The sequence below is a fragment of the Zosterops lateralis genome, assembly GCF_965231275.1.
Source record: "Zosterops lateralis genome assembly, chromosome: 15".
NCBI lineage: Eukaryota > Metazoa > Chordata > Aves > Passeriformes > Zosteropidae > Zosterops > Zosterops lateralis.
Genome location: NC_139775.1, coordinates 4,710,743 through 4,781,982, shown reverse-complemented (window position 1 = coordinate 4,781,982; position 71,240 = coordinate 4,710,743). Strand labels below are relative to the sequence as shown.

General features: G+C 45.2%; 1 protein-coding gene across 2 annotated transcripts; it reads left to right on the top strand.

Annotated features, from left to right (window-relative positions):
- The first annotated feature begins 11,676 nt into the window (after window positions 1-11,676).
- FAM20C (FAM20C golgi associated secretory pathway kinase) lies at window positions 11,677-68,594 on the top strand. Of its 2 annotated transcripts, XM_083872639.1 has the most exons (11): window positions 11,677-11,831; window positions 12,080-13,374; window positions 14,992-15,167; window positions 23,827-23,905; window positions 56,358-56,450; window positions 58,188-58,303; window positions 65,282-65,462; window positions 65,994-66,103; window positions 67,219-67,300; window positions 67,392-67,451; window positions 68,248-68,594. In XM_083872639.1, the coding sequence occupies exons 2-11, from the start codon at window positions 12,875-12,877 to the stop codon at window positions 68,498-68,500; spliced, it is 1,650 nt and encodes a 549-aa protein (XP_083728765.1). In that variant the 5' UTR covers window positions 11,677-11,831; window positions 12,080-12,874; the 3' UTR covers window positions 68,501-68,594. The 2 variants fall into 2 exon arrangements, with proteins under 2 accessions (XP_083728765.1, XP_083728764.1); XM_083872638.1 differs by having other exon boundaries at window positions 11,677-13,374.
- Window positions 68,595-71,240: the final 2,646 nt, after the last annotated feature.

Below are 71,240 nucleotides of genomic sequence, written 5' to 3'. Positions count from 1 at the left end.
CCAAAAGGGACCTGCCCCTGAGCCCATCAGCAGCAGTGCATCTCTGGGACTCCTGTTTAACAAGGGGAATAACCCCACGAAAGTTCACAACTGCAGCCAGGAGAGAAGAGGCTGCACAAGAGCAACAACCCTGCAGACACCCAGGTGGGTGAGGGAGGGGTAAGGGGTGCTCCAAATGCCAGAGCAGACACTTCCCTGCATTCCCCGTCCCCCTGTGCCCCTTTGAGGGCAGCAGGTAGAGAAAACACAAGTGAAACTGAGCCTGGGAAGAAAGGAACCAAACAAAGGTGTTTTTAAGATTTGATTTAATTTTTCACTATCTTCCTCTGATTTGACGGGCAGAAAATTAAACTTGTTTGCCCAAATAGAGACTACTTTGCCTGTAATTGCTGATTAATCTCTCCCTGCCCTTATCTCAACCCTCAAGCCTTGTGCTATATTTTGCCTCTCTGGTCCAGCTGAGGATAGAGCAGTTCTGGTGGGTACCTGGTGCTCATCTCGGGTCAACTCACCACAGACTATTTGTATTTTAGTGCAAATAAAACTGAACTCTGAACTGTTTTGCAGCAATGTCAATGACTCCCTTCTGAGGATAAACCAAAATGCCAGATCAAGCGTGGAGGGGAAGGTTCCTTTACAAGGGAAATGGTTTGGGTCTAGCTGGACCCACGAGACACAACGGCCACTTCACTCCCATTTTGCCAAAGATTTGTAATACCAAACAGGTGGAAAATTGAGTGATTAAGCTCTGAAACTTTAGTGCTGCCTCTGTAATGGGATCACCCTGGAGTGTGCTTGGGCATCTGCTACACCCCCAGAGCAGCCTCAGCCCGTGCTGAGAGCTGTGCCCTGGGCACCAGTGCAGGGGGCACATGGGGACCTTCTGACCCTATTGATGTGCTGGTCTCCACATGGAGCTTCCAGCTAACAGCTCCATGGCAAGACTCTGGAAAATGGCATCTCCCACAGAGTACCCTGGGGACTGCAGAAGCACTTCACATTCCCATGCACCACTCCATAGGCAGCAGATGGGACCAGTCACACATTGTCAGACCTCCATCAAAGACTCCTCCCCAGCCTCCACAAGCCTTCACCCCACTGTCAGGAACACCCCCAAATCCTACCCAAACTCCAGCACTTTCCAGTGCTCTGCCCTTTGCCATCTGCAACCCCCACCCACTCCTGCCAGGGGTACACAGCCAAGCATCCAAGCAGGTCCTGACTACCCACAGTGCTGATTCTGCCAGATCCCAGAGGCAGAAAGCACAGCCTACCTGTAATTATTATTGGAAGGAACTTATAATTATCTTTTCTGGGTTGAGAAACAATAAAAGAAAAGCAAATCAAAATTATAAAGGAAGTGTTCGTATTGCACTACGAACACCTACACAAAGCAGCATCTCACCATTTGTTATTCCCTTGTTTCATTATTTTTTCTGTCCTTCATTTTCAGTCCTTCTGTATAAGACATTTTGCTCTTTTGCTTCATAATTTTGTTCTTTAATTTATTTGTCCCTATTTCCTTTTGTTCTTCCTTTGATCTTTATCCTTTTAACTTTGGGGTTTTTCTCAAAATCTTTTTTGGTAAACTCTGGCAGTTTCAATGTGCTGTCTTTGATGCATTTTTGAATTTGCTGCTACTTTGCTCTTCATGCAACTTTTATTTTTCTTTTTGGCTTATTTATCTGTGGGACAGCAGCAATCAGATGCCAGGAACCTTATTGCACCACTGCACACTGTAACTACTGAATTTAATTTTCACTTTATTACCCCTAGAACCTGACTTGCCCACCTTAACTCCATTTGTAGACTGGAATTCTGAAGTGGGCCCTGTGGATTACAAGCCAAACACATCTGTGGCCTTACATGAAGTTCTCCAATATCATTCATTTGACTCTTGCAGAACTTAGTCCAGCAAAGTGGTGATCATTGGTGAGTTGGGAAGGGACTCTGCCCACATTTATGGTGTTATTCACTGTGAGCTGAGCAGGACCTCTGCTCCTGGGGATGGAATTATGTGCAAGGGCTTCACCAGCCTCTCACTTCAGTCTGTTCAGTCCTTGAATATCAAACTTCTCTTGATTTCAGTGAGCAAATGAGGAGGCCAGGCAGGTTTTGTTGGCTCACCTCAAACTGAGGGAATCAGATCCAACTGAAAAAGCCTCTTCCTGTCACATCAAGGCAAAAAGCTTTGAGCCATGGCAGTACACGTTCAGGGATCTCAAGTATTAACCCTTTTTCAGAGCTACACCAGTGCTGAATGGAGTAACACCTATGTAAACTGCACAGCAAAGTCCAATCCCTGAGCCCTGGCTAACCTGCCAGAGGGGCACAACCTTTATTTGAAAAGAGCTGGAAAAGAGAAAGGGAGCTGCACACCTTTGCCCCACAAAATACGAGCACAGCAGAGCTTTGCAGCCACTGTCACTGTGAAGTCCATGTGCTCTTGAGATGATCAGCTCCAGTACCAACAGCAGATACACCTCCTGAAGGAGGATTCAGAAATATGAGTCAGCACATTAGCATTTTGTGTATGGCAGTCGTGTCTGAAGGGTTCCAGATGAGATCTGGGCCATCCTAGCCCTGCTCTAGCTGTGCTGTGCTAAGGTGTCTTGTAAAATATTTCAGAAAACAGCCATTGCATTGGCTTTTGCCTCTTCTGCACGTTTTCCTATGAGAAAGGACAGAAATGAGAGCAGACAGCCATGTACAGAGCACTAATCCAAAAGGTAATGGGAAGAAACTTTGTGAGGAGAGAATTCAATCCACTTTATAACAAGCAAATGTTCATTTCTCACAGTGACATCCAGAATGAGCAATGCTGGGTTCCTGCCGGCTCAGCTCTTTGTATAAAGGTTGTGATATTTTGTCAGCAAGGAAAACAAAGGTGCTGAGATGGGCTGGTCAATAATTGACTGAGCCTTGTTACTCACTGCAATCACTATCCTGTCACCAAGTCTCTGTCTCAAAGTTTCAGTAAAACTAGTGAATCACCACACTGAAAAAGACTTCTTGCCTTGAAAAAAAAAAGGAAATTACCATCACTGACAACAACAACAAAGACTTCCTATCTGGCTTTGTCAAAGGTCACTCAGCAGTTAAGTCCATTTACACTGTGACTTCTATCAGCTGTGAAGAACACAGAACAAAGCGAACACCAATATTCACTCCTCTGGCTTCAAAAATTTCCATGGAAACCTTTTTCCCCCCCCCTTCTTTTTAAGTTACCTCAATCTTCAAAGAACCCGACAAGGACAAAGCCTGCACTGGAAAGCACTTTCACTTTGCATGTCTGACATTCGTGTTCCCAGCCCACCTGAGAGTCATAACCTTGACACATTTCTTGGCAACTGCCTGGAGTTTTATCTTCCAGCAGTGAAGGTAAGTGAGCAACTCCTTTCACCACTGGATTCCAGGTGCTGTGGGTGGATATTATCCCCACCCTCCTTCCAACCTGTATTCCACCTGAGGACACAGTTTGCTTGCTGTAGGCTCTGTACAAAGCCAGAACACAGAGCCCTGCCCCAAAGCTCCCATCTCTGAAGAGACAGAGCAGATAAATCAAATCTTATTACTCCAACCTATATATGGAAAACCATGTTGGTCTCTCAACTAAGTGACAAACCCAAAGGCAACTAGGTCTGATTTACAAGGGAGTTTATGGCAATTATGCCTCCAGCTCAGGCACCTAAATTGTCTCAAGTGTTTTTGGAGAAAGAAGCCCAAGGCCCGACAAGAAAAAATGGATACAGAAAACAAACTCTCCCCCAGCACCCTGACACATTCCCAAACTCATAGATTATCCCTCCCCCACAAGAGCACAGCTGCTTTACCACAAGGGCTGCACACCTCCAGCCTTCAACAGCAAATGCAAAATAGCCACATCTAATCACTAAAATTCACTATTGCGACATATCAAAAAGAACAATCCAGAAAGTGAGACTATTAAAAAAAGCCCTTAAGGAAACCAAATTGGAACTAGAAGAGCAGAAATCACTGACAACAAAACAGTTCCAGGAAAGCCCATCCTGCTGATGGGAAGGGAGGGAGAGAGACCCCAAGACATCACCACCTTCCTTGGCAAATGTCCTGGGTTGCAGTGTAGGATGTACACAAATTATTTATTCTATCACCATCTTCATGAACTGTTGAAACCAGGTGGACAAGTGTTTTCCCAAGCCCCCTGCCTCTTCTGCTAATGGCCTTTGGGGTGTCTTCTGCTAATGGCCCATGAGTCATGGGTAACTCCCTCCAGGGGTTATCTCTGTTTAATGGGCCATCAAGGACCCACTTCACACTTCTCATCCCATTGGGAGATGCTCTGCCCATGGGGAGGAGTCAAGCATTCTCACTTGGATATAAGCTGGTATGTGGGACAGTGCAAGGGCACTTATCCACTGGATTCCCAGAGGAGCAGAGCTACCAGACCTTTCTGTGGGATCACTGCTTCAGGAAGAGCACCTCACCTGGACTGCTCCCACCACCCTGCTCAGGTTGTATTCTGACCTTGTCAGTGATCCTTTGTGTTATTGCATTTATTTTATTTTACTTTTACCTTTTTACCTTTCTTCTTATTAAATTATATCTCTGACTTGGAGCCTCTCATTCATTTTGCTTTCAAACCACAACAGCAAAATAACAGCAGGCTCCCCACATCTCCACCGAGGCCAAGCCAGCCCTGGGCCCACCCTGATTCAGGCTAGAAGGGGTTAATTCTGAGCACAGGGATGTATAGCAGGAGCTGCACACTCTGGGACTGGAGCAGCTCCCTCAGCAGGGTGACAGCAGCAGTGGAGCCCTGGCAGAAGGGGGCAAAGGAGAGCCCCAAACCACAGGGCAAGGGGTAATTCATCAGAAAGGAAGTTCCCACCAAGCCTAGAAATAGTGGACTCAACTTGGACTCTGCCAAGTTTAAGGGGTTTCATGACTCAAGGATTCACCTCTAGTCCCAGTGTTTCAGCCCTTCCTGTTATATTTTCAGGATTCTGAATTTCTCATGGGATTAAAGTCAGGAGTATGAAATATTCTCCAAAGAAAAAAGACCTAAACCAGCACCATTTCCCTCCTATCGTGGCTTTTATTAATAGATCTCAAGATTCTCCAGGGTATCCTTCCCATCAGACAAGGAGACAGAAATGAAGCAACTTCTCAGAATCACATTGGCAAGGAGCATCCAAGTTGGGGAGAATCCTGTTGTCTCCCAGGGGCAGAGTAATTCACAGCCTATTAGGATACACTGCCTAGTTGTAAGAGTCTCCCACGAGGGTTTCTATTAGTATTTTAATTTCTATTTCAGGCTGTCACATGCTTAAAATGTCTTGTGGTTTGCTCTCAGTTTCTCAGGTGGGTTTTTTTAATGATCTGATTGAAAAATTAGCCATCCAAGAGGAAAAAAGCTCAAGTTGAGGTGTCAAAACATCCATACATATCAAAATTAGACTAAAATATAAAAAAGGATTCCCAGAAGAGATTCTTCAGTATACAATTGGGCTGTTCATAGTTTTGTATGGGTCTGTGTGTGACTGCACACTGCAGTAGGTAGAAGCTTTCTGTGTGCATGTGTAGTTACACCTTGTTTTGGCATCAGGATGCATTTTTTTCCTGGTAGCTTCCTCAATTTCACTGAAACTGCAAAATTATTTTACGTGTAATTTAGCATGCCACGTTTTCTGTGCTTTACAAAGATTCATGCACTAACTCAGAAAGTCCACAAGGAACACAGGGAATTTGATCACAATTATTTTTAGAGGAATTAGTTGCTCTAAGAAGATGAAATTATGATAACTCAAGCAGTGCATGCTCTTATGTCATGCACATCAAGATAATTTGTTTTGACTTGGTCTCAGGGATAATTTTTAGATAAGAACACAACCTCCTAACAACTAATTTTCTTTGTAACATCCTACCACTTAGGAAGGTAATTTCTCAGCCCCTCTGTAATGTAGCTATATGCAAGATCACTACTCCACTTGACTGCCTCCAGCAAATGTGATCCCTCCACAGGCCCAACCCCATCACTCCAGCAACAACAAGAATTTTGTTCTTGCATGGCCAGGCAGCTCTTTGTTCCAACCAGTGGAAGAATTCAGCATTGTGGCCCAGATCCTCAGCTGATATAATTAGATGGCATTTCATTGAAGCCAGGGCCAGCTGATACCAGCTGAGGAGCCAACCCTTGATCTGCAGCAGCAACAGCTGAGGAGTAACAGACAGGCAGGGGGAAAACCCTCCTGTTCCACTGCCTTAATAGAATAACCAGCTCAGTGCTTGCAACAGGTTGATCAAGAAATCCCTGGGGATTTAGATCATCCAGAATATTGTATCCCAAATTAGAGAATGGGAACACTCAAAAGCAAAAGACTGAAGCTGGAAGCTTTGGCTTTCTGAAATCAGCTGAGGCTGGTGATGTGTTTCCACACAGAGCCCCCCTTTGCCCAGCCCTGATGATCTGACAGGACCAGCCCCTCCTTTCAGCACTATTTAACTCCAGCTTGCTCCAGCGCCCTTTCAGGCAACCTCAGCAAAGCCACCATGAGAAGGAGTGGGTGGCCACACTGCCTCTGATTTGGGAGTGGAGATTTGGTCAAGATTCATTCAAAAAATGACCAAATACCTAACAAAACCCTGGGCCAGAAGGCAGCCAAAAGAACATTAGTATGCATTATTGAAAAAATACCAGCACACCACTTGAAACGTGTGTTGCAGACTCTTCGCACACAGAAGAAGCTGACAGTGAAATGGAGCTTATGGAATCGCCTCCTGTTCAGTACCAAGTGTATTCCTCAGCAATAAAAGTGGTTTTGGCAGTGTGGGAGGTTAATATGCAGGACCCATCAGAGCGCCAGTGTGATCTGTGTTTATAAGGCAAAGCACCAATAAATTAGGTCAGCACATGAATCTTCAGAGGGAGGAAGGAGAGGGAGAGCAGGAAGAGGACCCAGGGCAGCACAGCCACAGGGGCCAGACAAGGCTTGTGATGCCCTCAGGGCTCCCAGCATCATGGACAGAGGCTCTCAGAAAGCAAAAATCCATTTTTCCATTAGAAGTAACAATAAAAATATTACACTGATTCAAAATGTGCAATCAGGCCTGACTTACAGCTTGCCCTGCTGCATTCAGGCTTTACATCAGAAGGCTGTAAACCGTTATAGGAGAAAATAATAGCTGGGTGTGTTTACTCACCCCAAACCATGCTTCATTTATTTACCTGAATACACTATCACGTACACTGACCATTGTGGCTGCTCAGTGAGGCAGGCAGACAAAAATGGGGAAAATAAACATCTACACAGATTTCAGCAGCAGATAAGCTACTAATTCATGCACAAAACAATGAAGAAATGCCAGGACATACGACAGTAACCCCTCCTGAATTCTTTTATTTGATTGTATTCTTAAATAAAAGCAAAGGTAGAACATGCAAAGAAGTGCTGAGTGCCAATTTGTAATGCCAAATGAAAAAGCCTGTTAGATCCAAAGCAATCCTGGCTTGTGATTGTAGCAATTCAATGTGAAATTCCCAATAACATTCAAGCACTTCAATAAAAGAAAGATTTTAATTCAGTGACCCAAAATAAAATAAAGAGTTGATGTAAGTGACTTGATTTCATTTGTATTATTGAAATGAGCTGTATGCAATGACTTATTGATGTCACAATATTCCATTAAGAACTGATTATTTTCTTGTTTACATAATGCCGGCAATTACAGGGGTAATGCTGGTCCAACACACAGCACAGCAGAAATAAAAAGCTCTTTGCTACATAGTGGAATTTCACATGAAGGTGTAGAGTTTAGTTAAGGAGAAATATTGAAATATTCCTTCCTAAGCCCAAGTTAACTTGGAAAGTTAAATAATAAACAACTATCTTCTAACTAACAAGTGCCCAAATCAGGCATGATTACAAAGACCCTGGAGCTCTATGCACACAAGTTTGGTACTTAAAAGCCTGCTTGAACAATAATCAGCAGTTATCAGAAATGTTGGGGGTTTTTAGCAAGTCTTGAAGGCAAACATTTGAAGCCAGAGGAGGTAACTTGCATGCAAACGTTGCACTTGCACTGAAAGGGAAGGGGCCAGGCCCCAGTACATGGACAGGGATGTAGGGCTGAAATCCAGCTGGCTGGACACAAACCCCCATTTTTTTAATTGCAGCAGAAAAAGGCAACCCTTCCCTAGCAGGGGTGGATCACACAACCCCCAGATCCCAGCACAAGCACAAACTCTCTTGCACCAAGCTCACACTTGCCCAGGGCCAGCGATGAGGTTGTGCTGGGAAGCTGCACTGGCCTTGGAACACCTTGGACCCAGTCCCTGAGCCTGCCTGCCACCTGCCATGCAATATCCAGACTATCCTGACCTGCAGCCCAGCTCCTGACCTCTCCCAGTGATTTCACACCCCCACAATCCCTGGTTTCCTGACCAGAAGCCACCTCAGCCCTCCCACCCCAGCAGATCCTCCAGCTCCCATCTCCCTGGCCAGGACACTGGGCTCCCTGCCAGCCCCAGGGGGCCACCAGCAGGAATGCAAAGGTGAGATTGGCACTAATATCGTGTTCCCAAAGAGGTGATTAGAGAGGTGAGAGGGGCCCCTCCACTCACACCCAAGGCACAGTGACTCCAGGACAAGGGCAGGGCTCTTGCTCATGGGAAAGGTCCGTGAGGAACCAGGTAGGCTGGGATCCTCCTTGTGGGATGGGGTTCAGGGGAGCCCACAGGGCTTTGGGAAGAGCTTGGCTTCATTCCCTTGGCCTCACCCATCACCACAGCCCAGAGGCACAGAGGGGCTGTAACACAGTGCTGATCACTGCCAGCCCTCAGGACAGGGGAAGAAAGGCTCAGGAAACAAGGAATTGTGCATTTCCCATAGTCCAAAGCAAAGCTACAAGCTCAGTCTCTGCCAGAGTTTACCAACTGGCCAGTGCATTTAGATCACAGATCACCAATCAGGGGCTAAAGGCATTGGTGGATACTGAAGCTGAGAAATAACAGCAGAAACAGCTCCTTTTTATTCACATCTCTGGGACACTTTGGTCCTGGCAAAACTGTCCACAAAGGTCAGTTACAGAGGAGAATACAGTGCATCTACCAATCTCACATCCTTAGATAAAACTCAGATGTTTAAAAGGCTTGAGGAATAAACAGTTCCTGGAACAGAGGGAGATTCAGTTTACAGGCAGACACAATTTAGATGAAACCATAGTTAACTAAATAGCCAATATGCACTAAAGGTCACACTGATGAAAACAAAAACATGTAGTTTCAGAGAATTAGTTACTTGTTTACAGTATTGTCATTTTCACCTCTTGAAAGTCATGTAATTAACTGCATCTAGTTGCTTGCATTATATTTCAAAGCCAGTCTCCCTTTCATTGTGTAACTTACTCATGGAGTTACAACCTTTGACACAATGTTCTTTTACTATAAAGTAAATTCAAACAACTTTAAGTTAAAGAACTCACTTAAGTAATTTGCAACTTTCTCCTCAGACCTGCTCAGTTCCACCACCATCTAACACCATAGGCCTCAGTTTCAGTAGGGCAAACATTAAGAAAAAAACCTCCATGTAGCTAAAATTTGCAACCTACAAATTCTACTGGGCCTTGCTTAAGGAGATAACCTGTCATATTATCTATCCTCACTTGAAGTGCTACAAACAGCTCCCCCAGAACTCCTTAAAAAACCACAGCACAGTGTAACATAAATGGTACACAGGGAACCAGTACCCTGCACTCATCTCTCACTGGTTCTGCTGCCCTCCTCCACCAGCCATGCACTCAGTGTCCAGACAGCCTTTGTCCATGCTGCTCTTGGCCAAAAAAAAAAAAAAAAAAAAAAAAAAAAGAATAGACAAAAAGCCTTGCTTCTGGCTCTGTAGAAAAATGTTTTTCAACCTGTACTTGAAGGATCCAGGTGTACCTCTGAACCCTGGGACTACAGGGCTGCTCCAGGACAGCAAGTTTTGTCTCTCCACGAAGGTACAGAGCACTCCATAGCATCATGGTCCTGTTAGGTTGTTTTATGAGGTTTTTTTTGTTTGGTTTGTTTGTTTGTTTGTTTTGTTTTTTGTTCATCAGGTTTTTTTCCCTTGGAAAATCTGTGATTTTCCTTGTGCAAACCATGGTGACAGTGTAACACTGCATGGCTGTCCTTTAGAGGTGTGCAGGGCACAGGGCTCTGCAGAAGTGCAAGTAAGGGAACAGTGCTGGATGGAGCCTGCTGGCTGGGGGAAGACTTTTTGAGGAAAATAAATACTTCAATGTGGCTTAATGCAGGGAAAAAATGGACCACCACACTCAGCAGTGAGATGATTGATTCCATGGAAAGGTGATGGTGGGTTGGAGAAAGCACTTAATATTTCTCACTCCTCCTACAGCCCAACTCAACAACCACTGGAGCCCTGCTATGGACCAGAGAATCCAGGGGAACTGTGCCCAAAGACAGAACTGAGCAGCTCTGAGCATCCCTGCCTGGCCACCTGAAGAAGCAGGAACAGCTCGTTCCTTCCTGCAGAGTGTCCTCACCCGGAGCCAGCTGCCAACAGCGCCCTGAGGGCTGTGCTGGTGCCAGGGCCACCACTGCCACCAGCCCACGGGGACACCCGGGCACGGAGTGGGGAAGGCAGGAGGGAGGGCAGCTGTCTGCTGGGTGTCACTGCCTGCTGAGGGTGTCACAGCCCCTGCCGGGTGTCACAGCCCCCTGAGGGTGTCACAGCCCCCTGAGGGTGTCACAGCCCCTGAGGGTGTCACAGCCCCCTGAGGGTGTCACAGCCCCTGAGGGTGTCACAGCCCATTGAGGGTGTCACAGCCCCCTGAGGGTGTCACAGCCCCTGAGGGTGTCACAGCCCCTGTTGGGTGTCACAGCCCCCTGAGGGTGTCACAGCCCCTGCCGGGTGTCACAGCCCCCTGAGGGTGTCACAGCCCCTGTTGGGTGTCACAGCCCCCTGAGGGTGTCACAGCCCCTGAGGGTGTCACAGCCCCTGTTGGGTGTCACAGCCCCCTGAGGGTGTCACAGCCCCCTGTGGGTGTCACAGCCCCTGAGGGTGTCACAGCCCCCTGAGGGTGTCACAGCCCCCTGTGGGTGTCACAGCCCCTGAGGGTGTCACAGCCCCCTGAGGGTGTCACAGCCCCCTGAGGGTGTCACAGCCCCTGTTGGGTGTCACAGCCCCTGAGGGTGTCATAGCCCATTATGGGTGTCACAGCCCATTAAGGGTGTCACAGCCCCTGTTGGGTGTCACAGCCCTTGTTGGGTGTCACAGCCCCTGAGGGTGTCACAGCCCCTGCTGGGTGTCACAGCCCCCTGAGGGTGTCACAGCCCACTGTGGGTGTCACAGCCCTCTGAGGGTGTCACAGCCCCTGAGGGTGTCACAGCCCTTGTTGGGTGTCACAGCCCCTGCCGGGTGTCACAGCCCCTGAGGGTGTCACAGCCCCCTGTGGGTGTCCCGGGCACACACCGCTCTGCTGCTCCGCAATGCTGCCAGTGCAGATTCCTCTCTCCTCTACCGCTTCTTTCTAATTTTTTTTTCCTCTTTATAATTTTTTTTTCCCCAAACCTTTGTGGAACAGACGCCCTCTCCTTGCCCCAGTTGGAGCTGCAGTAGAATGAAAAGGGGGGGTGGGAAGGAGGGAGGAGAGGAGGGAAAAAAAAAACCTCTTTTGGTTGAGGTTTTCCTGTTACTATCACTGTAGCGTTTATTTAGCCAATCTCCTAACTATGACGTGAGGAAGGCAGGAATCATGGCTCGCTCATAATATTTAACACACCCACTGAAAGCTGGAGCTGCAGAGCTACTAGTCCAACCAGTCTCCAGAATTCAGTGGAGCTGAAAGAGGTTTTCACTCTGCACCTGCCAAAGATCTCTCCCCGCTTTTCCCTTTCTCTCCCCCTTCTCTCTTCCTTTCTCTCTCTCTCTTTAAAAGCTCTGTAAGACCCAGCAGAGATCAAAGACCTCTTCGCTACAAAGAACCTCTACTGATTCATATTAGTTTCTTTCCTCTAATCCTTCCTTCTCCCCTCTCTTTCTTTTTTATTTTTTTTTTTTTTCCCTTTTCTGTGCCATATTTAACCTTTATGTTGCAGTTGTGCCATCAGACAGTTTTGCAGCCAAAACCAACGGAGGCGAGGCAAAGCACAAGCGCAGCTCGGATACAGCAGGCACCCAGCCTCGAGCTCAGCTGAACACACTCATCTCTCCCGAGCGCTGGACGCGATGGATGAACAAACTGGAACCGCTCGAAGAAAATGATTTTCCAGCCAATGTTCTTAAAGAGTGTGAGAGAAGAGAGGGAGCGAGAGCGAGCGGGGAGCGCTTCTGCTGCATCACTGCTCGGATCCGGGGGAAGGGAGTCAGCCTTTCCAGCACAGCCAAATATTATGGATGATTTTTTTTCTCCTGTCGCCTTTCCGCACAGGTTTTCTTAATATTTTTCTTTCCCTCCTCCTCCTCCTCCTCCCCCCCTTTTTTTTTTTTAATTTTATTTAATCAGCGCCTGTGTCTGATGCCGGTTTCTCTCCAAGAGCCGGTTTTCCCTGTTTGTTGTGATCCCTGCAATAAAAAGAGGGAGAAATCGTGAACAGATGGCTTTCTATATTACCATGCCGCTGGCATTGTTTTCCTGTTGATTTTAAAGGCTCGGTCCGGAGCCCTTTTTTTTTTTTTTTTTCCTTTTAAAATTTTTTTTCCCTTTTATTTATTTTTTTCCCTCCCCCTCCCAAGTTCTTGATGCTACTGAGACATGAGGACCTATGGCGTTTAGGCTGTTTATTTCTGGGCGCCTATGGAGGTAACTTTATTGACTTGATCGCCGGCTTCCCGAGCCGAGAGGAGCTCTCCCTCCCTCCCCCTGCCCCGCTAATTCCCCAGCCGCCCCGGCCATGAAAATGCTCCTGGTCCGCAAGTTCCGGCTGCTGATCCTGATGGTGTTCCTGGTGGCCTGCACCATGCACATCATGATCGACCTGCTGCCCCGCCTGGAGCGCCGCGGGGCCGAGCCCCGCCCGGGCTGTTCGTGCCCGCCGCCCGCCGCCGCCGCGCCGCGCTGGCCCGGCAAGCACACCCTGCGGATCCTGCAGGACTTCAGCGCCGAGCCGGCCTCCAACCTCTCGTCGCAGTCGCGGGAGGCGGCGGAGCGGGCGGCGGGAGGCGGCGGCGGCGGCGGGGAGGGCGCGGCGGAGCGAGCGGCGCTGGGGAGGGCGCGGCGGCTGATCGGGCCCGGGGCCCCGCCGGCCCCCGCCGCCAACGCCGCCCCGCTGGCCGCGCTCTTCCAGCACCCGCTCTACCGCGCCGCCCTGCCCCCGCTGGCCGAGCCCGACCTGCTCTTCAATGTCAACAGCGACATCAGGTTCAACCCGCGGGCGGCCGAGCACGCAGAGTGGTGAGTGGTGCCAGGGGGGGTGCGGACGTGGCGGGTCCCCGGGGGCGCTCCCCTCGGGCTTGGGGCTGTCCCGGGCGGAGGGGGGAGCGCGGCGATTCGGGCTCGCTGGGAAAAAAAGAGGAACCGTTCTCAGGCTCGCCCGGTCGCGTTCCTTCGGGAAATGAATGGTCCGAAATGCAGAATAAACACGGGAGCGCGGCCAGGGGTCGGTGTGCCCCATCTCCGGCTGCAGCCCGGGGAGATGCTGCCACAGGGTGAGCTCACAGCCAGCCCTCCTCCCCTGCACCTTCCCCATGAAGGGGCTGGGCAGTGAGGCCAGGCAGTAACACATTAACTTTTCTCAAAAGCGAGGCATTCATCCTGCCAGGTATTTCCTCTCTCCGGGTCTGAGCCGCGCTACATTTTTCATCCTCGATTAATTCCCTGCACCTCCGCTGCTCTCCAGCCTTCAAAGCAGTCAGTTGCCTCTGTGAATCCTATGCCCTGTTGGCTCCTAAGAAATGCTGAGAAATTCAATGACTGAAAAATCAAAAGGGTTGTCTAATACAACAGCACCCTCTTCCAAACACGGTGACATTGTGATGTTTAAACAGCTGCATTGTACCGTGCAAAAGCTCTGTCAAGCTGCAGAGCAGCCAGCATGATCTAAACCCTTAGAAAGAGAGGATAAATAATTCTGATTTCCGCCCCATGAGCATGTGAATTGTCCAGGCCCCTTCCATCTCATAATCCTAACTGACTGTGAAGGGAAATAACCTGGAAAGTTTAGGGTTCTCTGAAAGAAAAAAAAAAAAAAAAAAAAAAAGTCACAAATGCCTGAACATCTGGAGATGACTGTAAACACAGAGAACTCTGCATCAAAAATCTGGGTTAGTCTGTTCAGTAGGTGAAGAGTGAAATGAACACTGATATCCACAATGCAGCTGCCTGTTGTATATATTTGCCCTGGTGGCTGCAGCCAAAGCTCACAGAACTAAAGTGAAATTCACAAGGTAGTGGTGTTTTTAGTTAATTCTTTGCTGTAGTAGGTTCCTACTGCTCAGGAAGGGGCAGGACCAGCCAGTTCTTCTTTAGCAACCAGTTGAGAGTGATGCAGTTTCTGTTATTGTCCCTCTTTAAAAAGGAGGGGGGAGTGGGAGCACTGGATACCACAGGTCAGGTTCTGCTGCACTCTTGGTTTCCTGCCCCACATCCCTGTTAAACAAAGCTTCAGGATGATGCTGTTGTTCGAGTCAGACCTGTAAAAGCTGTGTGCAACATAATGCCACCTAAACACAAGGTAAAACTTGAGCTCTGTGGTTCTGCTATAGAAGGGCCTCTGCCAGTGCTCAGTGATGCCACTCTGAGTTTTGCTCCTGACTTCTCTGGGTGTTCAATCAGGCAGGATGGGGGGAAGTGAGAATCCATCTCCCCATTAGCCCAGAAGGCTCCTTGTTCAGGGAGAAACCTTGCACCTCTCTCCCTTCTGTAGCGTTTTGCCTTTCCAAGTTGTCACATTTTGAAGCCCTGTTTCTTGATGCATGTTGTAAACTGTAACATTATTTATTTCTCCTCAACTTTGGGTTTTTGTTGTAATTTTTTGTTTTGTTTCGTTTGTTTGTTGTTTTTTGGTGGTAGGCAAAATGAAGATCATCATGAAGAATTTTTGCCAACTGGAGAAACCTCCATAGACTCCTACCCAAACTGGTTAAAATTCCACATTGGCATTAATCGGTACGAGCTGTATTCCAGACACAATCCTGCAATTGATGCTTTACTACAAGACCTTGTCTCCCAAAAGATAACCAGTGTTGGTATGTTTGGATATATGTTATTTTTTTTATCATTATTTGCTCTTTGCTCAGGATCTCACTGCTGTTTGAGTATTAATATTTTGCATGGCTTCTCTCTAGCATCCCTGCAACTTTGCTTTCCGACTTCCTTGCTCATTTTCCCTGCTAAATATAAAGATACATCGTCAGCTCTGTATTACCTGAATAATTGCCAATTCTGCCAGCAAGGCAAACCCCACTGGTGTCAGAGATCCTTTAGTCACAATCAGGCTGCAAGGGCCCTGCTCGGTTATTCAAAATAAACACGCTGACACAAAAAAAGGGGTGGCAGCAAGCAGGCAGCACCTTGCACGAGCTAGATTTGTATCTCTGGCTGATTATTATTTCCGAGGCTGTGCCTAGCAGAGCCGGGCCTGCCAAGGGAGGAGAGGCTGCCCTGCAGCCCTGCTGCTGCTGCGGTGGCTGCAGGAGCATCCAGCACCGCGGGCTCTGCGGCTGCAGGAGCTGCAGCTCCCCCAGGCAAGGCAGGGAGCTCCAGGCAAGCCAGCCTCCTGCTGAGCTGAGCTCGGTTCTCTTTACTCTGCCTGTAAATCCACAACAGGGATGTGCCCGTGTCAGCCTTTGGCTCTGGTTAAACAAGGTGACACGGTTCGGGGCTTTTCTCCAGGGTTGTTTAATGGCAACGCGTGTCTTCTTGAATTTATCTGCGTAGCTGCACGGGGAAAGGAATGTCACAACCTGAGGTGAAAGCCCTGGGATACTAAACAAGTGCACACCCCGTGGTTTCCAGAGGCAGGGGGTGGAACACAGGCAGTGGTTTCCATCCAGCAGGCAGAAAATGGAGTTACTTGTGCTGACCACAAAGTTGCAAAGTCCCTTTTAGAGGGATGAAATAGCAGGAGCTCTGTGAAAGTGCTGATGGTGTGTTGGCACTGTGGGATGAGGTCAGCAGGTCTTTAACCCTGCAAGGCAAAAAATTCCCCTGGCTTCAGCAGGAAATGGCCTGGGCAAGAATAGCTCAAGCAGCCCTAAGGTTTCCATTTTCCATTGTGTGAATCACGTCACGGTGGCCGCTGAGCAGGAATAAAAGAGATCCTTGGTCATAAGGAGTGGGCTGATTTAGCTGCTTGGGATGGAGTAGGTGTAAAGTGCAGGTGCCACAGGAGACCCTCAGCTCAGTGAATCTTGCTGTGCATTGCCTGCACTCAGGGCACTGCTCTGCTGGAGCAGCACTTTGAATAAAGCAGTTGGTGGTACCCAGGTGCCATCCCACGTGTTGGTGTCAAGGGTCCAGTGGACTTCCAGCTCAGGAAAGATGACAAACATTGGCTTGTTCATTAACCTGTGATGGGTTTCCTGTCCTCAATAGTCTGGATCAGAGGGATTCGTTCAGGAGGTCATGTTTGCCCATTAAGCCACATGTTTTCCCTTCCCCAGCTCAGAGGTGACACTGCAGGCAGCAGCAGCAGGCTGCCCATGCTCCTCTGGTCTGCCCTGGAGGGTAATGAGGGCACTGTATGGATACAGCCTGGGTGATTTTCTCCCTGACAGATCCCTTGCCTTTCCTGACTTCACCCCTCAGTACCCACCAGTTTTTGGAATATTGGTGGCATTAGTGCAAATGGGGATTGAGGCAGCACAGTGTGTGAACATTGCTCCTCGGGCACATGCACTGAGAAGGGACAGATGCAGCCTGTGCCCATCCCTGTCCCTGCAGAGAGCAGCAGTGCCCAGGCAGTGGCCAGGCTGTCCCCAGAGGGGCAGAGGTGATGCCAACCCAGCCATGTCCTGGCCCATCTCTTGAGGTTTGCACCAAGTGCAGTGGCTGTAGCAGTTTGTGCCACCTGGCTGCTGAGTTTTGATCTTTTCTCACCTCCCCAACACTCCAGAGCTCAGCCTCATTGTCTGTGCAGGAGGAGAGCAGTGTCTGCAGCAAGCTCAGCAGTCCCTGAGCCATGAGGTCTGTCCCTTCTGCAGAGCAGGGGGGTTGGCTGAGGTGGATTAGGGACTTAGAAGCTGGTGGGAGAAAAGGGGAGGCAGGAGCAAGAAATAGTAGTTTAGTGCTCACTCCTCACTTGGTCTCTGGGCTTGGTGTTTTGTGCATCTGGGCATGTGGCTCCACCTCTCTCTGCTTCAGCTTCTCTTTGCCTAGCAGCAAAAATTATTATAAAAAATGGGAGCGAAATCCTGACCCTGGTGATGTCAGTGCAAGTTTTTGCCACTTACTTCCCCGAGGCCGTGATTTCACCTCATGTGTCCCACAGATGTATCATGGGGTTTCCATTAATTCTGGGTTTGATGGAGCTTTCAGATCAATGGGGGGAAAGGGCCATGGGACCACAGAGGAGGATTTACGGTTGCTATTAAGCCATTCCCTTTGGGATTGTCTCTGTTAATGTTTGAACAAGGCTCTTAAGAGCATGGTAGGGCCTCTTACGCCTCTTAACAAAAACAGAGCCATGGTTTCTAGCAATGAATCAGGATAATTTCCATAAATTAAACCAGGAGGTGTATTTGGTGGTGTTGTTGGCCACTATGGGAACTGACAGGGAATGATTCCTACACATCAATCCCAGTCTAAAATCTAGTCTATGGAAATGGAAGGGGACTTTTGGCCAATGTAGAGATGCCAGGATCTGAATTTTGGTGTTAGCATTCACTGCCCAACCCTGTGGGGATTTGGGAGCTTTGTCAGCTTGCAAAGAAAGAAAGAGCATATTGCTAATATATTTTTTTTAAATTATATTTTGTACAATGCAACTTCTCTTATTTTATGTTGCAAATTCTTTGGATGTTTAAAAATACATGCTTTAAAGTAATTCCTGCCAGTTTTCAGCTTTACTGCAGAGCAGCAGAGGGATTCAAAAGCATGTAAGCTGATTAATAAAGAGTAATATATTTGACCAAAGGACATTTATAGGGCTGTTACATTCTTTGCATATTCCTGCTTATCTTCTAATTAGCCTTGGTTTTTTCTTTATGCTCAATTTTTGCTGGGTTTCTTTTTTTTTCCTTTTTAAGGCAGCTGGAAAGATTTCAGGTTAGGAGTATAAAATAAATTGAGACCTTGATAATGCCTGGTCTTCAGGCTTCTTTTAGCAAGCAGGACAATTAAATACACAGGGTTACATGCATTAGATGAAATGGGATATGGCTTTATCCAGTTTCTTCCCAACACTCAGATTTACTTTGGCTCTAATAGAATTAGATGATTTGCCTGATACCTCCAGTAATTAGATCCAAACTGCAGCAGAGCAGCATTGTTGGCCACACTGTGATTTCTCTGCTCACCCTGCATTATTTATGGGTGAAAGTGGGGACCAGACTGATCCCCCACATCTGCCAGCACCACTCACACGGCTCTGCAATGTGCAGTGGTATTTTAAAATGAAAACGGTGACAGAAGCAATTCCCAAGAGCAGGGAGCACCAAGGTGACATTTTCTTGATGTTAAAGTTTAAATGGAACAAATCCATGGATGGGAAGGAGCGTCCCATCCCACAGTGACACCTAGAGCTGGCCTGGAAAAGGACAGGGTTACCCAGGCTCGGGCTGAGGCTGTTTCTGTGCCCTGCATCCATATATATACGTATTTCCTATTCATTTTGTTCAGCATAAAGGGATAGCTCTTAATTTGATTTAATTCACTGAAAATTTCCTCTTGCCATAAATAGGGGCCTAGAGAGAATTGTTTTTTCCACTGAGCACTGAAGCCTGGTTTTCAGAAGCACATGCACAGGCAATTGCACATTTCCTTTGCCTTTCATAGCTGCTTATTGCATGCATAAATAACCACAGTTAGCTATTTTCTTGCATATTTAAAAGATGTCTGTGCATAATTGTGGCAGCACTATCAGCAGTTTAACACCAGCTCTGGCATGGTGCAGTGGAGGGGCACTGTGGGCTTGGTCTTGCTGTCCAGAAGAGATTCCCTGTCAGCAGAATAGATTTTGTGATTCCTCTGAGTAGCTGGGACTTGTTTTTTTGATTCTTTAAGTTCTCTGGTTGGGAAGGTTTGGAAACATTACCTGACTAGAGGTAATTTGTGAATCTGTGATGCCTTCAGTTTGTACAGGCAGTAATTAGAAAGCAAACGTGTGAGATTAGTCACACTGGGAATAAAAGCTGCAATTACCTGAGGTGGACTCTGCTTCAGGGCAGGGAAAGAAAAGAGAAAAGGGAGAGACAAGATGCTAAATATTGAACATAAATTCTGGCTCTAAAAAAAATCGGGAAAATTTCATGCAAAGGAAAGGAAGAAGTTCTTTTGAGAACTTGTGAAAAGCAATGAAATGTAACATCTTTGGTTTACCGTGTGAGGAAACAATGAATCTTCCAAGAGTCAACAGGTTGATTTAATGTACAATTCCAGATGAAAGGAGGGGATTTAAAATATACAGCAAAGCCTTAGAATAATTTCACAGATCTCCTCCCCTGCAGAAGTCTTTGACTTTCTTGACTAAATCAAGAAGTCCTTTAAAAACAAGTTAGCAGAATTGGCTGAACAAGGACAAGCTAAGAGATGATGAGGGCTTTAATTTATTTTTAAATATGTTCTTTACAGCTTGTACAGGGCCATGTCTCCAGCCTGGGGCAGAGGATTCCTTGTTAAAGCCAATCAACATGTTTATGTTAGATTTAAGCTTGATCTATAAATAGGAATCCAAAATGGATCTGAGCATCCTCTGTTTCAGATGTTAACTGCATCCCAGGCTGTGAGTGTGTCTCACTTCTCAGGCATTAGCACTGCATAATTAAATACATTTTAAAATGTTTGTTGGATGCTGACAAAAAGAATCAGAAAAAGTTCAGAGATCCTGTTGGGACTCTCTCTATCAGAAAACCATATGGCTTAGACAGGCTGGTGGGATCAGGGCTGCCATGGAACAAAACAGAGGAGCTGGAAAGCCAGAGCAGTTGGAATTCCAAACCCCTTTGGGTCAAACCCCTCTGGGCAGCATTGGCAGTAGCAGACAGTAGCCAGGACCCCTTTAGCTTGAAAAGATGACTGAGAGGTGATAGCCGGGACATCTTTAGTGCTGGGTGGGTTCTGTGGCTCAGGGAGGGAATTCAGGACTTGTGTTGGTGAGGTGACAAGCAGCAGACATGGCAGGTGGCCATGACAGCAGGCTCAGGGATGTAAATGGAGTGGGGCTTTTTGCAGGCTTGATCCAAAGTCTGTCAGAGAAAACAGAAGGAATCCCACCAATTTCACTAGTCTTTGGACAAGACTCTAATCCCAAGCATTCAAGCAAAAAGATATCTCGGGGAATTTTTTGCAAAGCCTCCTGAAGTTAGGAAGATTTCTGATCACACCCCAGAGCACTTACACTGGGTTAACAGAAAAGGTTAATGCTGCTTTCCATTTCCTTCTACTTTGGAGGGAAAAGAGAGGCTTTGAATTGCCTGAAGATGAAAAGTAATGATGGCATTGGGATTTGTTTTTAGCAGTGTGCCAGTACATCCAGGAGCTGTGTGAGTCTTGATTTGAAGCACCTGCTGTGAGCTAGCAGGTTTATAAAGCCTTTACAGAGCTGTTTGTGACCTGTGGTGTTACAGTATATTAAAATACTTTTTTTAAAAAAAAGTGAATTTAGAGTATGACTAGTGGTTCCTTTGGAGTCAGCACAGCCTTGTGTTTCAAGGCTTTTGTAAAAAATCCCTGAACCTGCTGATCACAGATGGGACAGATTGCAGCATCTTCCACTCCTTGGAAAATTGGCTGTGCTGCCTCTGGGTGCTGTACCTTCCTCAGGGGTGGCCTGTGGGCAGCAGAGGAAGGCTGGAGGATGTCTCCAGGTGAGCAGACAGTGTTTGTTTGTTTGTTTGTTTGTTTGTTTGTTTGTTTGTTTGTTTGTGACAAAGCCCTGGAAGGTGAGAGGCCACAATGGCCAGAGGGACATGTTTAACTGAGGCTGAGCAGGAAAGGGAGTTCCTGGAGGAGCACAGCTCAGAAAAGGAGAGGAGCCAGTGTGCAGATGTGATGCTAAGTTAGGACAGGGGAGGTGATCTGACCTAGAGTGGATCATCTCCACTAAGACCCGCTCTTCTCTGGCATTGCCACCCCCAAAATTTGGGCACCCTGGGCTGCTCCAATGCTGCTTAGTTTGCAGGTACAGCAAGGTTTTGTCAAGCTCAAAAGAACAGTCCAAGCTTAGGTGTTTCCATCTCTGCAGGGATGACAATGTCAGGCTCTCACCAGCCTGGATTTGAAGGGTGGCCTTGCATCACCCCCAGCCTGGCCAGCACATCCCTGGCACTGGGAAAGCAGACAGAGTGGGAATAGCCTCACATGAGTCTGAAGAACAGCGGGAAGCCCAGGTGGAGCTCTGGCATTGGGTTGTTCTCCATGATCCATGTGGGTTCCACCATGCCCTGCCCTAAAGCACAATGGGACACAAAAATTCCCACCAGTGTCCCCATCTGGTTTTCAGAGTTCCAAAGTTTGCTCCCAGCAGCAGTGGAGGAACAACTTGTGCCAGCAAAACTTGTGTTGGGGTGAGGCTGCTGGTGCAACCAATTAAGGCAATACAATAAGATGGATCTAAAAAGACAAGGGAGATGCTTTTGTCTTACTTCAGCTCAGTCCCTTCTGACAGGAAACCAGGCTTTTGTGTCTCATGGAAGAATTATTCTGAATTGTTCATCTTCTTCATGCATTTCCCTGCTTGGTGATGACATCCTCTCTGTTGAGTTTGGCTGCTAACAAAATCATTATCTGTCGAGTGGCCTCAATTAGCTGAGAAACCAGTCCTTGTAGCTCTGAAACACTGTGCTTACAGAATGGTGTGCTGTGTTCCTTTTTTCCCCTTTTTTGCATTGCTGTGATTGAACTGGGGGGGTTAGATTAGTGAATCTTTTAGGTCCTTTCCAACCCAGCCCATTGTGTGACCCCATGTTTCTCTGCAATGTGATGGTGGCTGGGCAGGGGAGGTGGTGGGGACTGCCCTGTGCCTGGCCCTGTGCCCCTGTGGGCGTGGGGCAAGGGCAGCTCCAGCTGCCCACACTAACCAGGGCTGCCTCCAGGGTGCACAGATGGTCCCAGGGCACCACAGGCAGGGTTTGGACTGGAAGGTTTCCCCTCATTGTCCTCAGGCTCTGAGCTGGGCATGAAAAAGCCCAGCTCGTCCTTGTGCTCCTCATGCCCTCAGGTGCAGATTAAATGACCTGACCTGCACAGGGGAGGGAGTTTAATCCAGGAAAGCCCTTCTGCTTCTGCTTTACCTGGTCAGTGCAAATTGCTTAATGCCCTTTAATTTCTAATTATTTATTTTCTCCTTTGGGATAAAGTGGAAAGGCGAGAGAAGGCTGGGATCAGCAAAACAGCAGGGCAGGAGGGATTTTGTTCTAGGAGAAGTGTAATTACACTGACCAGATTTGCATAGCATTTTGTTGCAAAAATATGGGTTACAAGAGCTGAAAGAGAGCTGATGACCTATCAGTGATAAGGCAGAGAGATGAGCAATTAAAGAGATGTGCAGCTAATGGCATTGGTTAGGGAAAAAACATGTACAGGCTGTATGGGTGGAACAAGGGCACCTCTCAGCCAGAATTTACAGAGCAAGATAACTTGACATTTATGCAGTTCTCCAGTTGACATGGCTTTTTTCACAACTGCAAAGAAAGGGATTGATTATCTGATGATTCCTAGAAAGCGTCTTTAAAAGACTGATTCATCCACACAGCCCTGCTGGCCACAGCCTGCCTTCCCAGCACAGAGGTGCATTTAGGAGTCAGGCTGTAGGTCATTTCATTGATTAGGACACTTCTGATTGAGGCAGCAGAAAAGCAGCTGTTTTCTGTAATATAATCTTTTTTAAGTAGCCTCATCATCAAATGCATTTCTGCGAATTCTTATATATATTTTAAAAATTCCTAATTTTAAAAACATAATCTGGCTGTTATGTGACATTGTCCAAGTTTTTCAGAATGGTCTGAATGAGCACCACTCTTAAATTCCCATTAGCTCCCAGCTGGGAGATGAGCAAAGCCACTGTCCTTGTCACCTTCAGTGTCCCCCTCTGCCCTCCCAGGCAGGCCAGGCTGCTCTGCTCAGCTCTGCTCTCCTGCATGAACCACCTTGGGATCCCTGGAAGTTCATGCCTGGGCTTGGATACATATCCATTGTGCACAGAGGAGGTGAATTTACATATCTCCACTGCTCAGAAAAAGTTATTAAAATCGCAGCAGAGATCAGAGATTGCTACAGTATCTGCTCATACTTTTAATTAAGGAGTAGTCTGCTGTGCACTGGGCTGTGCATCCCAGCTGCAGCTGTCTGTGAGAGCACCCCCATCTCCTTCTCCAGAGTGAGTCCCTTGTTAAAAGGGACTCCAAGAGCAATAAGAGATGGAGAAAACCAGACTCCGATGGTCTGCTTCTAGAGGTACTGTCTATCTGGGCTGTTTGTGGAGCCCATGGTGGCCAGAAAAAGGCAAAAAAGTGTCAGGAAATAAAATTTGTGTTTAGTCCTGGTCAGCAGCTCAGAGCTCTTCCCTGTACTCTGCTGAATAATCTGTTGTCCAGTTGGGATCACCCTGCTTGATGCTCTGATACCACAGTGCTGAACTGATACAGAGAAAATGGTGATATGATATGATATGATTTGGTTTCAAGGAAACTGAGTGTAAGTAGATGCACATGTCTCATTTTAAAGCTGTGTTGTGTTTTTCCCCCACAGCAATGAAATCAGGAGGCACCCAGCTGAAGCTGATCATGACATTCCAGAACTATGGACAAGCATTGTTTAAACCAATGAAGTAAGTAAAAAAAAGCCTGTGATTTAAATTGGAATTGTGCTGGAGTAGCCATTGTCTAAGCTGTTAAAAGTTTGCTTTAGGATCTCCCAAGGTCAATGTGTCTGGCTCCTGAGCCTCGCTGCTCAGCCTGGAGCTTCAGGGTCTGGTGAACCCTTGTCCTGCTGGACTGGTCTTTGGAAGAGATGCTGAGGGGGCTTCAGAGACATTGCAATCTTCTCAGGAATGTTATTCACTCTGATCTCTGTGAAATCTCCCGTCATAAATACAGGATGTTTTCAGCATTTCTGTCTAATGCAAACTTATTCCACAGGTCTGAGCTTTATCTAGTGTCAGTGCTCCTCTGGAACATGGCCAGACAAGAGACATGATTCAGAGCAGCTTTGGGAACAGCTAAAGAGTATTTGTCTGATAAATTAGAATTTAATCAGTTGATTTATTGTTGTTTGTATTAAGGAGTTGTATTAGTCATTTGGTTGTGTCTATGCTGAGTCTGTGAAAATGAGTTTATCCAAGAGTGGTACTGCAAGGTAATGACTCTGGAGAGAAAGGGGAGGACTAGGATTGTGCAGCCTTGATTTGTGCCTGCCTGGATCCCATTGAGATGAGAGAAGTTATTCAGATACAAAACAGACTCCTGAATCCTGACCTGTGCGTTTGTGTTGTGAGAAGGAAAATGACTCTGTGCTCGTTGTAGAGGGTTTAGCAAAGACACTGGAGGCTGCAAAATGTTTAATGGAGCTACTCAGTATCTGTGCCAAGGGTACCACTGGAATCATGAATTCATTTCCTTATTTTGTTCCCACTGTAGGGAAGTTCAGGTAATTTCCTCTAAGATGGTCCATAGAAGACTGAAGTAGCTGGGGATGGGTGGTTTGGAATATAACACAGAGTTAGCACTGTGCTGGAGCTGCAGTGGGGAGCACAGCTCAGGGGGGAAGCTGCTGGCTGAAGGCTGAGAGATTCCCCCTTTCACTACAGATTCTACTGTAGATTGACTTCAGACAAGAACAGATTTGACTTGATTTTATTTGACTGCCAGAAGGGTCAAAAAATTGGTCTGACCTTCCTTCAAGCCAAGTTTGAGCAGGAGCCCTCCCTGCGTGCCTCTGTCCTGGGGAGCACAAGAGAATCCTCTGAACTTCCAGAGAGCACAAGGCATTTGTGCAAAGGCCTCCGTGTCATTTCCCAAATTGCACACAAATTTCTCCACGTTTCTAGTGGGTCACTGGCTGCCTGGCAGAGGCTGGAGGGAGCACAGACAATACTGGCAGCTCAGAGGGAAGGTGGTACCAGAGAGCATCTGCTCCAGCACCTGCCTTCCTCTCCCTGTGCTCTCCCTGAGGCTTTAGATCATCAGTGCACGAGCCCATCCCCTATATCTACAGGTTGGATGCATGTAGGCATAATTCCCAATTCATGTCTTGTCCCACATGCAAAATCAAGAACCAGGGGGATTCAGGCAGCCTTTGAGTGTTTGGCAGTAGTGGTTGCACTGTTGGCTTTTCACACAGAGTGTGATATGCTCCTTCTGCACGTCCTCAGATGCAGATAATCTCTGCCTTTATCATTGGAGTGACATTGTAATTCTGGGAATGCTAATGAGGTCAGATCAAAATACTGTACAATGCACAGCCTCAGCAAGATGATGGATGACAATAGAGGTAGAGCCACGTTCCTGTGTAGAAGCAATTACCACCACCCACTAGAACAATAACAGAAAATGATGATGTCTTAATCATTCCCTTGGCTTGATTTGAGGGGCAGCAACACCCTCTTTTCTCAGTGCTCTTTGCACTGCACAAACCCCTGGAAGGAGCATTCAGCAGCTGCTTTTCCAGGCAGCACACCTTTCAGGAGCAGCACTGCTGCAGTTGTGCTGAGTGTGGCTGAACACATTAGTGATTGGGAGTAAGGGTGTTTGCAAGCATTTGTCTTCACTCTGAGAACAGGGAACAGGGAGCCAGATGCTCAGCTAGCATAAATCTTCCTGGCTCCTTTGGCATCTGGTCCCACTGGCCTCTTTCTGCACCTTATGGACTGTGGTTGATGAAGTTCTTGGAGAGGTTTGCAGCATTGTTTCTTTATACAGAAATAAGCAGCCTAGAATGAAATAATAATAATAAAATTAAAATAAAATAAAATAAAACCCAGGCTTTAAATCTATGAGACTTACACTTGTAGGATCTTCTTGAGGCCCTTGACAGCTTCCATGATGTTCCTTGTGCTTCCCCTTTTCTACAGAGCACCCTTTTTATCCAGACCTCACAAAGCTGGATGTTCCTTCCCAGGACAGGAGGCTGTAGGTAGCCCAGACACATTTCTGCTCATCAGGGCTGGCAGACAATTTTTTTTCTAAGTAGTTCAATTTGAGAGCCATAAATATCTTCCTAGTGGCTCCTTCTGAGGTGAGTTCATTGAAGGAAGCCCTTGGTGTGTAGTCAGGTTGTCCCCAACTGCTGCATCCTACGTTTCCCTTGTTCCTGTGTTACCAGATCTGTGGCTTTCCAAAGCAGCAGAAATTACAATTTTTTTTTCCCTCATGACTTGATAAGCCTCTTCAGAGAAGCAACCTCCTTCATGAACCCCAGGTAACACAACTATTAGATGGGGCTGAATGTAGGATTTCAAGCCTGATCCCAAGGAATATTAATAATCCAGATAATCCAGAGTTTCTCATCCTGTCTGAGACCTCGAATGCTGAAAGCTGTGTGGTGTGAGGTACACAGAGGGTATCATGTGGACATGGGGCCAGTCCCAGGCTCTCCTTGGGTTTGATTCTGTGGCATTGCCTGGAAAGCTGTTTTTAGCCACACATAGCTGTACTCAGCGTCTTCCAAACTGAATTAACACCTGTGTGAGTGGGATTGCAGCAGATAGTGGGGACCATGCCAGCCCTTCCCTGACACAGCTGGGCATCTGCTCCTGGGAGGGGACTCTCCAGACCTTTGGCAGCAACTGCTGCAGGGCAGCCACAGCAAAATGTGCTCCCTGGAAAACTGCTGAACACACTGCAGAACTCATCTGACTAGCTCTGCCCTGTCCCAATTCCACACTGAATTTATCCAGGGAGCAAGCCAGCTCCGGAAAAGCCCAGGCAGAATTTGGGAATGGGGAAATGAGGATCAGCCTCTGGCATCTTTTGTGCTCTGTGTTTGACATTAACTGACAGCTCTTCATCTGGTCATTGATTCAGGCCAGTGGAGCAAATGAGAGAAGTGTAGCAGTCAGGGAAATGTGATACAGTAAATAAAGCCTGATCAGCTGCAATTATTTTATTTATCCATGGCTCTGCATCTTCATTTCTGAAATAATTGCCCATAAAGTATTGCAGAGGAAGCCAAATCTATTTATAAATCCTATGGCCCAATGTAGATTCCTTTACTAATTCCAAATGCATGATAGAAAAAGCACGTATTTGCTAAAACTCCAGGGAAGATTTAATGTATTTGCAATGTATCTTACAGTTAATGTGTATTTTTATTTAGCTCATAACAGTTCAATCATACAAAATTATTACCATATGGGACAGGAAAAAAATAGCAACCTCCCCTCCTCCCATGATTAGTGTATCTGACTGTACTAGTATTGTACATACAACATAATAAAATTTATTTATGTGATTGCTGATATCTGCAGTTGCAGTTTTCTGTATGACTTCTCAGGTAGGGATGGGTAGAGCCATAAATGTCAAAAGGGTTTTGGCTCACTTGTCCAAAAGGAGCATTTGTAGCTTTGTAGTTTTATTTGGTTTCCCTTTGTTTCTGCTGGCTCGTGGAGTTAAATAGCTGGCTCAGCCACAAAACCAACACGCTATTTTTCTCCTCCCAAGGCTTTATTCTTGAAGAGGGAAATTCTGCTCCAGCAGAGCCAGCATTAAGATTCCTATTGCACACACTGGTGCCAGGATTTTGAGAGAAGTTTTTACAGTTCCTTATGGAAAAGCCAAATAGGATCAGATAGAAGATTATACCTTGTTATTGGAGTTGTGAGAAAAGTGTCCTGTGGTCTGTGTTTAGGAACGACATCTCTCATCCCCACTTTTATAGACTGCATTGTACAAATGTGTGCAAGGGGCATTCATTATAAAATCTTTGAGGCTTATTTGTTCCATTCAAAGAAATACTACTGTATCTAGTGAACTCGGTTTTGACTGAACAGATAAAAGCCAGTTCTGTTCCAACTTTAGATTTTACTTGATATTTTTAACATCTTCTTTCTTCTGATTTTACAAGTCACAGTACAGGATTAGAAAGAGCCACATGACTGTTTCTTCCAGTAGATGAAGTTTGCAGTTCAGGTCTTAAATAAAGTAGAGCCAATTAGTATCAGGGGGATAGCAGGCCAGAAGAGGATTTTGGGGTTGTGAAATCCAGTCCCCTTGAATCATGGGCATTCATTAACTGATCAAACCATGTTATTTGTAGCTTTGGCTCTCACTGTCCCCCCTGAAACTTGCTGCTGTGGAAATAATGCTGCCCATGGGAGCATCTCCTTGTTCCTGCAGCCTGCAGAGCCCTGACCCACCCCAGTGACAGCCACAAAACTGGCTGACACTCAGAGTCTGGGGCAAACTGCTTCTCTGCAGGGCTGAAACCAGCACAGCCACCTTTCAGTGTCTCTAATGCTCCTGTAGCTGTCTCCTGGCTCAGACACACAGGTGCTGTTAGACTGGGCTGAGATCAAGCAGCCAAGGTCACAGGAAAGCTAATACTGGTCCTGAGGGATGTGGATGGGACACTGGGGATGTGGTTTAGTGGTCAACACTGTGCTGGGTGTTGAGCTGAGAGCTGGGCTTGGCAGAGCTGTGTTAGTGGTGGGATTCTATCATCTTAGGGGCCTTTCCTAATTTCAATGAGTATAAGGTTCTGCGATTTTTGTTTCAATTGGCAAAGCACAGCTTTTCACTGGCTTTTAGATGTCATACTTAGAGTGACAAAGGATTAGCAACGTTTTTCAAGTTTCTCTTTGATTTGCTTTTAGGACTGTTCAACAAATAATGCATCTTTTGATAGGGATATTAAATAGTCCAAACAATCCCCGTAATACAAACAACTGTTAATCACTTTCTTTTCCTACAGTTATCTTCCCTTTCTGAAGTTGCGGCTGTTGTACCTGGGAAGTGCAGCCTCCGGGCTTGATTATCATATCAATTAGTGTGGTGCAATCCTTCTGCACTGGTGGCACTGCTTCCAAGTCAGAGGAGTTGAAATGAACTCCAGAACGGAGGCTGCTGAAAGATTGCTTTCCTTATTACCCTGCATCTCATGCTGTTTTGAGGAAATACGTTTTGCCAACCTGTTACATGTGAGCTGGCAGGCATCCAGTATAAACACACTGTTATAAGTCAACATAGCAATTAAATCAAATTGCAATGTTTTCTCTGAGCAGCTAGAGAAGTGAGATGTGCATCCAGTAGCTGCTGATCCTGCTAGGAGCCTTCCAGGATTAGCATTTGGGCACTCTGGAATGTGCTGTGTGGAGCCCAGCTGAGCAGTCGCTGGTCAAAGTACAACCCAAGCACTGAGGTTTGTCCCCCAGCCTAAGCAGTGTGACTGTGCCACTCACTGGTTCTGTGCAGGGTGGGTTTCTGGGACCTGACATTGGATAAACTGGCTGGAAAGGTTGAAATTGGCAGTCCCAGCATTCGGTTTATGTAGGAGTATTTTAAAATTGCAAGGAATGCTCTCGTTGTATCATGAAGAAGTGCTTTCATTGCTGCTGGAAGGAATAATCAGTAATCAGATATTCTATGGACCTCATCTATGAGATTTGGGGCTTTTTTAAGGGCATTCAAATCCTTGCCAGCCAAATCCCTGCTGAAATGTTTACCTGAATGAGGCTGATAGGCACATTTGATTGTACTTATATCAGGAATAAATCTGGAGTTAACTGGATGAATTATACCCTTTGATATTTAAAGTGCATGAGATTTGAACATGGTCCTAAATAAGGACAGTGGAGGATGCTGTGTATTTTAGCTCTTTAACTTTTGGTATATTATGCATGAACTGTTTTTCTCTTTTATAACTAATCCTGTTCATCAGATCAGACTTCTTCAGTATTTCAGTGCAAATTGTGTTTCAGGACTCAGCAGTGCCTCTGGTCCAAATCTCATTTATGCAGATTGGAAAATTTGTGGTGACTTCAAGGGGAGCTGGATCAGGATTGAGGCTGACTGATGGCCCTGGACAGCAGTGAAATCCAGTCTCTGTCCACCACCGTGCTCTGCATTTCCCCTTGCCACAGCTCAGCAGCTGCTGGTTGGAATATTGATCAATCCCATCCAGCTCAGGAGCAATTTGTTCTCCAATTCTGCAAACATGTTTATGGAATGACCCCAGAGTCAATGTCTGCAAGTCCAGGTAGCTCAATGCTTGTCCATTCAGATTAGGATCTGCAGGGATCTCTGACAGCAGATTTCACCCTGCCAGCAGCCAGGAAGTGAAGATAAACCTCCTTCCCTCTCTGGGCTCAGCTCTGTTGTGCTGTCCCAAACTGAGCTGCCCTGGATTATCCCCTGCTGGAGCAGGGCAGGATCTGCTCTAAGCCAGGGCTGGACAATGTGAGTCTCAGTGGTGGGAGGGACCAAACCTTCTTCCAGCAAAGCAGGGCTGTTCTGCTGCATATCTCTGTCTCCACGGGGTTCAGCTCCATCCCACTTCCCAGCACTGGAAAACTGCCATCCACCACTGCAGGTGAATTATCCCCCAAATCCCTCTCTCCTGACTTCCCCATGGCATCTCCAGCTCCTGACAGAGAAGACTTTGCTCTGCAGCTCACAGAAATGCCAACCCCACAGTCTCTGTCACTGGGGTTTTTGTAAAGCCTTCCAGCCTTGCAGTTTTCCTCAGCTCATTTTTTGGGCTGTTTTTGGCAGATGATAACAGGATGCTCAATATCTATTTTTGTTTCTGTCTTACACCAACACAAATGGGCACAGGTGCTGCCTGTACCTGCCCTTTATCACTGTTTGAAGGGAGACCTGAGTCTGCAGCCACATTTTACAGTACAGAATTGTCTCTGCTTGATTAGCTGCCTTCTAGGTACTTAGAGAATCTTGCTAATTAGTCTTTGGGAACAAAGACATGCTGGTGTTTATTTTTTCTTTAAAAGGCAGTTATTGCAGCAGCTAACTTTTTTTTTTTTTTTTTTTTTTTACATTACCACAGTATATTAGGAAAGAACCATCTTCAGTGTCTGATTTTAATCAAGCCACTTCTTCACTTTAATTTTCTGCATCCCAAGAAGTGCAGTCCTGTGGCTTTGTCTTTTAATCAGAGAGGCACTTTAGCTCCTCAGTTCCTTACTTCACACAGTTTACCATGTATCAACGGTGCAGAAAAGTGAAGAGCTGGCATCAAATGCACAGTCTGTAATTTACTGCTGAGTAACAGGGCTTGGCACACAGGGGACTGCTGGAGCACTGAGGTAAGATGTCCTAGTAAATCTAAGCAAAATAAATGTGTCCACGATGTTTTCAGTGGGTTATGCAGATGCTGCTACCCTGAAACATTCCATGGGAATTTGTCTCTGTTTCTCTACAATTTATAATCCTTAAACTAGGCTCCAGGGGCTGAAATTCAGGGAGGGGGAAATGATTTGTGCAAGACTTGTGGCATAAACCACAGGCTGAGGCTGTTTTCTCTCCGGAGCAGCACACACAGCTTTGTCCTGAGGATGAGTTGCACCATACTCATCTTGCCCCTTGGGAGGAGTTATTTTTGGATGTTTTATGGAGCTAAATTGCTCTTTCTCTGCCCTTGGTCTTTATCTCACACAGAGATAGCTCTGGGGATCACCACCACTTTGGAGGAGGCACATGGGGATTTGGGCACTTGGACTAAGGTTTGTTTGAAGTTTGTCAGCTCATTTAAGCCCTCAACATTTCTACAGGTTTTAGAGTTAGAGCTGCTGGCCACCCAAAGGGGCAGGAGATAAGCGGCAGTGAAATGGATCTGATGGAGTGTAGGACTGAGGACCCGTGTCCAGCCTCTCCAGAGGTCACCAGTTTGGGCAGCACAGTTCTGTGCTCAGGGACAATGCAGAAATGGTGTGGCATTTAGGACAGACCCACAGCCAAAGTAACAGTGTCTTGCAGGTCGAGACAGGAAGGTTTTGGCAAAGCTCAGGAGAGAGGGCACATCACAAATTCAAAATACCCTTGGCATGGTGCTGTGGGTGACTCACTGCTGTAAACCAACAAAAAGAGTGTGTTTCAAATAGCCATAATAGTTGTTAATAACACAGATTTAGGGCACGATGAACGTTTCTGAGTTGGTTTTTTTTTTTTTTTTCTTTTCAATGTCTAGTTCAAGAGTCTTAGTACTTTTCTTCTTAATTTATAGTTTTTCACCCTGCTGTAGTGTTCTGCATATGGGTAAATAAAAGTGAGAAAGCCTGAAAGACTCATTTGCATGTGAAGAAGTAGCAGAAACACAGAGTAAGTAGCATCTGCAAACGTGTGGGAGCTGGAGAGTAGCAGAGGGACAGCAAAACTGTTGTAAATAGAAGCAGCCTAAAGTGCAGGATTATGTGCTATGGATAATAAAACAGCCCAAGCCAGCACATAAGCCACATACTGTTCTCAGCAGCAGCATCCAACTGATCCTGTTAGCTCTTCAAGGTCTTTTTGTAAACCTTGCTAATTGTTAGTCCAAATTCTTGGTGCCAGGGTGTTCACCTGGCCAGAGGAGACATAGGGCTGGCCATGGAGACCTGTAATAGCAGAAATATTGCACTCAGACCTCAGCTACACACACTGAGCTGTATATGGATTTTAAATTGCTTTGATTAGCTGGCAGCAAGCAGCAGAAGAAAAGGAAGTGTTAAATAAATCTGTAGGTTTGATGGGAAATCTGGCAATAATTAGAATAATTTTCTTTGGTTTCCAGTATGACTGACTTGTATTTAGTTTGAGTCTATCTCATGACTGCACGAGAAGGGAATTTTGACCCAGCATATTTGTGCTTCCCTGTATTCTGTGCTTGTCTGAATCACCACTCTAAGATAACCCAGCCAAAATTTTCAAACAAACCTCTTTTGCATCTGATTCTTTAGGGGCTTTATTAGGCAGAAAATCTGATCCCCAAGGCATAAAACCCAGAGATTTTCCAGCCTTTCATGTTGCAAGCCCGGGTTTTGTGTCAGGGCCCTGAGTGAGCCCCAGCCAAGAGGAAGGAGAGCAGGGCTGTAGTTCCAGCTCCAGCTCTGCCTTCTGGGCTGACCATGGCAGACAGAAAAATGGTTTTCTGCATGGTATGAAATGTGGGGTTAGGGGCTGTTGGCAGTAGAAGGATGGGGTGCAGCAAGAAGTGTTTGTGCCAGCCTTGGAAAAGGTGGGGACAGCAGTTGTCCCTACAGCTTGTCCCAGTGCCACCAGGAGGGCAGAGGCTGCTTTTCCCATTGCCTGCCTAATTCTCCTATTCCCAGAGCCAGCTCTAATGGGGTTTTTTGCAGCCTCTCAGGTACAGGAGCTGGATAACTGGGATTTTAGCCCAAAACTTGCCCTTTTATGCTCTGCCTGACCTACTTGTCTCTGCCCGTGGGGAGCCACGGGGGTTTCTGCTCCACTTGTGCTTCTCTTCCAAGAGTCAGGCTTTTGTGCCTGGTGGCATCACGGTGCCTTGAAGTTATCTTGGCATGCACTGGGTATCTGGGTCCAGAAGCTGGTTTTTCTGTGCCTCAGCAGCACTTAGGGGCACTGATGCTTTTCCTGAAGCATGGCAAAGCTTTCATGCTGCAGCATGGAGGGGCAGAACCCGCCTGGGGCTCTGGGAGCACAGACAGGCCTTGCTCTGTTAGCAGTCACTGAGAGGAGATGGATTTTGCAGCGTATCCAGGCCACCTATTGAAGGGCAGGTTCCTTTGGCAGGCGTGCAGTTGTCTGGCGGGTGGTGAGCGGGCAGCGTGCCACGGGAGCAGATGGGCTGGCTGTGCTGGCAGCCGAGAGCCTGCAGGCTCAGCTGGCACAGGGGAGAGCAGAGTCCTCGCTGCTCCTGCCCAAATGCCTCTCCCTCCTGAAGTTACCCTGGGCAGAGCAGGCACAGGGGTGTCTGCCGTGGGCATGGGGTGTTTCACAGCAGAGATGAGACCCCCACGTTCTGCCCTGGGCTCCATCACTGAGGACAAGGCAGTTTCAGCCCGAGCTCCCCACTGGGGACAGCTGCCACCATCCTGTGTCCTCCAGAGACTCACCTTGAAGGCAACAGCATAGCAATTACTTTTTTAACTACCTCTGCTAGGTGGTTTCCTGTGAGAAGTGAATCCTGAGATAAAGGGATTAAAACATCCTCTTCCAGGCTTCAGAAATTGTCACAAGGACTTTCTCCAGGGAAGGCCTTAATGCTCATCACCCTGAGGGGCAGCTTTCCTCACACAGGCATGCACTGCGAGATGATTGACACATCATTAATTAACTGTTATTAATTAACCCCATAATCTGCAGGGATGGGGAAGGAATCCCTTGCAGGGCTGGATGCTGTCATTCCTTTGAACACTGGAGTCCCCTGTTCTGCTGCATTCCCACACCCATCTGGCTTTGGGACTGAAGAAGCTCATAAAGAAGGCAGGACTAATGAACAGCCTTTTACAGCCCCCCATCAACTGCCTTCATTTCCTGGCAGCCACAGTTCAAACAAGTTTTGCAGGAGAGCAGCTATTTGTATCTATTACTTGGAGTTTAGAGGAAGAGGAAAATGGAAAAAAAAATAAAAATTAAAGAATTGGTCATTACCTGTCAGGCTCCACTCGTTCCCTGCTGTGTAGGGTGTGCTGCTGTGAAGGATAAAGGATCTGCCCCTGATGTAACACAGGTTCCACATGTCCCATCCCTCCCATTGGAGTGGTCATCCTACATAAGCGCAGAATTAGGACAAGAAACCAGTCCTCTGGTTTACCAGCCTCTCCTTGTTTACTCCATTGTGATTCCCTCTCTCCCCATGGCTCTCCAGCCCCAAACTGTGCTGAAGGGCTGAGCTGCAGCTGCAGCCACAACAGCAGCACAAGGGACAGTCCTTCCCCTGCTGACTTCAGCTGGGCTTTGCTGCTGTCCTTGAAGACTTTATTTTGCTCTCATCATCTTGAGCCAGCCCACACCACATCTTGTGCCAGTTCTAACAGCATAACAATCTCCCGTGTCAGGCAGCAGCATGATTACAGCTTTATTTCACTAATTCTGGCTGCATTTGCCTTTCAAGGAGCAACAATGCAGTGATTCTGTAGTCTGAACGTGGCCTAAGGACAGAAATTGCCCTGTTTGCCCACAAACACCAGATTCTTGGGGCTGTGCCAGGCTCAGTGAGACATCAGTGCTGCTGATAAGCCAATAGCCATAATCACTGATCAGTGCTTTGCTCTGGCAAGGTTCTGTGTCCAATATTGTTGACCCCACGCTTTTGCTACTGTGTGCTGCATCCTTTGGCAGGAGAAAGAGCTTCTCAGTGATCAGAGTGGTACCTGGACTGCAGGAGGTGCCTGGGCTCCCATTATTCCTGGCGTGGCTGGCTCCTTTTATTCGGGGCTGTAAATCAGTGCTCATCCCTCCAGAGCAATTGCAGGCCCAGCAGTATTAATGCTGCCATTTTGTGTCTCTGCAATTGGGAACGGCCTCCTGTTGCTGACATCTGAATTACATTTTTAACAACAATTTCCTTTGTTATACAGAATGATGCCAAAGCAAACACTGCTGTTGGAGGCTCACTATCTGGTTTAAATAACACAGACCTTTAAATGGATGAGGACTATGAATAATTTTTATGTCGCTCCTGAGTTTGTGTTGTTTACTTGCTTGTTTTTGAAGGATTTTTTTTTTTCCTTTATTTTCCCTGGCAGTGTAAACCTGTCACTCTTGCAGTAGGACAGTTTGGGAAAGCTCCCTGATCCCTCTTAGCTAATTGTACTCTTATGTTATCAGATTCTTTCATCTTACCCTCCTCTTAAAAAATGTATTGAATTGCCTGATATTGCACCAATTCTTTATTGCAATATCTTCTAGATTTAAAAGCTACACGTATTGAAACTATTTTGGTGTTACCAAAGCTATTTAATATCTGTGAACTTAAGGAATGCATTTTCTGGCACTCAGCAGTGACTCCAAAGCCCCAAAGAATTACACTCAACAGCCCTGAATTTCAAAGCCTGACATCACTGTGAGCAAGGAATACAAATCCATCAACAGGAGCAGGATTTTAATTGCTTTTGAATGATTCTATAGAAATCTAAAATTGCTTTGTGGGATGAAAAAAAAAAATTCCCACTTTCGTCTGGGAAGGAGTTTTAATTCTGGCGAATAAGATAAGTGGTTGCTGGAATAATACAAGATTCTTCCCCTCTGACTGTGTAGCTGTTCCTACAGCCCTGCCTGCTGGGATTTTATCCTTGAGCAGTGAGACATCAGAGTTCATCAGATATTATACGTGGCAATTGCCAAGCCAGGAGAGGCTGTTTGGTGGCTGGAAGATTTGTGCTTCTATTGCATTCACTGTTAAAAAATGAGACCACCTGCATTCTTTTGCAATGTGACCTTCTCTAGCTGGTCATATGCTGTGTTTTCTTTGTGATCTGATCTGATTTTAAGGGTAATCAAAAGACCAACAGTGCTTTAAAACCCAATAATACCTTGACTCTTCTTTTACAGTTTTTCCCTCTTTTTTTTTTTTTTTTTTTTTTTTTTAATGAAAGGAATGAAAATGTTTGCAGACGATTCTACATCTGGCTTAGCTTCTAGTTAAATGCATCCTCAGGGAGTGCTGGAAAATATTACTTCTCCTGTTTAGAAGAGAAGTAAATGAGTCATATTTTCCAAAATGGTTTTCAAGGAAAGGGATATCAGAAACTGTTTGTATTTTCCTGTTTAATAGATTTAGTGAATACTTAAAATCTGGTCTGCATCACGAGAGGAGCAACAGCAGGGTGTGAGTGGTTCCTTTGCCTTGGCAAATGGCAGAAGCCTGCAGAATCCATGGCTGAGCCCTCCAGGGATGGGGCAACTTGAGGGTCCCTTCTTTGTCCCACCCTTTCCTGTGTGTGGGGTGAAGTGCTGTGGCCCTCCTGGCCTGCAGAGGAAATAAAATCCGGTCTCTCTTCTCATCCCAGCATTTCTGTGTGTGAATCAGTTGGGGGAATCCCCTTCCCCTTCCTAAAATATGTAGGATGTCCAAAGATTGGACAGGCACCCAAAAGGGTGCCCAGAAAGAGCACCCAAACTGGGAACCTGTCCCACCTTCTGCCTCCCCATGTGGCTCCTTGGCAGACAAGGCTTTGCTGAGACCCTGAACAAGCCTCAGCCCCGGCCAGGGCACAAAAAAGTTGTCATATCCCCCATGTCCCCGCCAAGGAAATCACTGATGAGCTAAACCTTCTCAAAGGTGCTCAAGGACATCAACAGACATGGCTCAAGTGGGGCCACAGCAGCATCTAATACAGCAATAACTTTTCCTTAACCAGGTATGGAAAATACTGCTGAGCTTGTTTTAGGGAAAACAAAACAAGACAATCCAGTATTTTATATTTTATTTAGCATTACACTTACAAGAAAGTGTTTGGTTGCAGCATCTGACATTCCTCCCTGGTATATTCCTGGCATTTGAAGCATGTGGATGCTGACATGTATTAAAGTTTAGGAAACCTTCCTGTTGAGGGCCTTTAAATATTTTTAATTGTTTTCAGAAACAAAACCAGCCGTTATTGTATTTTTGAAACACATTGCGTTTTGTCTTTTCTTGCCTAACTTCTTGCATATCTTAAAAATACTTTTTAAACAATTATTTTAAAATCGTTTCTCCTTTAAATTGACCATAACAAGCCAGACAGATCTCTTCAGGATTAATTTTCCACCTAGCTGAAGAAATTAGCTCTTGCTTTCTCCCTCCCTCCCACCTTGAAGCTGTGCTAGGATGGTTACCTGGATACCCTGCCTGTAAAGGATGTATGTGCCGAGGCAATTTAAATAGCCTGATTTGTCATCTAACTGCAGACATCATTAGCAAAGCATTATTTGGCTGGAACACTGTAGGCTGAACGTGGCTAACTCCTCTGTGTTGAGGAAAGATTTAATTTAACCACCTGGTGGCCAAATATTGTCTGTCTTTAATGCAGAGCTGCAGCAAGGTTGGTGTGAGGAATACAAGGTATCTGGGTGGGAAGCTATTTTCTTGTGGTGTATAACTATTGGGAATTTATTCTGCACCAGGAGGAGGACAGCTGCTTTTAAATTTGTTGGTTCAGAATCTACTGGTTAGTTTATTTTGAGGCAAAGAAATAATTTTTGTGTCAAGGAGAAGAAGAAGAGAAGAAAATACGAGCCTGGCTTTTCCTTTTTGCTATGTAACTTTTCTCGTTGTCGCAGTCCCCATTTCAATTTATTTCTCTGGTTATCATCTCTGGTTTTAAAATGGCAATTCCATCAGGATGGAAGGATCCTTATAAGCAGGTCTTTAAAAACAAGCTGGTGAAGTTACAGTGAAGTTTTGAATTATGTGACAGAGTGTAAAGCAGAAAATAGTGGCCTTCTCTGATAAGACCTGCATGTCAAAAAGCAGAAATTGGCATTTCCTTGCAATCTGACTGTAGAGAGTGGTCAGGGACATAGTCTGGGCATAATAATAAAGGACATGTGAAAACAAATCTGAGTTTTAGGAAAAGGAATTTGTAGTTCTCAGATGACTTTTTAGTTTAGGGTTGCATGTAACATGGCCATTTTAAGGCTCTGACCAAAATCAGATCACTTATTATTGAATCCAGTATGGTTTGGAGAGCTCAGCTGGAGTCTGGGGATCTGTCAGGTTCCACAGACCTCCCATCGAAGGTTAATTCTGTAGCTACAGCTGAATTGCAGAAGCACCACAGTGGCAGAGCTGCCAATTATATATTCCTGAACATTCTTCTTGGCAAATCAACTCCCAAATCATGTTCAGAAATCATAGTCTTAAATGAAGCACGGCTGCAAAATATTCTGCTGATCTATGGTGCAAGTCCTTTTCCTTTAGTCATAATTGATGTTACAAAATATTTTATAGCTTCTGTCATTAGTATTCCCAGTTGGCTCAATCTACAATTTGTCTCATGCTGTAAAAATGCTAAGAATTTTCTACTGATTAGCAGCAACAGTAGGGCATGTTTCTACATTTATCCACATGGGGTATTTTCGGGTGGGTAAGGAGTCTTTTGTCTTTGAATTATAATGTGTCTAGACATTCTATTTTTGTTACAAATCTAACAAAATGAAGATGCTTTTCAGGTAGTAATTAAGTTCTTTCAGTGACATGAAGTCTACTGTGCACAAGGCTTCAGGATAATGAATATATTTATTTCCAGGAAATCTGCAGTATTTTCCTTGCCATTTGTAGGACTCGGCATATAAATAATGCAGGCCATGCTGTGCTGATTTTCAGTTCATCCCAGGAAATTATGCCATTAGAAATGCTACAGTTCTTTCAGGCACACACAGACACAGCAGGTAACAGGAATATTCATGTGATGAACAGTGACAGAAGCACCATTAGGTAATGCATAACCTTCCAAAGCACCCCTTAGACAATGAAATTGTTTGCAGTAATTATAGTGTGGAATGAGACTGTTGTTTAACTTAACATCATGGCAGCCAAACTGTGATCCATCAAAGTGGCTCTGAGTTTGTAACGCAGGGTTAGGACTTGGAAGTGCAAAATAAGGTGATGGGAAATGAAGAGCTCTGGGTTTTCCCCAGACACACACAGCTAATGAGTGTGGTGAAAATGGAACTTCTTTTAAGCAGTCCTGGAGATGTAAGGTCCCCATAAACTCCTCACAGCCTTGCTTTTGTCTCTGAGTTGCTTTTTGAGATCTGCAATTCCGGTGTTAAAATTTCCCCTCTACAAAACCAGCAGAGGCTCTGGCAGTGCTCAGACAGCAAAGATCACACGATGTGTCAAAGCAGCATCGTGTCTCTGCTCAGAAAGGTGAGGGTGGTTTGTGTATTTAAGAAGGAAAACTCACCATCTCCCATTCGTAGGCATCACTTATGCATAAGCAGAGCTTTAGTACGTGTTGCAAATGGAAATCAAGTACATGATGTGCCTGGAAGGAGTTTATCCGACTATTTATGGGCTGATCACATTTGGAGCTAGAACTGGCTTGGTTTTTTTTAGTTGAATAACGTTACAGTAGTAGTGGCATTTATAAAGAAGTGAGAAAATTCTCCTGCAATTCACAGACCTTTTTCACTGGATCTCGTTTCAAACCTCACTGTCCCCACACTCCATGTCCCAGAGGAGAAGCTGAATGCTACATGCCAGGGGCTGCCTGTGTGATTGCAGGTCAAGGAGTCACAGCTCAGACACGGATTTAGACTCCCACAAAGCAGCTTTGTGGGTCTTTGTGCCTCTCCTCCTTCTCTCCCAGCCCTGTGCAGCACGGTCCGACGGGCTTTGCCTGCTCGGAGCCACATGCTCTGCTCTGGAAGTGGACCATGATGTTCTTTGGCAACTCAAGATAAGTTTTCCCATCCCTTCAAGGTTCCAGCTGTGTGGAGTGCATGTGTCTGCCCGGTGGTGTTGGAGAAAATCAGTTTTCAGAGCTGGAGTTGGGTGGAGCTGGCACAAAGGAGCTTTGTGCAGGAGGGAGTTCAGCTGGGCACGAGGCTCGCTGTGAAAAGTTCTGGCTGGATCTCTCAGAATGGCTCAGAAAGAAGGAAAAATCTCCCTGTCTTTGCAAAGGAAAAAAAAGGCCTCAATCTTAGTTCTCATCTTTATTTTCATGATAAAAATCAACGATTTCAAGCTCTTGGTCTTTGATGTGCCTCTAGGAAGAAATCCCAATAATTTTAATGATGCAGATGTGATACATAGGTCCACCATTAGCATGAATCATTGTTCCTTCTTTCTTACAAAGAGAAGGAATTGAAAACCATTAAAAATCGTGAAATAATTTATAATTTAATAATTTAATATGGTCATCTATTAAAAATGCACATTGTGCATAAATAATCAGACGTATCAGCAGGGGATCCACAGCCCTCTAACAACTAAGTTGCTTTGCAATTGCCATCTGACCTGTAGATAAGTGGAAACAATGTCTTCATTAAGCTTACAGAACTGAATATTAATCATTAGCAAAACCAGCACTGTGAGATGAAGGGGAAGCCTTGCTATGTCCCTGGGAGCTGTGTGCATGTACCTAATGGCAGGATTTAACTATTAAGGTCATATCAAAAATAGATCTACTATTTGTCCACGGGGCTTACTGGTCTGCTACAAAGGCAGCCGGATTTAGGATGTAATTTAAAGACTTATTGCATGTTCTGGGAAGAAAAGGTGTAGCTGGAAATATGCCCTAAAAGGCTTGACTTCTCTTGACTTGTTCTCTTATTTTCTCCTCTGGGTGAAACAGATTAAGAACAGCTGAGTGTTTAACTTTTATAGGATTTTATGAAAACAGTGAGGGGTTTTTTGTCTGTTTTCAATGTCCCCACTGCTCTGGCCTCTGCCCTTGCCAGAGCAGGGTGGTGGGAGCAGGAGGTGATTCCCTGACATTCCTGGGACACCTCGTCCCCTAATTTGGAGGATGTGACAGTGTGACATTGTAGCACCAGCCTATGTCATGCTAGAAATCTAAGGATAGAGCTAATATTTCTAAAGAGGTGACTAATATGTATAAAAAATGGAATGTCGAATTTAATCTTCTTTGCATTTGGGCTATTTTCCTCGTTTTCCCAGAGGTGAGCAAGGAACCCACTTAATTTTGTTTCTTTTGGTTCCCTTTCCCACCTGCTTGAACCAATAAGCTGATTCAGTCTGGAGGTGCTTTGGCTGTCTGTAACTAATCCTGTAATACTTCCCTGATATTCATATTGATGTTGAGCAGTTCTGTCAATACAATCACTGCCTCTGAGCTGCATGGGAAAAAAAAATAAAGGAAAAAACCAGGTTTAATTCTTGCCAGTATTTCTGATAAAATGAAGATCTTCACTCAACTTTATTGGAATTGACTGAGGCATTTGGTAATAGCAGCCTACTGGAGATTGCTTAAGGAGGGAGCTCAAGGGACCTGTAATACAACACAAAAAGATGGCTTGTGTATTCTTTGCTATCCGAGATCTGAGGTCCTGAAAGTGTCAGACACTCAGCGTGCTCTAGACAGAGTTGAAATTCCAATATTAATTTAAGACTCTTCAACTCCTGCTCATGCTTAATCCTGCATTATCCAGCTTGATATTGGCAAGAGCTGTGGAGGATCTCATGGATGTATTCAAACTACATGCTAAAACCAGAGGTTATGTCTTCTGTCCCCCTCATCCAGGCATGGATGAGGATGGGGTTTGCTGCCACAGGTGGCGCAGTGAGTTATTTGGCTGAATCTGCATCTTCCACAATCCTCTGGAGTCAACAGGGAGCTTTTCCCGTGAATTCACTGCCCTTTAAATTTGAGTACAGGCAGGTCAGGCCCCAGTTTATGAACTGGCTCTGTCTTTCCTGATCTAGTTCACCTTGAACTCATGGAAACCTTTCACTGAGTAGGAGGAAAGTTGGATCAAACCCAGAGGAAAAACAGTAAGTGCTGCAGGAACGGGGCAATGAAGTCCAATGGTTAAAACACACAATCACTTTGCTCTGCCATTGACTTATCCTCACAGTAGGAAAACTGAAATGCAAGTGTCCTTGGCTTTGGGAAAAACATCATTCTGTCTTTGGAACCAAACTGCTGTGGGCTGTGCACACACACAGCTATCGCACTGTACATACAGTAGATAAGCTTCACATTTTGTAGACATTTAAACACAGTTAAAAATTCAAGGAGAGGTAACCAGACATTCACTGTTAGAGAAAAGCAGCTGCATGTCATAAATCAGCTCCACAAAAAAAAAAAAAAAAAAATCTGGCAGCAATATCATTTCACTAAAGCCTTTACTGCACATCTTTTGCATAATTTTCCTCCCCTCTCTTGTCCTCTAGCCTTGTGTCTTTTTTCATGTGTTGCTTTTTCTAAGCTCTGCTTTTTTATCAACCCTCTCACACTTTATTGAAATGTCACCTTTTCTTACCAAACATCCTCAACGCAGATAGACTTTAAAGTTTAAATTAGCTGATACCAATGTGTAAGAGTGGGGCAGGGGAACACACCTGTTTCACATTGAGCACTGGCTCAGCACAGCCAGAGGAGAGTGTTCCCTGTGTCTGCCTGCACACACACACACACACAGATCCGTTTATTTAGCTCCACTCCAGCTCTGAGTGGGTGCATTTTTGCAACCCACCAAGCGTGAATATTCCTCTGCACCTCGAGCGTGGGAGTTCACCCAATGATTGCACTTGATGGGAGATGTTTATATAAAACAGTGATTGCCCTGAGCAGCCAAGCCAGCCACAGCCTCCCTTCCCTTGCACAGCCACAGAATGCTTCCCCTAACATCCTTTTGCTCTTTATCTTGTCATATGGAATATTTTACAGAGATTTCAATAGGTCTTTTTTTAAATTTTATTTTTATTTTTTATTTAAGAGGAGCAGTTTAGGCCAGTACTGAGCCCTTTTGAAATCCTGCATCCACTGTCATTTTAAGTGATTCTCCTCCAAACCTGCACCTCCATTTGTTCCCTAAAATGCTGTGTCTATAACTGGGATAAAAGGTGGAGAGGGATGATGCTCTGTGGCAAGCAGGTACTGTATTTGCAGCTCCTCAGCAGCAGAGCCCACATGGAGGCCAGGAGGTTAAAATCCTCCTTCTCAGTGGAGGTGGAGAAGAGGGAAGAGATGCTGATATGGCTTGATTTTCCCCTGGGAATAACGCAGTGACTCCCTGTGGGCTGCAGAGCATGAACCCACCCTTCATGCAGACGGTTGTAAGCTTAAAGGACCCTGATGTGCAATTTCCAGTAATTTGTGACTCATGTGGTGCCCTTAATATAAAGTGTGGATTAGCAGGGAAGGTTCCCAGCCTGGAAAAGGAGAAGTTTAGAGAGAAAGGAAAGGGGTTTTTTTATAGGTTTGTAAAACAGCGTGATTATTCTGTGAAATAGCTACTAAAAAAAGCTTCCAAGCCAGTACACTCTTCCTCATGCAATAAATGAAAAACCAAGGCTGAGGAAGACAGAGTTAACTAACTCGAATTTAGCCAGGAAGTGAAACATTTGGGTTAATACTAAGGTGATCTAGGGCTGTGTTCTTCTTGAGAAGTCAAGGCATCCTCTGACTGAGGCTGAGGAACGCTGTTCCCAGGTTGTTGAGAGGTTTAGGATCACCCAGGAGTATTTGCACTTGTAAGTCACCTTGGCCGCCTCCAGGCAGTAAGAGAAATGCTCAGAGTGGTGATATCAGCACATTCCCAAACATGTAACCCTCTGCAGATGGAAATAATCCAGGTGGGAGATGTGTGAGTGAGGGGAAATCAGCCTCAGAGGTGCACTGATCACCTGCAGGGCTTGGCTGTGGGATGGGGCCAGTGCCAGAGCTCAGCTGGGGAATGGTCAGCAGCAAAGTGCTGCTCCATATTCCTTGTCTGGGCAAAATTCTGCTTGGGAAGAAAACACATGAGAGAATGAGGGGTTACCCACAAACTGCAGAACCAGCTTAGGGCAAAGAATGAGTTGGGCACTCTTCAGAGAGGTTGTGTTTGCTGACAGGAGCCATAATGAGGCAGGAGTTAAAATAAAATAAACGAGGAAACAGACAGGTTGCAGAGTTTGCTTTATTAGAGCAATGAAATAACCACACCATATCAAAGCAGTTCCCTTTTTGTAACCATGAAGCAGTCTGAGGCAGGCAATTACACCTCCTTTCCAGCTCAGAGAGGCACATCACCCTTTGCCACCAGTTAAGGAATGTTAAGAGCAGCCGGAAGGTGAGTTCAGGGGTGTGTGTGCTTTACTGGAAATCACATCTCCCAGGAATTGGAAACACTCAGTCCTGGGGAGCAAATATCTCACAGCAGCCACATTCCTGCTGTCCTCAGTGGCACAATTATGGACAGTTCTCAGCATCTGGGATTGAAGCAAGCTTGAAAAGCAAAACTTGTGTTTCTCTGATGGGCAGAAGGATGGGGCACCAATGCAAACGCTGACCCCTCTGTGGGGCATCCTCAGGGGAAATGGTGTGTGAGGGCTGAGCTGAGCTCTCTGCTGGCACTCAGAAGGTCTGGGGTTTGCAGGAGGAGGTTGCACAAGATGCTCTGATCTCCTGTTTCTCATTTTGTACTGAAACTTTGCTATGCTCAGCTGGAAAGCAGCTCTACAAATATTCATGGATATGAAATATTCAGAATTTCATGCTCTTTTTTTTTTTTTTTTTTTTTTTTTTTTTAATATTGGTCCACACACTGTGTAGGCTCCAGCCCATTAATGATTTTGATGGTAGTGATTTGTCTGCAATGTCTTGGGCCCTTAACTCAGTGCACTTCAGGATCCAGTAGCTCTTCAGTGGTAAACTGGAAATATAAAGCCAAAAGTGTTTGAACTTCTGCATGGGCAGGTGGGAAGAATGGAGGGAGCATGCTCTTAGTGTGGTTTTGGCTCCTTGGTTCCTTGGTTTTGGGTCCTTGGGAAAGCACAGCTCTCCCAAACAAATGCAGCTATAGAGGTGACACAAAACTGTGAAATCTCAAAGGATTTTTCACTTTTATAACTGCAGCCTGAACATCCTTTCATTTATTCTTCCGAGCCAGGGGTTTTATTCCTGTTACATGATCTTAGGAACTGTAAGAACTGCAGCACTTCATGAGAGAAAGAGAGGGAGGCACAGGGTGCAGAAATTCAAACTCTCAGCCACAAATTGCAAGAGAGAGCCTGTGACAAATTTGCTGAACAGAGAGTGCAAACACTGTGGTGCTTCTCGTGGTGTCAATACCAAGTTCAGCCAAATTTTGGCCTGAGAGGAGAACGTTGGGTACATTGTGCTCATACCAGTTGCTCTCAGTGTCTTGTGGCCCCTCAGCACATTCCTCCACCTGGCACAGCCCTAAAGGCATCTCAGGAGCACCAGAGCTCCCAAAAGTTGTCTGAGCCTTTCTGGATCTCTTTTTATTTGCCTGTGTGGGGCAGGAGACACACTGAAAGGCAGGATTTGAGCCTCATTTCAGTCATGAGGAGTCTTGATCACACCAAGGAACTGCAGGCCTCAGGGTCAAACAGAAAGGTGACACTGAGGACCTACCAAAGCCCGAGGCCAAACTGACCTTTGCTTTTGGCAGAATGCTTTTTTGGGAAGTGATTTTTTTTTTTCCCAGAGAAGTTGTAGTGTGTGGAAAGGGGAAGAAGAAGAAGAAGAAGATGATGATGATGGTGATGATGATGATGATGAAGGAGAAGGAGGAGAAGGAGTAGAAGGAGAAGGAGAAGGAGAAAGGGGAGTTCTGAGTCTGGCTGTGGCCAGGGCGAATGGCCAGAGCTGCTGCTGGGGTCTGGTGCTGATCTCTGGCTCCTTCTCATGAAGTGCTGAGCACAAAACAGCTCCAAGGGAGGATTCAGTCTGTGCTGGACTGTCAAGGACACACACATAGTTCACTGGCTCTGTGTGTGCCCAAAGTTAAGCATGTGCTTAATGAGGCTCGAGTGCTTTGCTCAGGGCAGAGCTGAATCCTTAATAGCTCCGTGTTTTTGCAGCTTCTGCTGAAAAACAGAGCTAATATTTCCCTGCTTCCTGGGAGATTTTGAGGACAAACTTAGTAGCATTCATGGTTCTTGTAATGATAGCAAGGAAACTCATGAATAAAAAGCAAGAAATTATGTATCAATACATCAGGCTCACAGTAATTACTTTTTCCAGCCTGTAAACCTATTGTGAACCCAGGAATTTCAATGGGCACACACATCACGTACAGTGAGAAAAAAAAAATCCAAAAAGCTGAAAGAAATTTGAGCTCTGCTATGCTTCTAATATGTTTAATGTTATTGTTCCATTAAATCCCTGCCCTTAATGACCCGAGACATATTAAATAACATTCTCAGGGCTGAAGAAATGCTTCAGACTTCTAATTTTACACATATTTTTCCCTCCTGTGCTCTCAGACCTCTAGAAGTGTTGTATATTGAAAAACCTCCGTGGAAGATACTCTGCAGCTTTTTTCCTGGAGGGAGGCTGCAGGTAACTGGGCTCACGTGGAGCTCTGTTTGCTCCTGACAGTTTTTCAAAAATAGTTTTTGCAGCTGTATCATTTTTCATGTTTGCAATTTGTGGTGAGCAGACAATGTACAGTGGAGCCTCAAAGGGATAAGTCAAGGGGAAAGATGACAGATATTGTGGGCTTGGCATGGCAAAAATGCTCACACCACTTGCTTAAGAGCACAAAGGAATCTAGGCCATGCAGGCACAGAAAATATTCATGGTGGTATAATTTCTTAATAAGATGTCTCTAAAAAGACACAAAATATCACTGCAACACCTCATTAATGACATCTCCTGCTTTTTTAATTGCTGTGAGCCTTTTTTCTCTCTGCTGTGACAACAGCATTGACCACATTAACATTGGCACTGGGAACTCCTTTGTTGTGCTGTCAAGTACCTTTTAATCTTTCAATTCCTGTGTGTCAAGTCAGGTTTCTATCTCAAGGATGAACCAAACCTTATTTCTGGGTCAAGAATTTTTTTTTATCTGTAGAGTAAATTAGTGACAGGAGCTTCCCAGAGCTTGCCTTTCTTTTCATACCGTGACTCGTTTGTTTTTGTGTGCAAGCCCTGCTTGTTCTGAATGACAAAAAAACATTCCTACCCAACGAGCACTGCCACAGCCACTGTGGCATCAGTGTTCATCTGTTCTCTGCATTCCCCCTGCCCACCAGCATCTTGAGGAGGGAGACAAAGATGAGTTTGCAACCAGAGTCCCACCTTTGCACCCCTGTAATTTCTGGGGTTGTGCTGCCTGCTGTGCCATCAGCACTCCATGGATTGTAACCCTCCTGCTGAGCTCCCTGGGCAGGGGGAGGCTTCTCTAAATCAGGGTATGAAGACCTGAGCTTCTGATTTTGGAAATACAAACTTCAGTCCCCACTGCTGGGAGTGTCACTGCTTACAGCAGAAGCAGCCCTGGACAGAGCTCACTGCAGCAATTGGGAAAACATCTTTATTTTCCTTACCCCAGCATCCAGCTTTTCCATAATAACTGAGATTAGCCCCATAATGTTGGAAAAACTCATCTTACCTCAAACTTGTGTGCTTTCTAACCTTATGCCTGCCTTTTAAATTTAAAGATTCCTTAAAGAAAGGTTAAAAAAATTTAAAAAATGCCATAGCACCTGACAAGTGTTTGCAGGGTGCAGAGCAGATACAGGCAAATGTTACAAAGAATGATCCTACTTGTCTGGTCACATCATGTCCAAGCCACAGCAGGCAGTGTTAGATATTGCTGTATGTGCTGGATGATACATGAAATGACTCCCTGTCCATCCATCTGGAGCTGGGGAGCACTGGAGCTCATCTCTCTGGTTTTGTAGGGGTTGCCTGCTCTGTGACAGCATTTCATTTGGCTTTCTTCACAGCCACCTCCTACATAAGAATAACAACAAGAATAAGAATAAGAATAAGAATAAGCATAAGAATCACAGCAGCCTGTGAATCTGAGCTGTGACCAGGCTGAGAGCTCAGCACGCAGCACAGCCCATCTCCTCAGATTCCCAGGGGACAGGAAGGGGACCAGTGGCTGTCACACTAAAAAGCAGGGTGGGGACTCATCCTGACAAATGTGCTTACATTAATAGATTTTTTTTCCATTTGTTTTTCCCGTGGTGACAGTCAGCTACTTACTGGGCAGAGCTGGAAGTAATATTCTGAATTGCTGAAGGAAAATTTCCCAGTTGATCAAACTCCTATGTGTTTTGTGCTGATCAAAGATTCTCTTCATGTCTTATGCATTTGAAAGCACAAAAGAATGAATGAAAAAAGAGCTATTCTTCTGAGCTGGTAGACAATGAAATGATGATTGGTGAGATTATGCCTTGACTTTACTGTCAGCACAATGTCAGTAAAAGCAACAGTATAGAGAAGGTGCATTTTGAGATATTAATACCACTAAAAGAAACAGAAAAGCCCCCCAAAAGAGGAAGATGTCTGGGTGTATTATTATTTTTATAGTTTAGTGGAGAATAACATGAATTTTTCATATTCTTGGATCATATTATTTGCCCTGATTATTCATCCCTTCATATCATATCTGCTTGTGTAGGCAGGAGTGGCAACTCAATGTTTTGCTCAGGTGAAATTCTGCTTTTTTTATATATATATATATTTATTTATGTAGACAGCTAGTGCATGGGATGGCAGGAACCTTCCACTGGTGCTGCTCCTAGCAAGGGACTGACTTTTCACAACCTTTTCACAAACTCCTTGACCTGTGTAGAAGAATTAGAGGTTTCTTCTTTGTCTTCTAGCAGCAGTGCTGGTTTTTATGGCAAAACCTAAAATAGGTTTTCAGGGCTCTGGGTTGGTTGGATTATTAATGAATTAAAAATAAATTAATTGTGCTTAGTAAAGAGGGGGCTTCTGAGCTGAGGAATCTGCAGTCTCAAGGTTTTAAGGCTTCGTTCCCAGGCCTTGGCTTGGGGATGCTCTTTCCAGGAATGGGAGACACTTGTTCTGGTTAGACAATAACCTTCAATAACCACCAAGTGATAAAACCAAACTAACTTGGAGTTGGGGTGTTTTGTTTTTTCCTCTTCTAAAATGCAATTCTGATTTAAAACTGATGCTGTGGGATGGATCAGTTCCAGTGTTGTTTTAAAAAATGTTTACATGACCTGGAAGGGTCTGGGAGTTCATTCCCCTTTCCCAGCCTGTCCCTTAGGGGCTGAAGACCAGTTGCCATGATGTAAAGCTGGAATAAGTGACTGGACTTGCTGAGAGCAGTTTGATCTTCCACCTCTCTATATTTTTACATCAGAATAGACCATTAGAAGAATTAGCAACAAACAGACTTGATTAGGTGTTTGTCACACATACGCCCCCTTGGAAAAGGCACTCACATCAACTGCAGCAGGTGCCTCTGGGATGGTTTTGCCCTGGTCATGGAATGAGGAGGAAGAGCAAGGCTGGAGATAAGCAGGGGAGGAAAACCAGCACACTGGGATGTGAGGGCTGTAGCTGTGGCATCACAAAGGTACAGTTTGAAGATCACGTTAGAGCAACGTCTGTCAAGCATGGTTTAGTTCTAGCTGATCTCACCCTGGGGCCAGGGAATGGGCTGGGTGACCTCCTGAGACTCCTTTTGCTTTTCCACTGGAAACAGAAGGAAACCGCCCCTCTTCTCTCCCTCTTCCCCCCCATTGTCCTTCTGTGCCAGGTAACAAGATATTTATGTATACAAATGTGCTTTCAGAAGTGCATTGTTATTCTCTGCATAAGAAGTTTATGATTTATGTTAAGCTGACTGGTCCTTGAGCATGTGCTGTTGTCAAGCTCTCTCCGTCTGCTCAGGAGAAAAGCACTCCGGGGCTGGCACGCGGGAGCATGATCTGGGTATTTATCCTTTTGGCAGTTTGCTAATTATTCCTATTGCTATCACATCCCTGAGCAAATTTCTGTCTCTCTGCCACAGTAAATATTCTCTCATTTTTTCGAGCTGCAGAGCTGCTACTTAAGCTGGAGGAGCCTGAATATCCTGCAGGGGCCCATATTGTCATTTGGTTGATAGCAGTGGAACGGGCCAAACATCCTTTCTGTACCACTCAAATTGCATGTCTTTGCATTCCTGCGTTGGCCACTCGTTTTCTGGCCCATATTCTGCTCTTGTAAACAGCTCCTATGGTCCCTGGGAGTGCTCTTTGTAGCACAATGCTTTGATAAAGCCAGAGCCATCAGCTGCCAAGGCTCCATAAGGAGTCAGGAATAGGCACCAGATATCTCTGCTGCTGTAGATGTAGCTGCATTAGCTGTATCATTTCTCTTCCTAAGGACTTACTAAGCCATTAAAATGTATTATAAAATTAAATGGCGTTTTTTTCCACCTGTTCTAATCGGTGCCAAGTGCACTGAAAACCCTCCCAGATGATACAACTCTGCAGGCAAAAATCTCAGTACTCTCCTAAGGACTGCAGCTGCCTCAGAGACACCTTTTTTTTTTTTCCATGGGCTGCCTCCTTCACTTAGAATAATAAGCTTTAGATGATCTCAGGGCACTCTAGATCCCCCTGCTGCACAATCCAATTTGACATAAGTGTTGCATGGAGGGGAGGGAGGGAGAAAATCTTGTAAGCAGACACTGGACTTTCAGTCTGAGTTTTCCACTAGTACAAAGAAGAAGTTCATCAGTGAACGCTTGGGAGATTTCATGCCTGTCTGTGTTGGAAGAAAGGAATTGATGGAGCATCTGTGCTTCAGTGCTGGGCTGGATCAAGGAGCTGCCTGTGGAGCTTCCAACTGCAAAAAAATCCCAAGTCCATTCCAGGCCATAAAATCATTGAAACTGCAGCAAACTGCTGAGTGGCCACCTTTTAGTCTTGCATTAACTATCCTTTTAGTCTTGAGCTACCTGTATTTTGTCATTTAGGTTACACTGTGTAAGAACTGTTGAGCCTGCAACTGGGCTTCAGGACAGGTATTTAAACACCTTAAGTGCTCCACAGGAAGAGAGGAAAGCTGCTTTCCAAAGGAGAAGAATAGCAACCTATAGCTGTAGACCAGTTAATCTCCTCTTATCTGTTCTGATAGCCAAATTATGCTTTTATCAGTGTTAGTCCTGTCCTTGCCAGTGCAATTACAAAGCCTCACTGGTTTATATCTCATAGTGTGTTTGCTGCTGCCCAATTCCCCTGGCTGGGTCAGGCAGGGGCTCTCTCTGTCTGCAAAATGGCCTGACCCAAGCAAACCTGCTCCCTGCTGCAGCAAAGCCCCTGGTTGTGCTCCCTAATCATCCCTAATCCCAGTGGCTGATTCCCCTGATTATGTGTCAGGACACAAGGGTAACCTATTTAAAAGGAGCTCTTTTCCAGCCACCACATCCTCTCATTAGTCCAGGGACGTGGCTCTGACACAAGAGGTGTCTCAGAGACATCTCTGGCTGCAGCAGGGGAAGACAGCGTGTGTCTGTCAGGATAACACTTAGCTCACATTGGGCTCTTTGCCCTATTTTCTGCCTTTCTGGCTGCTCTACAGATAATAGAACCCCTCCAGAGCAGAGGAAGTCTGGCACTGAGCAGGATTCTTTCGAGTAATGCACAGCCCTGGTGGGTGTTAATCCTGGTAGTTTAGGCAGGTGTATGCAAGTGATCCTGGAAACTAAATACAGATTTCCAGGGTAAAGGTTTGGTTTTTATATTACTGCTTTCTGCAATACCAGAGAGTCTGCAGAGCCTGCAGTCACCCTGCAGTGATTTGGTTCATGAACAGCAAAAAGAAAACTCCTGAGAATTTATTAATGTTGAGGCTGGGGGCCAAGTAATTGAAAAAAAAAAAAAAAAAGTTTACAGAAACATTGAAGAGGAGCTTGAGACTTTACAATTATTTCTGAACACGAATCACTATGTTGATTTCTCCAAATACTACTGAACACCAAACGGGGTCCCAACCATAGCTAGAATGGAGCTGACTCACCAGATTTATTCATGACTGTTCATTTATCAGAGCAGCTCTCTCTCTTCTGTTTGTAAACATGACTCACTTTTACAGCCACCAGATCAGATCACAGTTGCATCTTGTCTTGTGTCAACACAGTTGTGTCCCTGTCCTGTTTAAAATCATTCTTTGCTTCCTAGGTTTTTTCTGAGTTGTTCCATGGTGGGAAAATCTTCATGGGCTTTGATTTCCCCTTAGTTCTTATTCCTTCCCTACACGTGTTACCGTGCTGATTTGTCTTTTCCTCATGCTGTAATTGGGCTGGTGCCACTGTGTAATTTTTAACTGTGTGCAGTATCAACAGACCTCCATCTGTCTCTCCTCCAGAGCTTCCCAGCCTGCCGTTATAAATATCTGCCAAATCCTTCTCCAAAGAGAGGATCACCAGATTCCAACTGTTTGCAAAATAAGAGCTGCTGCCAGAAATCCTCTCCCACTGTCTGCAACCTGTGCAGAACCTGTCCCTGCTCGGTGTGGGGTGGCACTGCTGGCACTGGGGAGCTCAGGCTGGAATTCATTGTCCCCCAGAGGCTTGTGCTGCTGCAGAAGGCTCAGCCTGTTGGGCTCTCTGCTCGAGTATCTCATTATATATCTCGTTTTATTAGACCTTCAATAACCATCAAGTGATTAAACCAAACTAACTTGTAGGTAGGGATGGGGTTTTTTCCCTTCTAAAACGCAATTCTGTTTTAAAACTCTGATGCTGTGGGATGGATCAGTTCCAGTGTTGTTTTAAAAGATGTTTTACTTGACCTAGAAGAGTCTGGGAGTTCATTCCCCTTTCCCAGCCTGTCCCTGAGGGGCTGAAGACCAGTTACCATGATGTAAAGCTGGAGTAACTGACTGGACTTGCTGAGAGCAGTTTGATCTTCCACCTCTCTATATTTTTCCATCAGAATAGACTATTAGAAGAATTAGCAACAAACAGACTTAATTTGATTGTGGACAGTTTAAAAAAAGGCAATTTTTAACATGGATAAAATAAAATTACATATCAACGCAGTTGGATAAAGTAAAAATTCTAGATTTTGATGAAGTTGCTCTCCAACACTTAAAGCCATTCTGATATCAGCCTGTTAATGGCATTGGGTCAGAGCTCTGTTAGACTCATGTGGCTTTAGAAGTTCACTTGTGAATCTTGGGCTACAATCCGCACACCTGTTAGTGTTTGCTGGTGCTATGGCAGCTTGCTCTGCCTGGGGAATTCCCAAGGAACCTCTTCAGGTACTGCTGCAGACAGCGAATTAAAAATAACTGTCTGCTTGAATAAAAATCTGTCTCGTTAATGTCAGAGCCAAGGAACCAGGTTTCTGTTTTATCCCTGGAAGATTGGAGGAAGTCAGCACAAAGGATATTTCAAGGTTACTTCAGGAGAGGGTTTTGTGTTTGGATCTGCTACGTCTTAGTTCTGGAGAGTTCTGCAGAGGAATATAAAGGATGTAAAGCACCTTGGGAGGTTGGCAAACCCTCCTTATGTCTACTTTCTGAATAACACAGTATTTTCAAGAGGCAAAGAAGTGGGTACCATGTGTTGGACATGGGCATGGACCATGTGAAAAGTGGCTTTGTAGAAGGAAGCACCTTAAGCACTGAAGAAACTTGGGAGTTTGTTTCATGATGTGACATCAGATTCAAAAAATACTGATATTTCCATTGTTTGGATTGCACTGTGGGTTTGGTGTCCATTTCTGAAGGATTTAGGGCAATCAATTTAATGCCTTTCTTAGGAGGGTATGCTACCACTTAATAATACATGATGACAGCAGAAAAAATATGTACAAACAAGCCTGAGCCTGCAGGACAGCTGTACTTACTCCCAAGTGAAAAATACCCAGAGCCATTGCCTGGGGTGGCAGAGAGCACAGGGAACAGTGAGAGGGAGCAGGAGCTGGGCTGGGGCAGGGCTGTGCTTGCAAGGCTGAGATCCAGCCCTCAGCTAAGTCTCATTTTCTGGAGTAAGATTTTTCTCATAAAGGAACAGCCGTGGGGTTTTTTTTAAGTGTCTGGGTGATAAAAAGCAGATGGCATTGATTAGCTAATTAGGAATATTTTCTGCACCTTATCAGCTGTGCTTGATGTGCGTAAAGTTTGTGAAATCTTGGGGTGAGGATTTGTTGAAGAAATCAACTCTTTTAAAATCTGGAGAGGAGGGAAGGTTACATTCTGATATGTAATTTTACCTCCAGAAGAAATAGGTTAATATTTTTCTTCATTACTTCATTTTTTGGGGAATATGCACAATGAGGTTGCAGCTCTCCTAACTCTGGTCTTTGTGACTGCTTTGTGCATTGTGTGATGTGGTGATGTGCCAGAGGTTCTGCTCTCTCCTGTTTATCTTTGTGGGTGCACTCCTTACCATTTTGAATTTCTTATGGAGACAAAACAAAATACCACTTTTTTTTTTTTTTTTTTTTTTTTTTTTTTTTTTTTTTTAATGCCAGGCTTGCTTTCAGCTTGTGTCCTTGTGAACCTTTGTCCTTGTGAGTCCTTTTTGTGTCCTTGTGAACCTTTGTGGCCACAGCAGCTCCCTTACAGGACTTCTGCCAAGTGTTGGCCACCTCCATGACCACTGCTGTGGTCAGTGCTGTTTTGCCAGAGCACCACTGGGGTGTTTAAAGCCACTCTGACCTTGAGTTCTGTTGGACACAAGACAAACATCTTGATGTTGTCCGTCATTTAGGGCAAGATGCAGTACCTTGCCAAGATGCTCATGTAAAAAGGAATGTCTGAGAAAGGATATCAGGCTTTTAAACCCTGCTGGGTGCACAGCAAAGTCTTCACACAGCCAGAAACCACAAGACTTCACTGGTCTCTCCAGCAGCTTGGAGAGCCCTGGCTGGGTTTGTGGGCAGACACCAGCTCTGGCAGTCACAGTGGTGGGTGGACACAGCTTCAGGTCCCCAACACACCCAAAATTAGGACTTAGTGGAGGTTTGAGCTCTGCCCAGCAGCACCCCAAAGGCTCTCATACACAAGGTCCCTGTGCAGGAGCTGTGCTTTAATTGCCAGCAGGCAGCACGGGTGACACACCAGCTGTCAGCTGGGCCACCTGTGACATGGGGAGTGACAAAGAGCTTTGTTCTCCTCTTCTGGAGAGCTGTCCTCCCTTGCAGATGCTCTGCAGGCAGCTTTGCTGTGCTAATCTCCCTCTGAGGACTTCAGAGCAGGGTGAGGTGGGACCCAAACGTTGCTCTGGTCAGCTGCTTGGATTGTGCTCCTTCCAAAAGGACTGGAAGTTGCCTGAAGTGAGACAGAGATCTGCTCCTCTCTTACACAGAGCTTTGTGTTTTCCCTGTACTGTGGTGTGGAAGCTTTAGCCTTCCTATTTCCAGCCTTCCTATCAGAATGACATTTTTTATTGGTTCTTTAACTGAAGAAACAACAAATTCTGCATCCTCTCTCAAGCACACGCTTGTTAATGTTCTTTGAAACATGACAAGTGTCGTGGCCATCAAACTGCAATGATCCCATTCCTTCTGAAATGAGAAAAACATGTCACTTTTGGCTCTCAGTAATACAAAGGGAGAGGCATATTCTCGATGGGAGCTGCATGGCTGCCAAAGATGAAAGAAAAATGTTATTACTTTTGGAAATTTCATAATTGCAGTTAATGATAATTTAATGAAATGACATTGTCTTCACCGCTATCGCTAATGAAATGTTTGAGAGTGATAAAACAGATCTTGTTAAATAGAGCGAGAGTTTTGAGTGGAACAGCTTTGTGACAGCACACTGCCTGCACAGATCTTGAATTGCTATTTTTTGTTAGAGTAGTTTCAGAAAGAAGATAAAATGAAGGCTGCATGGCAAATAATGCACAAATGAGGTATTTAAAGGTCTTCCATTAAGGAAACAATACTGAACCCTTGAACAGCATGTTGATGAGTGAGCACTGCTCCTTAGGAATGCTAACCCTTCATTAAAACACTTCCCTTGCTTTCCTTTGCAGGCAAACCAGAGAGCAAGAAACGCCACCTGACTTTTTTTACTTCTCAGACTATGAGAGACATAATGCAGAAATAGCCGCATTTCATCTGGACAGGCAAGTGGAACGGATTTGCATTAAAAGAAAAGGGGAACTATTGTGATAAGTTGCTTCACTTGGCCATTCCTGTAATTGTAACTGGCTTTTTTTTAAAGGGGAAAGTGGAACAAAGGTGGGCAAATGCTATGAATAAATGAAATGGTAGATCATGAAAGAGCAAGTTAATAATTAGGAAATGAGACTTTGGAAATGAGAAACCTGGAAATAAGTAATTCTCAAAAAGAAAGAGATGTTGTATTGAAGAGAGGCTGAGAAATGAGTTTCCCCTCTGATCTTGAAGTACAAATGGAGAGGGCCCATCTCCCAGGGATTGTGTCACGTTAGTGTCAGAGGAGGCTGGCTCACCCCAATTAGCTCCAGGGCACAGAGATCCAAAGGAGACACGGGGAATGGTGTGAGCATTCAGAGAGGAGTAATTGACATGGAAGGGAGTTCTGGTTTCACAGAAAAAGTTGGGACTGTCCCATCTCAGGAGCATATTTAGGCCACAAGTCAGTGGGAAGGAGAAGGAGAGGGCAGTGGTGGTCATGCTCCTGTTGCTGAAAATGTCTCCCCTCCAGAGTTAGTGCAGGGGTGGTGGATACCCCAAGACTGCAGCCTGCCCTGCCTGGCCAGATTAGGGGTGGGAATTACTAATTAGTAATTAACAGCATGTCTGGAAACAATGGCATTTCACTGAAGCGTCTTTCACACTGTGAGAGGCCAAGAAACATCCTTTCAAAAGCACAAAGCTTTGGGGCCACTAATTATTTGGGGGTTTGTGTATCATTGCTGCCCTCTGGGATGGTGGCTGGGATATGGGAGCATGTTGGTGGGTGCCACAGGGTAGGTTTGCCAGTAAAAACCTGATCAGATCCCTCAAGGATCTTCTCTATTTTATTGCTGTTGACCTTGGTGTTGATCCCTTCTGCTTTATATTTGATATTGCTGCTTTAAGCAGATGGTGCTGTAAAAAAAAAACCCATCAGTGGAGTTCCTACGGGGGGTATGTTAAATATCCACACACTAAGCAGGAAAAGCAGTTGCAACCCAATGTAGAAAATCTGAACAGCAGACAGTGGATATAAAAATCCTGCCTATGGGGAGACTTTGTATGGGGTCTTTGCTCTTTTACAGCATCTAATAGCAGTGCTTCATGGGGAGGTTTTTATGATCTATGAAGGCAGGGGAGTTTGGGGTAGGGAGAGGCTCTTCTCCCAGCCTTTGCCCGTGGGAAGATTTTTGGTCTCAGAGAGATTGTTTAGGTTGGTCTAAGGGTATTAAAACAGAGAGGAGCAGAAGGAAATAAATCAAACACATATTAAGGCTGTCAGAAAAAGCATTACATGGTGTTTATGGAAGAAAGAGGCTGAAATCCCATTCCCCAAGTCACTCAAAAAAACTGGTGAGCAAAATGCATGTCATAACAATCATGAAGTAAAAAAAAAAATAAAAATTTGCTGTCCCTGGTTTTTGGAATCGTGTGTATCTTCATTTTTATCATGGAACAATGCCCTCCATTCTTTTCTTGTATTTTATTCCATACTATGTAGGAGCAATGTGGAGCTCGTCATATTCGGGACATACTTTGTAATACATTATATGAGGAATTATCCAGTCTAAAGTTGATGGGCTTTATACTCCTTAAAGACCACAGATAAATGTGCCTTCAGAGCATGATGAAGCTTCCCAAAGCCTATAACTATCATTACATTTTAATCCTTTCCATAAAGCCTGTCCGTTCCCCTCCTGCAGGATCCTGGATTTCCGGCGCGTGCCCCCGGTCGCGGGCAGGCTGGTGAACATGACGAGGGAAATACGAGATGTTACCCGTGACAAGAAGCTCTGGAGAACATTTTTCATCTCACCAGGTAGTCCTGGAAATAACACTCTCTTCTCTCTACCCTGCTGAAACACGTACTTAAGGAAACGATGTGTAGATTGCTTAATTGCTCAGATATTTCTAATAAAACTGTCTTCTAGACCTTTGAATAAAAATAAATGTGGAGACATAGCTTGCAAAGAAGACTTTATTGTTTTGAGTTGAGTGCCTTTTCCCCTTGACAAATTATCCGCAGAGAGAGGCTTTTATGTTCGCCAAAGCAATGTATTCAACAAATGTTTTATGTAGAGCAATTTCTAAGGCAGTTTTTTCTGGTGCTTTCAGTTTACCCAAAACCTTATTACCCAGCCCATTAGTTATTCAGGGTTTGCTTTTTTTCCCACTGCAATGTGATCTGTCACTTCTGTTGGTCAGATGCATTTATTTCTGGGTTTGACTGAAGGACCAAACCTAATTTCTCAGAGCCATTCAGGTTTTATTACAACAGGAGTTTGGACAAAACATCAGGAAATAGATGTGTAATATATCCTACTTCCAGCTCAAATTCTCTGTTGGGCTAGAAGTGACCTGAATTGTTCCCAGTCCTCACTCTTGCTTTGCGGGCTGACCCAGAAGCTGATACCACTCTCTCTATTACATCTTTCACAGCATTTTGTGGACCTAGTTAAGAATGGAGCTCCACAGGGTGGGAATTTTACAAGCACAGGATAAAACCCTATCCTGCTCAGCAGAATATACAACTGGAACAGGGAAAAATGGGCAAAAGGTGGGAAAAAGTGGCAGCATCTCTGTTTAACATCTGGGATGCTGAGATGGAGAAATTAAGGCTCTGAGTTAAGGCACAGAAATAATGTTTAAGTTTGTTCTTGCATATAGAATTTATAGGTTATAGATTCAGTTTAAAGCACAGTGCCGTGTTCCAGTAGCTTAACTCATCTTGTTTCAGCTGTGTGCAAGTGTGCTTTGCTGTGACTTGTGTAAGAGGCAATCTGGAGCAGAAACCTCTGGAGATCTCTCCCTTGCTCCGTGTGTGATTGGCCAGAGGCTGTTTATCCCAGATCCCTAAAGTCGAGATCCAAAGACTTAATTACAGTTTCTCCCAATGTAACTGTAATTATTGCTGCTAGCTAGAAACCAGGGCCCTGTCATTGCCAAGCTTTTGCTCTTAAAATCTTTATCACACTTTTCTGATCCCCAATAAAGTCATTATTACGGCTGTTATTTTTAGCTTCATATTTATGTTCAGCTCTGCAGGACACAGTTGAGCAGACAGTTATTTATTCCAGGAGCTTCACTTGTAAAATACATTACATAATTGCAGGAGGTTTCATTTTACCCAGTATTATGAGCACTCCAATTTTACATGCACAGTTATGGTGACAATACGTGTTCACCAAACCTGGTGGACACACATTTCTGCATTTGCCTCAGCTGCTTTCTCTTCCTCTTTGTCTCTCTATTTTTTTTTTCCTTGGGCTTGATTTTTGTAGGTAAATATGTGGAAAAAATGGCAAAAAAATCTTTTGACTGTGCACAGGGTGCTTTTACTCACTTTAAACAGGAGCCATTTTATTCCTATTTTGGCAAGTAAGATGTGGACTATTAGATTTGCTTGATTTTTAGTCTTCCTGGGCTGTATTTCAAGACTAAGGGGTGAACTTAAATGATTTCTGAGAATTGCAAAACTATTCTCAAGTACTGAGCAGCTTGCAGCAGCCAGAGCAGGGAAATACAGAGTTAAGGCTGCCAGTTCAGATGAAGATCTTTATCTTGCCATTATGAAATTCCGGACATCCAAGCATAATCCTTTATTCAAATTTATTTAGAGGTCTCAGATAAATTCAATTAAAATATTTGATTAACTATGAATCAGGCTTTTCTGGAGAATAAAATGCTTAAGCAATTAATTTTTCTTTCCATTTTACATTTGCTGAATCAATATACTTTGGTTAAATCATGTTGGTTACTTGTCAGAGTTCTTCCCTACAAGTCCCCAGTTTAATTAGTCAGATTCTCATTAACATATGCCCAACCTCTGTCTTGTATTTCATGCTGACCTTAAAAGGCAGACATTAATTAATGAAAAAATAACAAAGATCCTAAATTAAGCTTTTAGAAACGACTTCCACAAGGCCAGCAGGCAGCTCAGGCAGCGGATTGAGGGCAGGGAAGGAAGAGAAGAGGGAGGTGTTGGGGTGAGACTCGTGGTCTGAGGGTGAGGATGAAGAGGGAACAGGGAGCCTGGGGAAGGCTCAGGGGCTGACTTGCCCCTCTGGCAGATCTGAGCCAGCTGGTTTTGAGGGAGATCTGCCTGCAAAGGTGGGAAATTGAGGTGTGACCTCTTGGTGCACTCACAAACCAGGCTGGGCACCAGCACAAGGCCATAGAGAACCCCCTGGGATTCCCTTTCAGGTGCCTCTGTCACTGCATCTCCATCCCCAGCAGTGCTCAGGGACAATTAATGGTCCTGGGGACACTCGGTGCCCGCTGGCAGAACATCCCTCTCCATGCACACATACACAGCTCTTAAAATCAAACGAGCACTAAGTGAAATTGATTTTACAGGGAGATGTTCCCCTGGGGCTGGGAGCCTGTGGTTTGCACCCTCAGAGGGGGATTAGTGATGATACTCATCAGTCACAGGATCATGGAATAAACTGAGTTGGAAGGAGCCCATCAGGCTCATCAATTCAGCTCCTGGCCCTGCACAGGACACCCCAAGGATCCCACCAGGAGCATTGTCCAAGCTTGTGTTGCCAGAGCAGTGTGGGGATGTGTTGGAAAAAACCTCAGTGAATTTCCACTCCTGTGCCACCTCCCTTGTCCCATCAGGCGTGGAAATCAGGGCCAGGGAGCCACAGGCAGCTTCAGAGCACAGTGCTGAGCAGCATCCCTGCTGCCATGGAAAAATGACAATGGCTGTGAGCAGGCAGGTCAGTGGATGCATTAGGCTGCACTCAGAGAGAAAGCAGATTGCAGAAAAGTGCACTTTCAGGCAGTTTGGACTTAAACATGAGAAATGGAATTAGGTCAGTAATTATTTAAATTAATTTTACATCCTTTGCAGCAGGGCAGACTGCAGTAGCCCGGCTACTCTTACAAATGAATGGTAATTTGCTAGGAAAAAAAAAGAGACATATTAATGATGTCAGCCTTCATTTTGGAAGTAATTGAGGCAGCAGCTTAAAGAAATCAATGTTACACAGCTAGTAAGCACTATGTTTTTGTTCATATTAACCAATTCCAAGGGATTATGGATTTTTTTTCCCTCTCAGCATACAATAGCAATTCTGAATTGCCCATTATTTTGAGCAGGTAAATGAAAGAACTTTTCATGCATTGCTGTAGTAAATAGTCAGGATTTTTCCCAGTTCTGCAATCGCACAAGCTTGCTAAATGTCCTCTATTAACAGTCATGCAAAGCTGAATAAAAGAACTGCTCTGCCAAGCAATTTGCTTTATGGTATCCTCCCTTGTTCCTTTTCTTCCTGAGAAGAATTATTGTTCAGCTATCAGGAGGATGCAGAGAATGTGCAGATGAGTACACAGACACTCTGCTTCTTAATTGTAATTAGTTGGAGTTTCGATCACCAGACCATGATTTTTGCCTGTATTTCATTAGGAATCACATGCATTCCTCCTCAGATAATGAAAATCAGTCACTGCAGCATGGGGTTCTCTTGCTTTCTGGTGCTTTGGGGAAACAGTTTTGGTTTATAGCAAAGAAGGGTTTTACATGTTGCAAATGCACAGCATCTGAACATTCCAGCATGGATAAACATCCCTCCCAGTCTGGTTTGCCAGCACTGCTGCTGTTACCATTCCTGCCTGCCCTGCAGGAACACAAAATCCTGGCTGATGCTCCTTTTGCAGGTGTACTTATGCAGAAACACCTTTATCTGGTGAGAGGAACATATGGTTTGGGCAATTTTAATGAGAGGAGAAGGACTGTGCTCCAGCAGGGAGCTCATCTCCCCTTTCTCTCTCATTTTCAGAAAGCCAAACCCTGCTCTCAGCGTGGGATTGCCACAAAGGGCCGGGCTTGTGTCTCTAGCTGGAATTTCACCCTCAGCCTGCTGTGCAGAATGTGGGTCACCTACTTAGGTTTCAAAGAGCCTTGCTGCAGCACCTTGAAGTCTTAAATGAGAACTGTGGTTTTCTATATTTGGTGCCTCTTTTTTTCCCCTACATTTTTAAGAAACCTTAAAAATGAATGTTTCCCCAGATAATTCAGGCTGCTTCATCTTACTGCTGGTATGTAAGGACTAGGGCAGACATAATGAGATGTCTATTCTGTACCAATCAAGGCAGTTAATTCCTTTAGCAGTAGCTTGAGATCCAGCATCCTTTCACCTCCAGTATCCCCAGAATTTGAACAGGAGCTGCAGGGAGCAGGTACCACAGGTCTGAGCCCATGGGGGGAATAACTGCTGGCAGAAAAAGATTTGTTACGTTGGATGTAACTTGTCAGTGAGAAATACACTCGTGGTTTTACTGCAAGTTCACTGTCTTAATGGCAGGACACATGTTGGCATTGCTCAGGGCACTGGATGCTGGAGCAGGCCATGGGGCTCCGTGGGGGATCAGTAGCTGGAGGGTCCTGGCAGGGATGAGTGGGATGAGTGGCTGGTGTGCAGAGCACACAGCAAACACCAGCACTGGCAGAGCCCCCAGCTCTCCTCAAGGTTTACCTGGATACCAGTGTGTGATTAGTGCCAAGTGATTAGCCCCAGCTGCGTTGGTGACAATACAGAGTAGGGTTTCATTGTTCCAAAGCTCAATACAGAAGCAAACTATTAAACAGAGTATTTATCTTCCCACTGAGCAAAATGCTGTGTTTAATACAACTCCTTTTCCTTGAAAGGTCAGATTTACATAGTGAGCAGCAGAGGCTGTGACGGCGTGGGGGGCATTTGCTGGGCCTTTTGCTCTTTACAAAACTGATCCAGCAGGAGATAAACGAGCAGTGGCTTCCTGCTGCCAGGTGGAAGTCAGGTCATAGAAAACCTGGAAGATAAGTTATCTCAGGCAATCTAGATAAATCTGCATGGTTCCCTCCCTCCACAGATGAGGGGTGATGCTGAGACAGCTGAATTGAAGCCCCAACTGTAGCTTCAAATCAGCAGAAACACAGTTTTTAAGAGAGGATATTCTGCTTGGTAAAATACTTAAATTGCAAACCCAGAAGTACAGATATGTTGAATGATCCTCTTCCTTCCTTCCTTCCTTCCTTCCTTCCTTCCTTCCTTCCTTCCTTCCTTCCTTCCTTCCTTCCTTCCTTCCTTCCTTCCTTCCTTCCTTCCTTCCTTCCTTCCTTCCTTCCTTCCTTCCTTCCTTCCTTCCTTCCTTTTGTAATTTCTGTTCTTCCTTTTCCCTGAAGCACTTTTCCTTTTCTTGAGTAGCTGTCAACAAGCTTTTTGGCCACAGGGTAAATATTTCTGGACTTAGCCAGGATGTATTTAACTGCTATGGTCCAAGCCTGTGAATATGAATATACAGTTTGGTGAGATGTTCCTGAGTGAGTCAGTCACAGCAGAGCGATGCAAAAAGGCTGTCTTAGAGTAAAGTAATCACAACTTCATGGACTAATCAGGTGGCCATCAACAGAGAGAGCTGGGACATCAGTGGGAAGCTGGGACAGATTGTCAAGTAGCTACACATCAGCCTTTATAGTGTGGTTATTTGGAATAATTCCATGGTTTAACAGCCAGCCCCAGATAATGCAGCTAATTAATCAAAAGCATCTTGAAACCTTTTTGCTGTTCCATGTTCCCCCACTTCTCCTTTTTCAAATGCAGCTCCTTGCTCTGTTCTCCCTCCCTCCTGTCATCCCCAGAGTTGTCCCCTGTCCCCCTGGCTCACCCATCTCCCCTGGGCACTCAGCTGGGCACAGATTTGGGCCGGGAGATGTCACAGTGACGTGCAGGGCCGTGTGCTGCAGGGCATCACAGCCATGCCAACCACCACTTACCTTCCTGTGGCAGGCAGAGAATCACCCCCTGCTGCTCCCAGCCCTTCCTGTCTCATTTACACTGAGCCTGCCCTGCGGGAGAGGAGCTCAGAAACAATATCTGAATTTAGAGGCCTTGTGGGGAATTAGGAAGCAATGTGACTTCTCAGCTTCATGCATTACCATGAGGAAAGGGCACAGTCTTCTTCCAATGACATTTTATGTGCATAAAGCAATGTCACCAGAGTTGTAGCACACTGGCAAGAGCAGCAGTGTGCTCCTGTTGCTGTTCACAGTCCAACACTGGTGGGCTTTGGGGGTGAGCTGCTCTCTCTCATCTTCAGTGAATTCCTGTGGGCAGGGTGTTCTTGTAAAGGGGTGGGTGTTCCTGTTGGTACAGAAATATGTGGTGGCAGTTCTGAGGAGGTTTCAAGGTAACACACGGTCCAAAAACCTGCTGCAGATTCTTTTTTCTGTGGTTGTTGGAGTAACGTGAGGTGTGGAGGAAGGAATTTGTGTTTGAGATGTGTGCTGACAGCGTTACGTCCGTGCTATTTCCACCTTCCACACACACCCCCACAGGACTCTTGATGGGAAATAATTCTCCTTGCAAAAAACTGCCAGTTCTTCTCATACCAGCAAGGAAATGAATGAAGTGTTCTCTGTTCTTAAAGAAATGAGCCAAGATTTTGAGAAGTGACTTAATTTTGGGCACATGCCACTTGTTCAGCTGTGGGATTTGGGGTTCCAGCCTGGGGTAGCAAATACCTCCCAAGGAATGTATCAGTCTGGGAAAATGAAAGGACAAAGGACAGGATTAAAAAAAAAAGTAGGTTTGGGGAATATAAATAGACTGGAAATAGTCACAAAGAGCTTAGCACAGGGCGTGATCCCAGCCACTGAAATCAATGTCTTTCTAGTGGTTTCAGTGGAGGAAAACTATGTGCGGTAACAGGGGCTTGGATTTATTTCTGCTCTTACATACATCAGTGCTTTTATAAATTCTCAATACTAATTTAAGGGTAGGCTTTAAAGCTCTTTTCCTTTCTTTGCCAGCCAACAACATCTGCTTCTATGGGGAATGCTCCTACTACTGCTCAACAGAGCACGCCCTGTGTGGGAAACCAGACCAGATTGAAGGGTCCCTGGCTGCTTTCCTGCCTGACTTGTCATTAGCAAAAAGGAAAACCTGGAGAAACCCTTGGAGGCGTTCCTACCACAAGCGCAAGAAAGCAGAGTGAGTAGTGGTGAGCAAAGCTGTACAGGGTGGCAGGGAAATCACCCAGTCCCTGGCCTCAGGAGAGCACCTCAGTTTTCCCAGGGAACTTCACGTGCCAGGAGTTCCAGTTTATGGCCCTGAACCCAAAGGGACCTTCAGTGGCACAATTCCCTCATGGGACAGACACCTCCAGTGGCATTGACAGGATGCAAGGGGACCTGTCTAAGTCCTGTCAGAGGGAGAAAGATTCACTGCTCTCAGCAGCCCTAAACAGCTCTCAGATGTTCGCACCATATGACTGATGGTGCAGCTGGTCTCCTAAATCCTGGAGCTACTGGCCAGATAGTTTTCAGGCTTGTGATTTTCTTCCTTTTTCATCAGTCACAATCTTCCTTGCTTGCCTGCATTGCTGGAATTTGCTGCCTCCACCTGACCCTGCCCTCGGTCGAACATGATACAAGTAGATCTTTGCCAAATAACATTTTTTCTTGTGTCATTTTCAGTAAGCTTTGTATGCCACATAAAATATCAAAATATTGCCTTTTCCAGATGGGAAGTTGATCCAGATTACTGTGAAGAGGTTAAACAAACACCCCCATACGACAGTGGGACCAGAATTCTGGATATAATGGATATGACAGTTTTTGATTTCCTAATGGGTATGTTTCATCTCTTTCAAAAATTAAATGCAACATTTAATTAGAATAAGAAGCATTTCTTTCTGCACTGCTCTGCGTAGCTCAGCAGTTTGCTAAAGCGTGGCTGAAGCTGCATTTACTGTATGTGCTCCTCTAGATGATTATGAGAAAATGCAGATTTACATGGTTATGTATTCCCATCAGTGCAGATTAAAGGAACAAAGATGTTCAGAAATGCAGAGTGGTGATGAATGCAGGTCAGGCCAGTCTCCTTCACAACAGTGAAGGGCTTCACAGTTTGCTTTAGTGAGTGCTTTACTCCTGTAATATATGGCTCCTGGATGCACAGGCAAGGACTGCTCATTACTGGTGCTTTGTTTTCATCCTGCAGGAGTGTTCTCTGCTGCTTCTCTATAAAATATCAGGGTGGGGGGGAAGAGGCATTGCTTTGTCACAAAGGCAGCTGTGGATCGCATCAGGAATTTTTCTGTTTGTGTAATCTGATCTCAATAAAACTGTTATTTACAACCAGGTAACAGTGACCTATTCCAAGCCTAATTCTCATTCTCATATGAAACCTTTCCTGCTGCAGCAAATACACCTCTAAGTTGCCAACCTTGGGCCCATGCCAGCACGGACATGTCCTGTGCCATTGCCCCCACTGAGATTCTTGCAATAGGCTGCAGCAGGAGAGGCCAGGTGACAGCTCAGGAGCCACATGTGGCATCTATAAGTAGCCCCAGACCCCTGCCATGGAGACAAAACTCAGGGTTTGGCAGCAGTGCTCTGCACATTGACCTTAAAAAGCAGGTTGCCCAGGGAGAGCTGTGCAGCTGTGCACACCAGCACCATCCTGATCCATATCTCACAGCCATGGTGCTGTACTGGCTTCCCAGGCAGTCAGCAACTGGGGCAAAGTCCTTACCAGAGGAAAACCAGGATATTTTGTTGGAGTTCAGGGAGTTGAATGCAGTATTAGCAGAGTGATCAGGATTAACATCCCTGCTCAAAGCAAATGAGAGGTTTGCTGCTTTCTCTGCTCCACCCAGCCATTGTTTTTGAGAGCACTGGACTGCCCTAACCTGCAGGCTCAAGCCAGAGTGAGAATAGTCTTTTTTCTTCTCTTTGTTCCACAGGTAACATGGATCGACATCACTATGAAACCTTTGAGAAGTTTGGAAATGAAACTTTTATTATCCACTTAGATAATGGAAGAGGGTAAGCACCTTTAATAATCTTTCTGGGGTTAAAGAAAAAAGTCAGTCTTTGAAACAGCCTTTGTTACATTCTTGTTCTTATCTTTAAATAGGTTTGGAAAATATTCCCATGATGAACTTTCCATATTGGTGCCTTTAAACCAGTGCTGCAGGTATGTTTTCCCTCTGGAGAGGTTTCCTGGGTTGTAGTATTGTTTCCACTAACAGGACTGAAAATGTTCAAGTGAATCTTTCCTTGCACAATGTGGAGAGCAGGAGATGGTTGTGATCCTGCCCAGCTAGCCCTGAGCATTGGCACTGCCACATTAAATGCTCTGTTGGGATCAGGACCTTGCAGGAACACGGCCATGAGCTGCTGGGAGAGAAGCTTTAAGACAAAATACACATCCCATGGAAGTGAAGTGACAAAATCCCAGCTTGTTCACATGCTTCTCAACAGCTTTCCTTGGTGTCCATGGCCAGGGTTTCCAGAGGGGCCAGGTGACATTGAGAGTTGCAGCCCTGTGGGGTGAGCTCTGTGTCTGTGGGGCTCTGGGCAGCCCTGCAGGGTGAGCTGAGCAGCCTCTGCTGCTGCCACACCTGTCCCTGCTCAGTGCCACATGTGTCACACGTGTCACTGCCAAGATGGACATGGCCCCATGAATGCTGCACCAGCCCCACCTGGTGCTTTTCCAGGTGAGGGTGTGAGGGCTGCCTGCACTGCCCCACGGGTCTGTGCTCCAGAACCTCTGCACCTCTAAGGGCCCCAAGAGATCAGTGGCTTGGTGACAATGCCAGCTGTCCATTAGGACTGTGACAGTGCCTGGTTCTTGTCATTTCAGATCACAAAATAAGGCTCTTACACCATTATTATAATTCTGGTTACAAGCCTTTTAGCACTGCCGAGATCAACAGTGATGGAAATAACCAATTTGCAAATTTTTTTCCTTCTTCTCCTTTTCCTGTTAGAATCAGGAAATCTACCTATCTGCGATTACAGCTGCTAGCCAAGGAGGAGTACAAACTCAGTCTCCTGATGAAGGAATCTTTGCTAAAAGATAAAATAGCTCCAGTCCTGTACCAGCCTCACTTGGAGGCCATGGACAGGCGGCTGCGGATTGTGCTCAAGGCTGTCAGTGACTGCATAGAAAAGGATGGCTACGACAGCGTGGTTGAAAATGACTTTAACATGGATGTTAACACTGTTGCCACCGAGAGGTAGTGAAATGGCAAGACTTACCTTTTTACCAGCCGACTACAGGAAGATTCAAAGGAGGAAAAATAAACAAAACAGCAACAAGGAAAAAAAAAAAAAAGTCTTGCAAAAGACTGTGTATGCCACTTTGTGAATTCAGTGAATTCAGAAATGAAATATAATTGTTCCCAAAGTAGGTAAAAGCGTAGACTCTGCAAAGGATTAGTTCATTAAGAAAAATAAGTCTAATGTGATGCTTTTCATTAGTTCCTGAAGAGAGATTATGAAAAGATTCAGAAAATGCTCAATCACTGACAGACAACAGTCTGATAGCAAAACACCTCCTGTCCTTTTTGTATAGAAAGGAGGCCTTTACTTAATATTTTGTATTTATATATGGTATATCTATGAAACCCCAGACCTACCTTCCAAATTTAACTAAGAGGGACAGCATAGTTTTGTGACTCACACTTTATTTGTGGTGACAGTCCACTTAGTATTTTGTGTTAACCCTTTAAGTGCTCTAATCCACTGTATCTTATTTAAATTGAATGCTTATTTTCCCCCCAGCTACTCAGCATTTAAAGGGTTAAGGCATTATGAACTTTTAAAGGCAAAAAATAATAATAATTATAATAATAATAAATACAGGGGTTACCAGAAGGGAATTTCACTAATTGTGCTTTGACAGGAATACTTGAATGTTGGTTTTACAAAGTGATGTAAAATGACAAGTTGTACTATTTGTCCATAAGGAGGTGGCAGCTCTTATCTTTCTAGACTATCATAGCTGAGCTGCTGCTTTTCAATTTTGCTTTTGATAGTTTTGTGTAAATATATACATATATGGGTAAAAAGCTGCTTTCAGCAGCTCTAGGCTTACTTTTGCAGCATTTTTGTGGAATTGTTTGCAACGTGGTAAAAGTGCAATAAAGATATGCAAAATGTGTAGCCACCTTGTCTAAATGGATTCATTCATCTTGTTCAGAGCAAAGCCTTGTGCAGCAGCCAAGTGTCCCAGGAGTGGTTGTTGGAGTTGTCATCCCCTGTTGTAGCAGCAGCAAATGGAGCTGGAGCAGGGAATTGGTGATTAACACACTCTGCAGTGCCAGTAAAGGCCGGGCTGTTGAAAAGGGTTAATCTCTCCTGTGAAAGCATTGTTTTGACTGTCATTTCTGCATCCCTTCCTCTTGCAGTTACAGCTGTAGAAACAAGCTGTGGAGCAACACCTCTCAAAGATTGTGCCTTGACTCACTGCCCAGAGGATTTACAAACACCAGTGCCTCTGACTTGGGCTGTGAAAGCCCTTGCACAACCTAGAAAATCTCAGCCTAAATTAGCTGGAAACATGGCATTCTTATCCAAATAGCCTTGAATCATGCTCAGCTGCATTTCATTTAAGATCTGTGGAGACTTTCAGCCCAAAAAGCAAGCTATAAATTGAACACATGCCTGTATTTGACTTGTGAAAACATGGTGTGGTACAGCAGGAATCCCTCATCACTCCTCTGGGTGAGGAGAGAATTTATTATGACAATGTTCATAACAACTATAATTCAAAGCTGCCACTTATTTCATTTGATGTCTTTTTTCCCAGGGATTCATAACCATATACTTTAAAAGCTAGGTAGACTAAAACGTAGGCATTTCAGCATATTAAAATTATAAATGAGAGAAAAATCTGCTATATGGGCTCATTCACTTCTTAGCTTGATATATTATCACTAAAAACCACGTCTTTGATATTTTATTGCCCATTTTGAATTCCCATGGCTCTCACATACATGGCATACAAAGACAGCAGTATATCTCAAATTGTACAACTGTGCATGAACTTGGAAAATTTCTGTTTTATTCCATGGCATTTTTCACTTTTGAACACTCACCTATGATGACAAGGATTCCTCTGCAACACAGCACTGGAACCGCAGTGTTCTCTCCCAATTAGCCAAAAAAAGCCCAAACCAAATCGAAACATGGGATTATGAAAAGATAGAATGGGTGGTATTATCCTTGGTCTATCTTCAATGCCTGGCTGTAGTTTTCCTGCAGGTGCAGATTTTTCTCACCATGAAATTGTGCCAGGACAACAGAGGAGCTAAAGAATCACCTTCCCAGGGCAGCTCTGCTTTCTGCCTCTGGGATCAGCTCAGCAAACCTGGTTTGCTGTTGGAAAGTAGCACTTGGCAGCCTCTTCCTTCAAAGAGGATCAGTTCAGTGAAGGTCTTGGCTCTTTCAGGGCTGGGTGTAGGTCAGGAGCTGCTGGCAGGGTGGTTCAAGCTGCAGGTCTCTGCAGAAGGCTGCCTGGTGCTGTCAGGGGTGTGAACTTACTGTTATGGATCTGGTTCTGAATTTCTATGAGCAAAATTAGTAGTGCTTTTATAGATTAAGTGTTGCTTAGTGTGAGGTCAGTAATGTGTGTGTAGGGTTTAAAGAACTAAAGGTTGTTAATCCTTGCCACATTGTAAAGAGTTCTGAGGGCCTCCAGTTTCCTTCTCCTGGACTTTGATGCTTCCCCTCCTAAGCTCTGGGCTACAGCTTTCCAGGCTTATAAAAATTCTCCTCATTTCTAGTCTTAGGTTTGGCATCCAGAAAAGCTGAAAGGGAAGCTTTTGTTTGGCATGAGACACCTTGGAAGGGTGGAGACCCTGGCTCACAGGCTGGAGAGCTTTCCTTTCTTTGGTGCCATCCTCTGATGGGAAATGGGTGAATGAGCCCCCATGGGCAAGTCTGAGCTCACTGCAGGGTGCTCAGGAGATGGATGGCA

What these genes read in the sequence shown, in the direction of transcription:
- FAM20C (XM_083872639.1), top strand. Translation starts at nt 12,875, where the DNA reads ATGAAAATGCTCCTGGTCCGCAAGTTCCGGCTGCTGATCCTGATGGTG. An exon ending in CCAAAAGATAACCAGTGTTG is followed by an intron (nt 15,168 to 23,826) that starts GTATGTTTGGAT and finishes TTTCCCCCACAG; the next exon opens with CAATGAAATCAGGAGGCACC. An exon ending in CCTTTAAACCAGTGCTGCAG is followed by an intron (nt 67,452 to 68,247) that starts GTATGTTTTCCC and finishes TTTTCCTGTTAG; the next exon opens with AATCAGGAAATCTACCTATC.